The sequence below is a fragment of the Phodopus roborovskii genome, unplaced genomic scaffold (genome assembly GCF_943737965.1).
Source record: "Phodopus roborovskii unplaced genomic scaffold, PHOROB, whole genome shotgun sequence".
NCBI classification, from domain to species: domain Eukaryota; kingdom Metazoa; phylum Chordata; class Mammalia; order Rodentia; family Cricetidae; genus Phodopus; species Phodopus roborovskii.
In genome coordinates this window covers 18,585,849-18,657,937 of record NW_026126434.1, presented here as the reverse complement: position 1 = coordinate 18,657,937, position 72,089 = coordinate 18,585,849, and positions in this window count along the sequence as shown.

Sequence of the window (72,089 nt, the reverse complement as noted above, 5' to 3'; positions counted from 1 at the left end):
GTTAATGAAAGTAGGCAATTGCCAAAGATAGAGTAGAAAATAACATATACCCTTACAGTCAAACTTTAGTCACTTTACCAGCATTTTATTTAAGAGTTTGATCAAACCCTTAGTCTTTCTAATATCCATGTCCTTCATGAAGAAGAAACGTCATATAAATACAATTGTCTGATGTACTGTTCCACTCGTGTAATCCTAGTACTTGATAAGATGGGCCAGGTAGATTGCAATTACATAGTGACTTCCAGATCTGCTTGGGCTGTATAGAAAGACTTTGTTTCAAAAAGAGTAAACACAAAATAATTGGAAATAATTATTATATTTTAATAATAAAAATATCATTACATGCATACATGTGGATAGTCAATGACTTATTCATCTTCAATAGTACAAATATACAGCAAGGCTAATTAATTACAACCACATGCCAATCACTTGACCTAGGGACCTGGTTAAATGTAAATTAGCTGTATCCTCTTTCACTGATATAGTCTTTTTAGGTAGGGCTTCAGTGGAGTGAGAATGGGATGTATTCATTGAAAAGGTCATTTCCTCCCATTTACAACCTTGCCAATAACTAAACAATTTCCTACACAAGATAGTTGAACAAAGGGCCAGCTTTTCACCCAGTCAACAAAGCTTTTGTAGCATGGGCAATAATTATCCTATAAGGTCCATAAACTCTAATAAGCCTGTAGTCAATTTCTTAAAGACAAATAATAGGTTGTGTGTATGATGTGTCATAGTTTCTGTGAGTTCATATATGCAGCTGCCCTCCTGTATCCAAAAATACATTTCATTATATTTATGCTCCACAAACTCTTACACTCTTTCCAGACCACTCTTCTGTGACAAACATTGACTGTGAGTATATACTGAGAGAGTGCAATATATATATATATATATATATATATATATATATATATATATATATATATATAAAATTTCTTTTAGAGTTGTGCACACCCACACAGCCCCAATCCCCAGAATTGAGAGGGCAACTAAGCACACAATCCCACTCCCACTAGTAGAGCTATTAGCAATTGTTAGCTGCTATGTATGGGAAAAGCAGTTTTCTCTAAGAGTGCAGTCCCTTGTAAATCTAATATGCTCAAGTGGAATGTTTTAGCAGTACCGAATTTGTCTTGAAGCTTTTATTTTAAATGATACAAAGCTGAGTGGTTAGGGAAGGGGAGTGAATCTGAGATTTGGAGGCAGGTACATATGACCAAACATGCATGCCTGTTGTACAGAGCTTGAAATAATGAATGAAGGAGAGAGGGAGAGAGGGAGGGAGGGAGGGAGAGAGAGTTGAACACAAGATTCTCATGAGTAAAATAATCATATATGACTTGGCTTCTCTTAGATAGTGAATGAAATGATTATGTATCACAAATATAATGAAGAAACAAAACCTGAAACTACCATCGAGGGAATATGTTTTTCTTTCATTCAACCTAATGATTCATCCTTAGAAGGTCAGCAGCTTCCTGCATCCTAAGAAAAATATTTCAACAAAAATGCATGCACTGTGTCTACTGGGTCTTGCTCTTTTCAAGTTCAACAATGTCTGAAGCATTATCAGGTCCCCTAGACACTGAACACCACTATTATTTGAGCCTAACTAAACAGGTACAACATTCAACAGCAAATTTGCCATCACTTTTGTTACGAGTTCTTACCTCCAATGGGAGCTTCTATCCAAGTGCTGGATTTTCTCTGTCTGCATCATAGTTGTTGCCATTTCAGGGAAGCCTAAGGACAAAGGTTTTATCCTTTCTATCTTAGTGAATTCTAAGTTTTGATGAGCTATTACAGCTCTCAGAGGTTCTACAACATCATACTTCAACACTGCCCTCACATGTGTACAAGACCACAGATGCACATATGCACACACATGCACACACACACACACACACACACACACACACACACATACTTAAAAAATAAATCTTTTTTAAGAAGCTAAGTTTGTTCAGAATGGACACCACCATCCCTACCATCATTTCAAGATATCATGTGGGTTAAAGAACATAATCTTAGCTTTTACTATTAGTTTATAATCAAGTTGAGGGAGATGAGCTAGAGCCTCAAACAATTTGAGGTAGATTTAAAAAAAAATAAAATGGTATCAAGCAGATATGGCAATTCTTAATTATCAAGGTGTATTGTAGACACAATTACCTCACTTTGCTTGCCTATTCCAAAACAAACAGGCAAACAAACATAACATGAGAATACAGATACCACTGGTGGACTTTGTGATATGAGGGGATAGAATATTGGGTAGGCAATGTGGAGACAGCAGTGTGGGAACATTGCACAGGAAGAGTGTGCTGTGACACTCCATCTGTAAGGAAGTTTTGCAAAGATGGAGTGTGGAAGTGGAAGGTGAGGATAGGGTGAGGACATTTGTGGAATGGTATGCAGGAGGAAGTGTGACAGGACAAGGTCAAAGAGACAAGAGGCCCGACCTCAGCTTGATGCCAGATGCTGGTTACTTCATGTATTTTACCAAAGTGGCTCGGCCTTCTTGAAGGAAAAGGTGGGAGAAAAATAGGAAGCCAATCAAGCAGAATTATAGAGAAAGGAGAAGGAAGGGAAATCCAGCATAAGTTAAAGAAAACTGGTGTGCTACACTGTAGATAATCACAGTTCTTAAGGCCATCTTTGGGAAATCAATAGCAATGTTCAGGCTACAGTAGAGAAAGCAGCTCCTCGAAGCTGGTAGAATCTTCTACCTTTCAGCGAGGAGCTTTGAGTTAGGCTTTTATCTACAATGTACTAATTCAGTCTGCATTGCCCACAGGGCTCTCTAGTTTCTTAAGAGCACAAAGACATCAATAATCACAGTGCTTGACATAGTTGGAAGCTTACTGCCTTTTCATATTACAGCAGGGCTCAGAGCAAAGCAGAAGGAAGGACAGATTGGGGAACTCTCTGCCTTTAGTCCTGTTCTTTAAACAGTGTCCAAACTGGAGCATTAGATGATTTTAGGATGATGACATTTTCTCAGCCCCTGTCATACTCACTCACATATCTAACATGGAGATGAAAGGTTGAGAAGCTCTGGCTCCTGCATGTGAGGCTGGAGCTTCCCTGAGTATCTTGAGCCTCTGCTTTGAAACAGCAATTCCATGAAACCATTATTTTAGAGGTAAACAGGTTTAACAAACATACCGAACATATGTAGGTATCTGAATCATAGTTTGGCATCACTTGTTGCTATGGAGTTGGTTGGGTTTCTTTATTGCCACTGTCTTGAAACTTCAAAAGATGAATTTCAAGATTAAACCTAATGAAAGCAGAAACTCTTTTTGTTGTTACAAGGAACAAGATGTAATTATTTTGAGCTATGGAAGACTTGAACTCAGTGCTGCCAGCAGGCTATTCTGCCCCTGCAGCATGAGTGTACTGTACCAAGGTCACCCCTCATTTACGAAGCTTCACCATTGGAATTGGGACATGGGAAGAAGCCCATGGAACCTGCTAAAGGATATGAAAAAGTATTTTATCTCTTCATCAGAAAACAATTGAAACAGCTGAAAATCAGCTTTTAAAAGTGAAAAGTAAAGTCCACATAATCGATGTATTTTTGTCTTCAGATAATAATTAGTTAAATTTTCATTTCACAGCTCAGTCCTGAAATGGAATGAGGTAGGGACCAAATCACATTCAACAGGTACTGCTGTTTTCTCACATGCATCCTGCCTTTGTATGGCCATACACTCAAGTTTGTAAACTTTAATTGTAAAAGTCTATTTAGTGGCTATCAGCTGCTTTTTGTTATCAGTTCGTATGTTTGATTTTATTTTTTTTTCCTCAAGTCTCTGCCATACTGCCAGGACAGGGTGTTTCACATAGAATTTAATCACTTTAGATTTCCTTAGTTTTTAATCAGATATAGATATAATCAATATAGAATCAAATAAATATATGGATGAATGTGTGTGTGTATGTGTGTGTGTGTGTGTGTGTGTTGTGTGTTAAAAGGACTACATCATAATGTTTATAATATGTAAACCTTTTGAAAAATATCTGGAAGTTGAATGCCAATTTACTTTCTTAATGTTTGACATGTAAACTTCTGCAATCACCACAGAAATCAATTTCTTCAAATAACCTAAAATGAACTAGCTCTGTGACTCAGCTGTGTGGACCCTGAGTACATACTGGAAGGACTCAAAGGCAGTGCACTACAGAGATACCTGCACATTGCTTCATTCTTTAACAAAGGTAGGGGATGGGACCAAGCAAATGTCCACCAAGACATGAAGAGTAAAGAAAGTAAGGTACATAAACAATAAGAGGAAAAACTAATTTTTCTTTCTATGTCTAGTTTGTTTTGTTCAATACGATGATACAGTTGTATGTGTTTCCTAATAAATGACATAATCTCAGTGTTTCTGGCAGCATGGACTCATCTATGCATGGGTACCACACTTTTTTATATTCATCTGTTGACAGATATCTACCAGATCCATGCCATAGATATTGTGAATAGTGCTAAGTGAGCATGGCTGTGCAGACACATATATGATGAAAAGCAAGGGAAGTGTTAAAATTGTCAGTTCAGCGACTTTGTACTTTCCCAAGAGTATAAGTCTTATTTGTATGCTAATGTCATCTATCTGTACTTTAGGTCAGAGTACCACTTGTTCAGGAAAGGCTTGTGTTTTATTGTCAGAAGAGGAAGGCGTCCTTGAGGGAGTGGAAGCTACAATTGCCTTAAGCTAAAGCAGGAATTCAAGTATACCATTTTGATATTACTAAGTGTTGACTCTGGTCGACACCACAGTCAGTGTTCATCATGGGATCATTTATTCATGAAGAGAACTGAAGTAGTAAGTGAGGAGTCACCTAGGTGTCATTCAACGTTTCCAGGCAACAACCAGTTGCTCATAAATCTTGTTGGTTTTGTATTCTTCAAGCAGCCATTGTTACTTCAGGCATAAGTAAAAATGAAAAGGGATGAATTTTTTTTCCATCATGAGTAACATAGCCTAGTTTCTCTCTCTCTCTCTCTCTCTCTCTCTCTCTCTCTCTCTCTGTGTGTGTGTGTGTGTGTGTGTGTCTCACACACAATCTCTCACGTGCACACCTTCACACTTGTGCATATACACAGTGAGCGTGAAGATTTCTGTAACTAGAGGTAAGAGTATGGGCATGCAGAAATTTAGGAGATAAATATCTTATCTAAAGATGCTCAAGGAGATCTTAAAGTAGAATGGAAACAATTGTTCAAACAATGATGGGATTTTTTCATTATAATTTGATACTTTTCCTAAAGGAAGAAAAAATAAGATTGCATGAAATTCATAGAATTGTTGAGTATGCAATCAATGGCCAATTAATTTGTTCCCCAGATTCTGGATCTTATTTTAAAGAAGACTGTGGGACTTTCAGCAAATGAAATTATAAACTTTGGTGTCCTCTTGAGTGACCTTCAGCTAGCACTTTGCAAATAACAATCCAACATATACATGAATATAATTTAATGTGTTCTGCTTATGTTTCTTTCCTCTTACTTTAGTCACAAACTCCTTAGAGAAAATACATCTCTCCCCTTAATTTAATGTCTTTGGAGCACCAGCTTGTCACCAAAGACACATCCATCTTTCAGGACCCATGATTGTGCATAAGGATTTTCTGTATTGAATGGCTGAAATATAAATAAGGATGTAAATATCCTCCTCTTTCTCCCTCTGTCAGCTGTTTCTTATGTTATGAATGTCCCCGAGTTTATGCATTGAAAGTGTGAGCGCAGTACACTGATGTTCAGAAGCTGACATTTATGATGAGGTGATGTCAGGAGAGTTCTAATCTCATGATTGGCTTATTGGACTGACCTCAGGCAGATAGCATTTGAAGACTGAATGTTCAAGTTTGGACCTACTTAATCCCTCTAGTTATGCTCTCTTCCTTTCTCCACTTCATCTTCTGACAAGCTTGGAGAGGAGGGGCACAGCAATTAAGTCCCTCATCCCCATCATAGCTCCCTCAACTTCGACATCCCAGCCTCCAACACCATAAGCCAAACTGCTTATAATTACTCTATGTATTGTTTTCTTAGAAGGTGTTCTAATACAATGTCTATTATTATAACAACCTCAACATTTGTAGGGCTCCATTTGGGAGTTTCTGTTTGTGCCTTTTATCCTAAATATATTCATTTTTTCTTTGTTCTAATTCACAATGTCAAATACACTCTTCATAAAGATGGGAAATAAGAGGTGTGCCCAGTGTGCACATTGAGGACGGAGATGAACCACTACATTACATTAGAAACACAACATGGACATTTGCCATTATTCATAGGGCAAGGCTGTGGAGGGAACATCCTAAAAAAAAACAATTCTCTAGTTCATTTACACATTTCTGTGTAATCATTCCTTTATTATTATCATTCTATCACTTGGGGAGGGTACTTCATGCCTACCCACTGTTCCTTATTACTCAGCTCTTAGAGTCATCTGCACACCACTGATCATGCTATAGTAGATGTGTGCCAAATGGTTATTCTTTTAAATTACTTTAGTTTCAGAAATATTAGCATATTTAGGAACAACTTTATAAAATTCATCCTGTGTGAAGTTAGCAGTGTTTTCCTTTTGGGATTTTAAAAGTTTACAATTTATGAGTCTTGCAATTAATCAATATAAGCACAAGTGGCAAAGCAGGCAGGGCTCCCATTGCTTGATGACTTTTTAGACAAATCTCAAAATCCAATTGACATTTTGTGCTATTTAACTTCCACACTCAAACCTTATAATAACCTTTACTTTCAAGCATCTTGCCTATTTTTAGAACGTTGATTACATTACTGAGTAGATCTAGTATGCAATATACATCAGCTCACACACAGTCAAATAGTCATAATTTAAAAAACAACAAAATTATTTTAATGATATCATAGTGGGATTCCTTTTGTGCTTTACTCCAAGAAGTTCCATCCTTGTTCACTCTTCTTCAGAGCACCACGAGATGACACTGGACATCTCACATTCAGTCACCATATCACTGGCCATCCAGCTGACCTCCAAGCATGACATGAGACACTAATGCTCCCTAGATCTGATGTAGATTGCACCCTGCATTGAGTTTCTTTGTAAAGTGTGTACATATTTGCAGATGGGCATATAAAAGGACCACATTGGGGAGAATACACTTGCTTTTTAATCATTATTCTCTGATTAGTAAATAAATGAAAAGGCATAAACCAAGGAACTTTGAAATATGTAAATTGTAAAGTGTCATACACATTAGTTGGGATTTAGATTCATGGAATGGGTGTTCTATATGGTGCTTTTCAATATATTTTCTTTGCTTGTATTTAATGTACAGTTGAACACATATGGAAATATACTGATAAAATTTTCCTGTGTTGTAAGAACCACCTGTCACGCTTGCTGCTTGATAATATTTACTAACCTGGTATCTGATCAATAGAATGCTTTTCAGTATTTCAGTTCAGATATTTACATATATATTTAATTTGAAAAAGAATCATTAGCTATTTTCAGATTTACTAAGAGCTAAAGGTAGATAACCTTCAAATATCCAGGAATTGAAACCCAAACATCTATTATTGGAAAATTAACAGAAGCACAAATAAACCTGCATTGAAAATTACCACTTGTAGGTGGCAAGTTCTGGTTAAAATGAAACATAGTTGAGAAAATGCAAGATTTCAGGCAATCATTACAAAAGAGGTGGCTTCTGCCCATCCTATAAAAGTATAAAATGATATCTATCATAAATATGAATGAAGTTGTTTTCAGAAATAATTTCAGAGGCCAAATAAAATTCCCATGAACATTCAACTTACAAGTAATTGCTCAGCAATGTGAGCAGCTGAATACCCAGATTCTCATCAATACAGAGGAAAGCAGCGTGTGAGAATTTATCTTAAGGAGTAAAGGAAAAGGGTGACTTTTTATACAGCGTCCACACAGGATTCGAAAGAGTCTGAACTAGTTTAACTCAGTGCAAAGCATCTTTGTGTTCATCTCACAATTATTGAAAGAAGTGATAGAACATCAGGATTTATATAGATGTGTTACTGACTAGAAGTTGCATGCTCAAAATCCATGTGTTGAAGCCTTAGGTTCTAGAACTTCAAAATGCCACTGAGTTGAATTTAGGGTCTTTAAAGTGACTTTGTTTTTTATTCTAAGGGATTGTTTTAGTTATCCTGGACCTTTTGTTTTTCCTTATGAAAATTGAGGATTGCTCTTTCAAAGTTTATAAAGAATTTGTGTTGGAATTTTGATGAGTGTTGCATAGAATCTGCAAATAACTTTTGGTAAGATAATTTTTGGCCATTTTTACTGTTAATCATACAAGCATGGGAAATATTTCCCTCTACTGACATCATCTTCAATTTCCTCCTTCAAAGACTTGAAGTTTTTATCATACTGATATTTCACTTGCTTGGTTAGAGTTACCCTAAAATATTTTATATTTGTGGCTATTGTAAAGAGTGTTGTTTCCCTGATTTCTTTCACAGCCCATTTATTATTTGTATGTAGGAGGTCTTGGTGTGTGTGTGTGTGTGTGTGTGTGTTATGTATGTGTTATGTGTGTGTTTTGTGTGTGTGTGTTGTGTGTGTGTGTTGTGTGTGTGTGTGTGTGTGTGTGTGTGTGTGTGTGTGTGTTGTGTGTGTGTGTTTAGCTAATCTCTTATCCAGCCATTTTGATGAAGGTATTCATCAACTGTAGGAGTTACCTGATAGAATTTTTGGGGTTGCTTATATAAGCAAATAGTGATACCTTGATTTCTTCCTTTCTAATTAGTATCTCTGTGGCCTACTTCAGTTGTCCTTTTGCTTTAACTAGGACTTTTAGTACTATATTGAATAGATATGGAGAGAGTGGCCAGGCTGACTTTAATGATTTATGGAGGGGATGGAGGGGAAACTGAGGTCAGAGTGTAATATATGAGAGAAGAATAAAATGTGACTTGTTTAAGATAATTAAGGTTCCAATCCATTGGGACTGGTCTCCTGATAATAAAATCAGAACACACAAACACCAGGCTACACATAAAGATGACAGGGATAATAAGTCATGGCCAAAATATAACCTAATTCAAACAAGAGAGAAGGAACTCAGAAGAAAGTAATCACTAGTGGATATCTAGCCTCCAGACAGTGAGAAAGGAGCCTGTGGTTACACAGACTTGGAAATAGAGCACAGACTTGTTAATAAAATTGGAAATAAAAATTAGACTATTAATATCTATTCTATAGTAATTAGAATGGTGAGTGACTACAATGAACAACTGGACATTAAGAATTTAAGTGGAGCTCTTCCGCCAGCTATTGGCCAGAGGTGAGTCTGGGCCAAATCGGGGGCTGCCTGTCCCCTACAACCTCTTCCCCTCCCCCAGCCCGAACTCCCTGGGTTAGCCCCTGATCCTGCTGCTCCTGTCTCCTGTCCCCATCGAGAGCACCCTTGGAACTCTGATACACCTCCACCCATCCCCACTGTGAGTCTACCCCCCCTACCCTGTGCCCTACCCTACCCACGGTCCTGCCCCTCTGGTTGAGCACTGGGACAGAGGGTGGAGCCAACAGTCCACCCTACTTCAGAGACTTCTCTGAGCAACTCTGAACAAAGAAGGCCTGACTATCCATCCACACAGGACCACCCGTAATTTCCACCTGATTGGTCTCTGACTCCACCTCCAGTCCTCTGCTGGAGTCCTAGGCACCTCCCAGAGATCTGCCTATCTCTAAGGGTCCACTCTGAGTTCCTGCAGGCAAGATCCTTGATCCCCAAATCCGGGGCCTCTGCTAAAGAAAGAGGCCTCAGCTGGAGAGTTCCAGTTTCCAGTGAGATCTGACTATCCTGCAAAACCTTCTCAAGTTCCAGCTCAGCCCTTGTCCTCTTCCGCCAGCTATTAGCCAGAGGTGAGTCTGGGCCCAATCGGGGCTGCCTGTCCCCTACAACCTCTTCCCCCCCACCACCCGAACTCCCTGGGTTGGCCACTGATCCTGCTGCTCCTGTCGCCTGTCCCCATCGAGAGCACCCTTGGGGCTCTGATAAGCCTCCACCCATCCCCACCACGAGCCTACCCCCCCCACCATGTGCCCTACCCTACCCATGGTCCTGCCCCTCTGGTTGAGCACTGGGACAGAGGGTGGAGCCAACAGTCCACCCTACTTCAGAGACTTCTCTGAGCAACTCTGAACAAAGGAGACCTGACTATCCACGCAGGACCACCCGTAATTTCCAACTGCTTGGTATCTGACTCCACCTCCAGTCCTCAGCTGGAGCCCTGGGCACCTCCCAGAGATCCGCCTATCTCTGCAGGACCACTGTGAGTACCTGCTGGCTTCTTCTACTGGATCCTCATCCTTGACCCCATCCCTGGGTCCCTGTCTGCGGAGAAACTTCCTAGAGAGCTTGGACCACACAGAGCTACAGATATTGAATCTCAGACCCACATAAGCCCACCGGGGAAGTACCATACAGAGAGGGGGAGACCCCCAACAACACCTACTGGATGAAGCTATGGGAAGTAGGCAATACAAGAAAACACCTAACGACAGAAAGACAAGCATGACACCACCAGAATCTAGGGAATCTACACCAACTAGAATGGAACACAGCAACAAAGCAGAGGAAGCAGAAGGGAACGACTTAAAAATTAACATCATAAAAATGATAGAGGCCCTAAAAGAAGATGTGAGAAAATCCCTTAAAGAAATGGAGGAAAAAACAAACAAAAAAGGGGAAGAAATGAACAAATTCCTTAAGGAAAGTACAGAAAGCCAAGAAAAAACAATTAAGCAGGTGAAGGAAACGGTTCAAGACTTGAAAACTGAAATTGAGAAAATAAAGGCAACAAAAACTGAAGGAATGCTGGAAATAGAAAACTGGGCAAAAAATCGGCAACTACAGACACAAGCATAACCAACAGAATTCAAGAGATGGAAGAGAGAATCTCAGGCGCAGAAGATAAACTAGAAGAAATAGATTCATTGACCAAAGAAAATCATAAATCCAACAAATCCTTAACACAAAACATCCAGGAAATGTGGGACACCATGAAAAGGCAAAACCTAAGAATAATAGGCATAGAGGAAGGTGAGGAAGCCAAGCTCAAAGGTGCTGAAAACATATTCAACAAAATCATGGAGGAAAACTTTCCAAATCTGAAGAAGGACATGCCCATGAAAGTACAAGAAGCATACCGAACCCCAAATAGGCTGGACCAAAGAAAAAAGACCCCTCGACATATAATAATCAAAACACCTAGCACACAGAATAAAGAAAGAATATTAAGAGCAGAGAAGGAAAAAGGTCAGGTAACATATAAAGGCAGACCTATCAAAATTACACCTGACTTCTCCATGGAAACACTCAAGGCCAGAAGGTCCTGGATAGATGTTCTAAAAGTATTAAGAGAACACGGATGCCAGCCTAGGCTACTATATCCAGCAAAACTCTCAATCAGTATAGATGGAGAGAACAAGATATTTAATGACAAAACCAGACTTTCCCAATATGTATCTACAAATGCAGCCCTACAGAAACTATTGGAAGGAAAACTCCAACCCAAGGAAGGTAACTACGCCCACAAAAATGTAGGCAACAGATAATCCAACTACACCAGAAACCAAGGGTAAAGCAGAACTAATATATTCACAATACCACTGCCAACAACAAACCTAAATCAAACAAGCATCAACAATCAATGGTCCTTACTCACCTTCAACATTAATTGTCTTAACTCACCTATAAAAAGACACAGGCTAACAGAATGGATACGAAGACAGGATCCATCCTCTGCTGCATACAAGAAACATATCTAAGCTTCAAAGATAGACATTACCTCAGGGTAAAGGGTTGGGAAAAGATTTTCCAATCAAATGGAAATAAGAAGCAAGCAGGCATAGCTATCCTAATATCTAACAAGTTACACTTCAAAACAAAATTAGTCAAAAGAGATGAAGATGGTCATTTCATATACATTGCAGGAGAAATCCATCAACACAATGTCTCAGTTTTGAACATCTATGCCCCTAATACAAAGTCACCCACATTCGTAAAAGAAACACTACTAAAACTCAAAGCTCATATAAAACCTCACACACTTATAGTGGGAGACTTCAATACACAATTCTCAACACTAGACAGGACCACAAATCAGAAACTCAACAAAGAAACAAAAGAACTCACAGAAGTTATGTCTCAACTGGGGTTAACAGACATCTATAGAACATTTCATCCAAACACAAAAGAATATACCTTCTGCTCTGCTCCACATGGAACCTTCTCTAAAATCGACCACATACTGGGTGACATAACAAACCTCAACAGATACAAGAGAATAGGAATAGTTCCCTGTATCTTATCAGACCACCATGCTTTAAAATTGGAATTCAACAACAACACAAATAGCAGAAAACCTGTAAATTCATGGAAACGAACAATGTGCAATTGCACCACTCCTGGGTCAAAGAAGAAATAAAGAAAGAAATTAAGGACTTTCTAATATTCAATGAGAATGAGGATACAACATACCCGAATTTCTGGGACACCTTGAAAGCAGTGCTACGAGGGAAGTTCATTGCACTAAGTGCCCATATGAAGAAAATAGAGGACAGTCACATAAGAGAATTAACAGTGCAACTGAAAGCCTTAAACAGAGAGAAGCAAACTCACCCCATAGGAGTAGATGCCAGGAAATAATCAACTTGAGGGCTGAAATCAACAAAATAGAAACAAGGAAAACAATACAAAAAAATCATTGCAATGAAGAGTTGGTTTTTTGAGAAAAATAAAAAGATAGACAAACCTTTATCCAAATTAAAGAAAAAGCACAGAGAGAACATGCAAATTAACAAAATCAGAAACGAAAAGGGGAACATACCAACAGACAAAGAGGAAATCCAGACAATTTTCCGGTCATACTTTGAAAATCTGTATTCCACAAAAATTGAAAATTCAAAGGAAATGGACAAATTTCTGGATAACTATCACTTACCAAAATTAAATCAAGAACAGACAAACAACTTAAATAGACCTATAACCCTCATTGTAATAGAAGCAGTCATCGAAAGCCTTCATCCAAAATAAAGTCCAGGGCCAGATGGATTCAATGCAGAATTCTACTAGACATTCAAGGAAAAACTAATACCACTACTCCTCAAACTCTTCCACAAGATAGAAAAAGAAGGTTCATTGCCAAACTCTTTTTATGAGGCCACAATAACCTAGGTACCCAAGCCTCACAAAGACACAACTAAGAAAGAAAACTACAGACCAATATCCCTGATGAACATCGATGCAAAAAATACTCAATAAAATACTGGCAAACCGAATTCAAGAATACATCAGTGAAATCATCCACCATGACCAAGTAGGCTTCATACCTGTAATGCAGGGATGGTTTAACACACAAAAATCTATCAACGTGATCCACCATATAAACAAACAGAAAAAGAAAAACCATATGATTATCTCCCTAGATGCAGAAAAAGCCTTCGACAAAATTCAACACCCTTTCATGATAAAGGTCTTGGAGAGGTCAGGGATAACAGGAACATACCTAAACATAATAAGAGCAATATGCAGCAAACCAACTGCCAACATCAAACTGAATGGAGAGAAATTTAAGCCAATTCCTCTAAAATCAGGAACAAGACAAGGATGCCCTCTCTCTCCATATCTCTTCAATATCATACTTGAAGTTCTAGCTAATGCTATAAGACAACAAAAGGAGATCAAGGGGATGCAAATTAGAAAGGAAGAAGTCAAACTGTCTCTATTTGCAGATTATATGATAGTTTACATAAGCAACCCAATAAACTCTACCAGGGAACTCCTACAGCTGATAAACACCTTCAGCAAACTAGCAGGATACAAGATAAACTCAAAAAAATCAGTAGCCCTATTTTTTTCAGACGACAAAGAGGCAGAGAAAGAAATCAGAGAAACATCACCCTTTACAATAGCCACAGCAACATAAAGTATCTTGGTGTAACGCTTACCAAACAAGTAAAAGACCTATATAATAAGAACTTTGTGGCTCTAAAGAAAGAAAGTAAAGAAGATACCAGAAAAATGGAAAGATCTCCCATGCTCTTAGATAGGTAGGATAAGCATAATAAAAATGGCAATCTTGCCAAAAGCAATCTACAGATGCAATGCAATCTCCATTAAAATCCCACCACAATTCTTCACCAACCTTGAAAGGATAATAATCAACTTTATATGGAAAAACAAAAGACCCATGATAGCCAAAACAACCCTATACAATAAAAGAACATCAGGAGGCATCACCATTCCTGACTTTAAGCTCTACTACAGAGCTATAGTTCTGAAAACAGCCTGGTATTGGCATAAAATTAGACAGGTAGACCGATGGAATCAAATTGAAAATCCTGATATTAAACCCACACACCTATGAACACCTGATTTTTGACAAAACAGCTAAAATTATACAATGGGGCAAGGACAGCATCTTCAACAAATGGTGCTGGCACAATTGGATGAGGGTGTTTAGAAGACTGCAGATAGATCCATGTCTATCGCCATGCCATGCATAAAACTCAAGTCCAAATGGATCAAAGACCTCAACATCAATCCAGCCACATTGAACCTCTTAGAAGAGAAAGTAGGAGGTGCCCTTGAACAAATTCGTATAGGAGACCGCTTCCTGAACATAACTCAAGGAGCACAGACACTGAGAGAAACAATTAATAAATGGGACCTCTTCAAACTTAGAAGCTTCTGTAAGGCAAAGGACACAGTCAACAAGACGAGACGGCAGCCCACAGACTGGGAAAACACATTCACCAATCCTATATCCGACAAAGGACTGATCTCCAAAATATACAAAGAACTCAAGAAACTAGTCAACAAAACACCAAATAACCCTATTAAAAAATGGGGTACAGAACTGAAGAAAGAATTCTCAATGGAGGAAATCAAAAAGGCTGAAAAACACTTAAGAAAATGCTCCACATCCTTAGCTATCAGGGAAATGCAAATCAAAACAACTTTGAGATACCATCTTACCCCTGCCAGAATGGCTAAGATTAGAAACACCAGTGATGACTTATGTTGGAGAGGATATGGAGAAAGTGGAACACTCCTCCACTGCTGGTGGGAGTGCAAACTCATACAGCCATTTTGGAGATCAGTATGGCGGTTCCTCAGGAAAATGGGAATTAGTTTACCACAGGACCCGGCAATCCCCCTCTTAGGCATATACCCAAAGGATTCACATCCATGTGACAAAGACATCTGTTCAACTATGTTTATAGCAGCACTATTTGTAATAGCAAGAACCTGGAAGCAACCTAGATGCCCCTCAATTGAAGAATGGTTAATGAAGATGTGGCACATCTACACAATGGAATACTAATCTGCAGAAAAAAATAATGGTATCTTGAAATTCGCAGGCAAGTGGATGGCACTTGAAGAAACCATCCTGAATGAGGTAACCCAGTCACAAAAAGAGGAACACAGTATGTACTCACTCATATATGGATTTTAGACCTTGATCAAATGATCACCAGCCTATAATTCACATCACCATAGGAACTAGGATACAAGGTGTATTCTAAAAGATTCAAATAAAGTCCCTCACAGAACTGGGAAGGGACAAGTACCCCAGAGCTCAGGGGAAGTGGGGGGGGGCAGCGAATGGAGAGAGAAGTAGGAGAAAATGAGGGGGAGGAAAGGAAAACATGTGCGACCAGGAAGATTGAGCATGGTTAGGAATAGAAGACAGGAAAAAGAGAGAGAGAAAGACAGAGACAGAGAGAACATAAAAGAGGGAGCCAATATTGGTTTGAAGATAAAATTGAACACAAAGAAAGGTCTAGAGAACTACAAGACTGCTCCCAACTAACAATTTGAGCTTCCATGGAAAGGCTCATAAATGCCCTTCCTGGATAGTGAGATCAACAACTAACTTATCCATGGAGCCCTCAACTAAGGCCTGTTGGAAACAGGAGCAAACACCCATACATAAACACTGAGTCGAACTAGAACCCAGATGCAGATGGAGAGGACAAGACCAGGCAGCAGAAACACATACAGACAGCTGACCTGAACAAGGAGGAGCTAAGAGGCCACTAGACTGATAGCTGGGAAGCCAGCATGGGACTGACTCAGCCCCCCCCCACCCCGAATATGGGTCTCAGCCAGAAGGACTGAGCATTCTAAGGGACCCCAGACAGTGGAGCCAGGATGGATCCCTGGTGCACAAAAGGACTTTGCAAATACATCCCCCATGGAGGGATAACTGCCTTAATCTAGAGACAGGAGAGAAGCCCTAGTCCCTACTTCACATGACCTGTCAAATCTACATGACCCCAACTGAATGGCATTTCCCTACATATGGAATTGGGGTGGGGGGATGGGAGGGGAGGGTGGTTAGAGTGCATGTGAGAGGGCAGAGAGGGTAAAAGGGAGGAAGGGAGGGAAGAAGGGAATGTGGGAGGGAAGGAGGGAGGAATAGGGAACTGGCATCAACATTTAAAATAATAAATTAAATTAAAAAATTGCTTTGACTCCAAAATTTAAGTTGAAGGAGAAGTTACTGGGGAAAAGGATTTCTATTTTTGTTTTCACAGAAAATGAAAAGCTGTGGATTCCTTCTAGACTAATGTGGTTTGATCAAGCCAGACCGTCTGAAACAGAGTACCAAGTGATCCTTCATTTAAAACAGCTGGACAAAGCAGCCTTACAGACTATAGCCAGGATTTCTGAATCTTCTTCGAATCCCCATGACAGCGCCCCTTACCAGCAGGAAGTAGTTTGGAAAGAACGACGCCCAAATTCCCAAATATTGTCTATAAATGTTTGTTTTCATTTAAATGGACTTTGTTATATAAAATAAATTTTAAAAAATACCTTAATAAAAATGATAGAGGCCCTCAAAAACAACAACAACAAAAAACAGAATTTAAGTGGAGAAGTTATAATAGATTTATACAACTTTCAAACACATGAAGGACAAATAAACTGCTAAGACAATTAGAAAGTCTAAATAGGCCTGAAACTCCTGAGACATTGAATCAGAAAAGGAACATTTTAAGAGGAAGACAAGGCCCAGTGAATATTGCCAAATATGTAAAGAGACAGCATCAATCCTGTCTTCTCATTTGATATATGCATCCAGCATTTCCACAAGAAGAGTGTGGAATGATAACCACTATGAAACAACACTGATGCTAGCCTTCAACAGAACATGGTCAAGCCCAGTCATCAGTGTATTGTAAGAACTAATTGCTATAATAAGGCCAGGTTACCCCTAAAACATTTCATTTCATGCATTAAATATCTTCAGGTAATATCATAATCAAAGCTGAAACATTGAGAACACTTCCACTAAAATTAGAAATAAGATAAAGATTACACTTTTACCATTCCCACTCATCTCTGAGCTGGGATACAGTAAAAACAATGAGACAAGGAAAATAAAGAACAGATACATAGACTTGCCTACATATGATCTGATCATAGATGTAGAAAATCCTGAATATATCATATAAACTACAAGGGCTGTGGGTCAAGCATTAAGATCACAGGCTACTTTTGCAGAGGACCTGTATTCAACTCCCAACACCCCCACACATGCTCACAATTGCCTATTACTACAGTTCCAGGAGATCTGACACCCTCTCCTGGTCTTCATAGTCATCTGCATGAATATGGGGCACATAGGTATGTGTATGTATGTATACACACACACAAATGATCAATATGCAAGCAAGCAAGAAATTTGGCAAAGTATAGGGTTCACAGTCAGCATATTAGGATCAAATGGATTTCTACACATAAATAATGCATGATAGGAAAGGGAAATAAAAGCAGTGACATTAATAACATAAAAACATAAAATACTTGGGAACTGGGGCAGGGAGATGGCTCAGTAAGTAAAGGTACTTGTTTGTGTGCCTGAGGAACTGAATTCAACCCAGAACCAACAGGTAGAAAGAAGAGAGCCAATTCCTGCTAGCTGTCCTCTGACAGCACATATACACAATGGCATATACATGCAAATATATCAACACAAATCAATCAGTAAGTGAAATAAAAAAAACTACTTAGGAATTAACCAAGAATATCAATAACTGTACAAGTGAATCTATAAAATACTGGTGAAAGAACTGATATATAAATAGAAACATATGTTCATAGATTACTATATTTAATATTGTTATAAATTCCAATTTTACCAAAAGCTTTTTAGAAATTGAATATGACCTCTCTTCAAAATACCAATGAATTATTTTTGTAGACTCAAAAAGCTCATCCAAAGAGCATATCTCAAGGGTACTACAAAATATACACTGCAACCTTGGAAAAATAAACATGGAGGAGACACTCATTTTGTTCCCCCCCAACACTTTAGTAATCAAAATGTCAGTACTACCATAAGCACAGAGATATAGACATACAGAACACAAGAGATCAATTCTTGAGATCAATTATTGCATGTATGACCAAATGATTTGTAAGAGATGATGGTGTTTTGCTATATGCATTGTTAGGAGTCTATTCTACAATGTCAAGGAAGATCTGGAAGTAGCAACAACCAGGTGTGTGTTGCTACTCTCATTGGCGCTGCACTCAAGAAACCCAAGACCAAATGACTTTTGGCAAGTATGCCAAGTGGAAATGCTCAACTGCCTGAAGCTATTGGGGACATTTCTCATTCAGACAACCACCATGATGATATAAGGTTGTGCCATGCTCATAGCTAACTGGAAGCCTGCAGCCATGGGCCTCGGTGCATACATCCAGTATACTCTACACTCTACTTTTCATTCCTTTGGCATTTTGTCCTAACCATGAGTCACTATTTAATCTTGCTCTGATCTAGTCTGGGAAACCATAACACTGAACTCCAGCCTATTTTGCAAACACATGTTAATGACAGTCACATTTATTTGTCTATATAAAACTTTTTCCTGTGTCTTTGGGGCAAATGGCTAACACAGTGTTGTTATTACAGAATGAAGTGGTACAAAAAATTCACTACGTGCCTTCACAGGGAAAAAATACTCATATGCACCCTTGTTATTCATTTATGAAATGCATGTTGCCTATGAGATCTTTTGAGTAATTTTTGATCTACTCATGCCAAAATAAAATGACTCCCCTTTAAATATGACAAAGGGCAGTTCCCACTAGTCTCCCGAACTACTGGTGACAACAGAAAACTTGCTTTAAAATTCACATCAGGTGCCCTGTTAACAGGGAATAATCAAGGAGACTGGCTTCAAAATTAGAAATGTAAATGAAGAAATTTACTCTTATTAAAGTAAAATTCTTCTCAAATTTCTAGAAACTCAATTTGAAATAACAAAACTTACCCAAAACCCAGCTAGAGCAAGAACATCACAGGTTTCCATACTGCCCTGTACAACATTAATTGACTCATTAATTAATACAATTGCTTTCTTTTACACAATATAATCCCTTGCATTTAAAATACCACATCACTAATTAGTTCTAATTCAAAAGGTGTTAAAATCATGTTCTTCAGATGATAGCAAAAAAAGCAAACATACTAGGCTCCCTCAAAACTTATTTTTCAGTGTGCAGCTGATTTCTGTTCTTCAGTGTATACTCAGAGTTATAGAAACATTAAGCACTGTAACCATCTGTGCACAAATCCAGAACATTTTATCATCTCAAAAATATTCCCTTTGCCTATGAAAAGTCACCTTCCACCCTTCCCTTTCCAATCCCTGGCAATTACTGCCTGTTTTCTTTCTCTACACACTGGCTTAGTCTGGACCTTTTAAATAAGTGCAGGTATACAAATGGATTTTTGTGTCTGGGTACTTCTGTTGAATATCATGGTGTAAAGGTCAAAGTTAGTTTTTTATAAAGGCAAATAGGCAAGGAAACAGGATGATGGAGAAGGTACAGCTGATTTTAATAAACATGGGTACTATAAACCAATGGTTCTCAACCTGTGGGTCATGACCCCTTTGAAAGTAAATGGCCCTTTCACAGGGGTCAGATAAGACCATTGGAAAAATACAGATATTTACATTAAGATTCATAACAGTAGAAAAATTACAGTTACGAGGTAGCAACAAAAATAATGTTATGGCTGGGGGTCACCATGACATGGGGAACTGTGTTAAAGGGTCACAACATCAGGAAAGTTGAGAACCACTACCGTAAACATTCTCTAAAGATAGATACATGTAGACTCCTCATGTGCAGCCATGTAGAAATCATATTCATGTAACCATGGGTAGAAACAGCAGGCAACCATGCTAGAAACTATATTCATCTTATCAGGTATTCCTGGATTCCTTTCAGGAAACACAGAAATTTTCAAGATGGCTTGTTAGAAAATGGGCTGCCATTGTTGCAGCTAGTCAAGCAAGGTAAAGTTTGGATCCAATAACATGGCTCCTGAAGCATCTGACCTGTGAGGTAGAGATGGAGTTTCCCTGACACTATGCCTAGGAAGCCAGGCTCTAATTTCCAGTTTTTGAATTGTGTTTTTGTCTAGTTTACTTTTGTCTTGTTTACTTTGTTTCTAAAGTTAAAAATAAAACCTTTCTCTTGGCCTGACAAGTAATGAACTTTCTATCATACATAAACTGCATGATCTGTGTACTTCATATGACTTTATAAAAGATTCACCCTGGAAAGAATGGTACACTTTAATGGAGGAGGACCTAACCTTATTTTCTTCATATCCCTTCATGAAACATAAGAAATTTCATTTGTAATGTTTAGATCTAATGCACAGTGCTTTGTGCTTCAAAAAGAAAACTCTAGGAGATCCCATGTGAACTTTGTTATATGTGAACTTTGTTATATGTCATTTAGTTAAGTGTGAATAAGAAAACAAGTGAATGTGCCTGACATTCTAGGAAGGATACAGGATGTTTAACATGGACCTATTGGTATTTAGACAAATGTAGTGAGAAATCCCGATAGTCCCTTGAGAAAGTAGTCCCGGTGACATCAACTACAGGAAAAGGTGAAGTAATCAGCCTGAGAAAAGAAATGACTGAAAACGTTTATTCACTAAGGTACAGTGTGCTCTCTACTATGGGCACTTGGCCTTCTTCAAATCAGTAGAGGTGAAACTACTAGGTATGTGTAAAAGCATACCAATTCCAATTGTGAAGTAAGGAAGATAAACATCTGCATTGCCCTCACACAGACACACTGTGACTCAACTTTTTTTTCAGGTATTCTAAAGAAAGAAAAATGGAGGACTGGAAAGATAGTTCAGGGGTTAAGAGCACACACTGCTCCTCTGTAGATTTTATACTCGTTTCCCACCATCCACAACCAACCATAAACCATCCTCAGCTCCAAGGGATTAGTCCATTCATCTGGACTCTTTAGGCATTTGTACTCATGAGCACACAACCAGAGACATACACATATACACATAATTAAAACAAATCTTAAAAGAAGGAAGAAAGCCAAGCTTGTACCTCATAGATGTCTTCACTCACATCCTGACATTTCTCACATAGAACCTCCCCTCATTTGTGTTCCTATTATCCATTAAATGAAATCTGTGACATGTTATGAGTAAGGTTTTTCCCTCCCAGCCTGGACCCACCGTCATGCCAGCCCCAATTAACCCACGGAGACTCTGTATTTGATATAATGCTGTTAGCCTGTTACTTGTTTCTTATCCGCTAGCTCTGTCTTAAGTATTAACCCATTTCTATTAATCTAAGTATTTCCACATGGTCTCATCTTACCAGAGAGAGCCTGGACCTCTGTTGTCTTCAGTCTCTACATGCTGACTCCTCCCTACTACTTTCTCTTTCCTCCTTGTCTCCTAGTCCCGCCTATCTTGCTTTCCTATTGGCCAACAGTGCTTTATTCATTAACCAGATGACACCTCTCATCATCTCCTCTTTTCTCCCATCAGTGACAATATGTGACATGCTTGTTTTTTACTGTAAAATAAAGAGAATGAGAAACTAACAAAAATGCTCACCTGAAGTAAGGAAGAAAAATTTAATTGTCTGGATCTTTTTTTTTTTCTTATTAATTTTAACTATATGAATCTTTTTCTTTTCTTATTTTACATATCAATCCAAATTCCCTCTCCCTTCCTCCCTCTCTCCCTCCCACCCATGCCCCCTGACCACCCTCCCATCCCCCCACTCCACATGTAGGTTGATGCCTTCCAGGAGGGGTCATATAAATCTGTCAAGTCATTTGGAGTAGAGACTAGGCCCTCCCTGCCTCCTGCCTCTAGGTTAGGGAAGTATCTCTCCATGGGGAATGTGCTCCCAAAGTCCTTTTGTATAACAGGGATACATCCTGATTCCATTGTCAGAGGTCCCTTAGACTGCTCAGGCTTTCTAACTGAGACCCATGTTCAGCGGGTCTGAGTGGATCCAATGCTGGTTTCCCAGCCATCAGTCTGGGGGCTCATTAGCTCTTCCTTGTTCAGGTCAGCTGTCTCTGTGGGTTTCTGTAGCTTGGTCTTGTCCTCCCTCTCTGCATCTGGATTCATGTTCATCTCAGTGTTTAGCTGTAGGTGTCAACTACTAGATGGGGGCTCTATGATGATAGATAAGTTAGTCATCAATCTCATTATCAGGGAAGGGCATTTATGATAGCCTTTCCATTGTTGCTCAAATTGTTAGTTGGGGTCAGTCTTGTAGGTCTCTGGATATTTCTCTAGAGTCAGTTTTCTCTTCAAACCTATAATGGCTCCCTCTTTTCTGGTCTCTCTCTCTCATTTTTTCTCTCGTATTCCTCCCCTGACTCAATCTTTCTAGTTCCATGTGTTTTCCTCTCCTTATCGGGATCTTTTAAGCAATTTTCATCCCTATCAACCCTGTAGCTGGTATGATCATTCCCTCAAGTCTAAAGACATGAGCTCATCCTGACAGCCAATAGGAGAGAAGGGCTTAGAACTGAAAATTTATTACATTTAGATATTAAAGTTAATTTGAAAAAGTCTGAATTCAATCACACTCTGACAAAATAAATTATAGAACTGGTGATAATAATATAGGTGTGCTATGCATTTTCATAATGTATTTTTAGCCAATTTGATTATTTGGGAAGGAAAGTGAGAGCCCTGTGTGTTAGTGTAGCCAGCAAACATTTATTAGAAATCTATAATTCAAATAAGTCATAGGTAAATCCCTTTCCATGTGGTCAAAAGCTATGATAGAAGCCACAGAACTGAGCTCAGAGCATCCCTTGTTTCAGAAGTGAGATGAGAGCAAAAGGAACAAAGATATTGACTCAGGCTATGTTCATCTTCAGGGACAATGCCACACTGAGACTGGATTTAAGCTTTAAACTCCCCAGTATTTAAGACTCTGGTTGGGATTGTCAACTCTAGGACCATAGCTTAAAAGTTTTAAATATCAGGGCAGGGGAGACAGCTCAGTGGAAAAGTACTTGCTCATTGCATACGTGCAAGACTTTCACCCACCCGAGTAGGGAGAATCTTTTAAGCTCTCAAAACTGTATCAACTCAAAAATAGCCTGGATTTGTATTAAGACATACGTTTTGTGAGGAAAAAAGCCATATTTTCTTATTCTCCCATCATAGTAATCAGAGATTTTCAAGCTTGTGTTCTGTGAAAGGGTCAATACAAACACTTTCAGCCTTTCTGGCCCTGCTGTCAGGGTTGAAACATGAAAGCAGGCACAGATCATTCAATCAATGTGCACATCTGTGTTCCCAAGGTCATTATCTACAAAAACATTAACTTTAAAAGCTGCATCTTGCTGAGCTCCAGCAAAGAGCATGTATGACTTGATGAAGAGATGGTTTCCATACAGGTGTTATCATACCAGACAAGGCAAACATTGTTCAGCCTGTTGCAAGGAATCCCAACTTGCTAGATAATTTCCTGTACTCAGATGATTTTATATACAAGTGAAGGACAGACCTGTCCATTGATGAGAATGGGGTGTTGAAGTCTCCTGCTATTAATGTCTGCCTTGGTTGTTGGCAGGTGAGACCCTTTCTCATTTAAAAAAAATGGATGTTTAGTTCCATAAATTCAATTTATTATGTAGTACTGAGTTAGTGATATACAGAAATACTAACATATGGTAGACAACCTGTTCAGTATGCCTGAGGTTCTACCTCCATGCCCAAGTGCTACATCAGAATAGGGATAAATTCCAATTATTCCTGTGGTACCACTGATAACCTAGAAACTACTACTGGGACTTCAGAAGCCCAAGGCAGTTCCCTTTGTTTTGCTTCCACTGTACCCATGTTGCTTTCCAATAGATTTCCTCATGTTGCTGAGAAGCACTGGATAGAAAAGTCCTTTTATCCTTCCATGAAAAAATATGTAAGTGGAGAAATGAAGGATTTTTATATTGAGTTTAAAGTTCAGACACCTTTTGAAGAGTCAAGTGGTTCTACATGCTTCAGGAAACCGAATCAGCAAACAAGACAAAGTTATAGGGAAGTGATTTGACCCCAGTTTAAAAAGAAATTTGTGTCTAGGATGTTATTTCTTCAAGTGATCCATTAGGTACATTGTATAATATTCCAGTCACTTCATGACATACATAGTATCCTTCCTAATAAGTGAAAAAATATATAACTTGGGAAGACTAGTGCTGTAGGTTAGACACAAAAGCCCCTGGGAAACTTAGCTTTTAGACATTTAGATCTCAGAGGGATTTTGAAAGGTTCTAGATGGAACAGTCTAGTAGGTCAGATTAGGGACAATCTCCTGACACTCCCATCTTGTTTTCCACGATATAAGCCACAGTTCTCCCCAACATCTCATGCCATCAAAATATTTGTCTTAAATAACTGGCATCTGTTGGCCAGGGTCTGAACCCTCTAAAACCACCATTCAAATACAATTTACTGTCATTAAGTTTTGTTCTCTCAGGTGACTGAATCAGTGAAAAAACATAAACATAATAAGCTAGTCTACAAAGAATGGAACCCTTTATGTAACTAAACTTCTCTGTGTTTGTGGTCCTCGTATCATTTTTAAAACATTTTAACTGATTTCATTTATTTTTATTTAAATATTTTTTTCATTTTATCTACTAACCCTAGTTCCCCTCCCTCTCCTTATCCTGCTCCCTACCTCCATCCTTCCAACTCCCCTTACCCACCCTCCACCATCCCACCACTCCCATCACCTCTACCCCTGTCCAATCCTCAGAGGAAGTAAGGCTTTCTTTGGGGAGTCACTAAAGTCTGGCATACTAAGTTCAGGCAGGACCAACCTCCTTCCCCATGCATCAAGGCTAAGCAAGGTATCTCACCATATGGAATGGGCTCCAAAAAGCCAGTACATGCACCCTGGATAGGTCCTTCTTGTCCTACTGCCAGCCCACGCTAACCCCCCCCCCATCCACAACAGATCTATATAATTATCACCCACACTTACAGGATCTAGTTCAGTCCCAGGCAGGTTCCCCAGATATCAGTCCATAGTCTCTTGAGTTCCCATTAGCTTGGGTCAGCTGTCTCTGTGGTTTACAACTACCCTATCGGAGAAACTTGGAAGAATCTGAAGAAAAAGCTATAAGAAGCCAAAAATGTTACAGCACAGCTTAACATGCATTGCTGATGAGAGCACAGAAGCCCAGAATGCCAGGAGGAACTCAGTAAAGAATGAATTGAGTTCCAGCAGGAGCAAGGCTCTACTGGGAACTGGACTCCAACCTATTCATGTTACATTCAGCTGAGAAATCTCTATTTTGTCTGTATCCAGAAGCTTTGTAGGGGGCTGAGCTTGAAGGTGGTGGATTAATTAATTTTGTCAAGTTTAAGATGACATGCAATTCTGGTTGTTTCTGATGATTCCTTTAAATTAGATTTAGAGTCAGAATTAGAAAATCGAGTTGACAGGGACAGAATATTATGCTTTGAATCTCAACTGTTACTCATAGGCTCATCATGTTTTAGACACTTAAACAGCTCTGGTGACACAGGGAGATGGGACCTAACTGCTAGAGAAGATGCTTACTTAGAGTGGGTCATTGATGTACGATTCCCATCTGCCTCCTATTACTATTCTACAGCTACCGTCCTGTGTCTTGTAATGTGTAATTAATAAATCAAGTAAGTTATGAAGCCATGATATTAGTATGGACCTCTGGTGCTATGATTCAGGGTTAATTTCAGTACACCTGACTACTTCCAGGTAGACTTGATCCTTCTTGTTTGAAAAATAATTAGTCCATGAATAGTGCTATTGTTTTTTTTTTTTTTTTGTTTATTGCTAGACTATAAAGAATGCATAAAGATGCAATAGTCAATACAATTGTTTCTCCTGTTTTAGTTGCATACAAGGGTATGAATTTAGGTGGTGCTAATTAAGCAGAAGACACAGATCCCCTAAATTCCTCCAGAGTGTATAGTGGTTATATCCCTTCTTATAACAAATGAAGACATAGTTTGAAGTCACATGTTGCCTCTGTGGCAGAGTACACCTGTTTCACTAACAATTTACAAAGAGCTTCAGTTGGGAGAATAATTGTTGAGTCTCACTGGCTGCACATAATGAATTGTTGTTAGCTTCTAGCATGATACTTCTATAAATAGACAGATTGCCCATATTATAAGAGCTCAAGTTCAGTTCTTTGATCAATTCACTGCAAGTCACAACAGCTTCCTTGCTCAGGAATATCCTAACCACTTCCAGGGAAAAACATGCTTCCACGGCTACATCTTTTCCATCCACAATGAAAAACAAAGGACCCCTCCAATCAAATTGCTGTCTTATCAAGGTGTTTCTCTTTTACATTGATTAAATAATGCAAAAAAAAATCAATGGATTTGTTATCAATAAATATTTTGATATTTCTGCAAGTCTATAAATTTCTATTAGAATTTAAATTAAGATAAGAACAATTGTTTGAAATATCATAATTGTTTAAACATCATAAATGTGCTCAAAACACTTTGATTAAAAAGGAAGGTGAATATGAGCAAATTCTCAAACGACTAATAAAATAAGCAAATACATAGGGATGATGAGATTGGTCTGTGGGTTCAGACACTTATAGCCCAGCCTAATAACCTGAGTTCCATTCCCAAGCCCTATAAGATGGAAGCAGGAAGTCACCTGCAATAAATTGTCTTCTGACCTCTACATGAATGCACACACACACACAGAGAGAGAGAGAGAGAGAGAGAGAGAGAGAGAGAGAGAGAGAGAGAGAAAGAGATGCACGCATGCACAATGCACACAACAACAACAAACAATATACTTGGAAAAATAAAGAAAGGACGAATCCCACTCTGTTCCACAATACTAGTCACTCAGCTTTGCTGTTGGGTTGAAGAGAGCAAAAAGAATTACTTGGCTCTGTTATCTACAGATTGTTTGTTTAAACATTTGAGCTTGGTGTGTATCACCTGCAGCTCCAAACTCTGCTGAGTTCAGGATTATGTGCAAGCAGCTCACCTGAATCTGTGGAAGTTTATCCTCAAATCTCCTACTAGACTGTAACATGAAATACCTGGGATTCCATTCCCCATACATGTTTCTCCAGTCTGCTGGCAATCTCTACACTTCAGAATATAAGGGGTGCACAAATTAGAGTTGATGGGTTAAAAACTATTGAACACAAAGTTGTCTGGGTAGGGAAGCAGGGTAGATCTTGGAGAGTTGGAAAGAGGTGAATATGGTGAAAATATACTTCACTAAACTTCCGAACAACTAATAAACTATTAGCCTAAAGTAAAATCTGCATTAAGTATACTATTTACACTGAACAGATTCATATTTTTAATGATTATAATTTTTCATCAAAATAATAAGCCTGCAAATCAGAATTAATTTCCTGCTTAACTGAAAACTTTTTAAGGTAGCAGAATTAGACATGATATATAGATCTTAGGCTACCTCCAATAAAATTCTATTTTCTTTTTTTGAAAATAATAAAAGCTGATCTGACTTTCATATAGAAATGAAAGAGATATTGACTAGCCAAATCAATCTTGAGAAAATAACAAAGTCAGAGCAGTCACATTTCTCAATTCCAAACTTACTACAAGGCTATAGCAGTCAAAACATCATTTCCCAGCAGAAAGCTCGAATATAGATTTAAGAAATAGGAGCAGAAGCAGATACCCATAGCTAAACACTGAGTTGAACTCCTGGAATCCAGTTGCAGAGAGGGAGGAATATCTTGGTAAATAAGGATCAGGATAAACAAATAGGCCGAACAGATGTTTATTCAGGGAGAAATAACTTACAACCTAGACAGATGAAGACCAGGAAATTCAACCTGATCCTCTCCTGTCCGAGTCATGCCAGAAAGAGAGCGCCTTTCCTGGCCCCTCCAACCTCCTTCCCCAAGTCACTCTGCCCATGGCTCCACCCCCCAATGGGCGTGGTCAGTGCCACAGAACTATCTCACTACAGAGGAATGATGAGCAAAGGGGTCAAGGCCAGGCTGAAGAAACCCACAGAAGCAGCTGACCTGAACAAGGGGGAGCTCATGGACCCCAATTAGATAGCTGGGAAACCAGCATAGGACCGACCAAGACCCCCTGAATGTGGGTGTTAGAAGAACTGGGCAGCCTATGGGGTCTCTGGTAGTGGATCAATATTTATCCCTAGTATACAAATGGACTTTGGAAGCCCACATAGAAAGATACTCTCAGTCTAGACAGATGTGGGAGGGCCTAGACCATGCTCCAAATGATGTAATAGACTTTGAAGATCTCCCATGGAAGGTTTCACCCTCCCTGGGGAACAGAAAGGGGATGGGATAGGGGGTGGGGGAGGGGGAGGGGATGAGGGGAGGGAGAGAGAACTGGGATTGACATGTAAAACAAGCTTGTAGCAAATTAAATAAAAAATATTATCAAAAATAAAGAAGTAGAACTAAACTCAAAAAATAAATAGGTGTCCGCCAATCACTCACCATCTCCTTACTGAATCAAGGTCCCTTACTGAACACAGAGCTTGCTATTTTGGCTAAGCCAGCTATCCAGCATGTTCCAGGAATCTTGCCTATTACAGGAGGGTTATTTGGCACTTATGTGGACTATTGGGATCTCAATTCTGGTTCTTGATCTTCCACAGTAAGTGTTTCATCTGTATAGCTATGTCTACAGACTTATATTTTTAATATTTTATGACTACATAATAGATATATGATTATATTTTATTATAACTTCACTTACCATATTATAAGTTGACACCTATACATTGTGTATAATCTCATCAGGGTAATTAAAGCACTCATCTCAAATATTAATCATTTTTATTTGTGGGAACATTTTATGTCTTTCTATGTATACTCACATATCTCAGATTATGGGAATAGCTCCCTTACTAGAAAACAGGAGCTGCCTCCTCTTCATCATGTACTGGGGTCCCCTCGTTGAGCACTTTCTACCCCCTTTTCCCTGCCATTCTCAGCCTCTGGTGCTGTTTTGTTCTCTCTTCCTGAGACATGGGTTTTAAGACTCCATAAATGAACAAGGGCACATGGCACCTGTCTGTGTCTGAGTTACACTCTTAAACTTATTGCAATTGTGGAGTTTTAGGTTATGTGAATATTAGCTCAAAATTCAAAGGCAGTTGAGGTGTATTTTTATTGGTTGTGAGCCTTAAGCCTTTAACAGCTGCCTTATCTCTCAGCCCCAAATGATACTCATGAAATTCTCCCCCCCCCCAGGTTCTTTCCCTTTCTCTCTGAAGTTCCAATTCTAGAATAAACTTCAAAATATCATAGTTCTATTGCAACTAATCCTTAATGGTTTGGAAGTTGTGATAGTATTTGTGACATTTTTATGTTTATTTATGTCATTTCTTCCATTAGATTTCACTTTTCCCAGCATACTCCTTAGGCTCCTCTAGTTGTGAGTCCTGTATATTTGATCCCAATATGGGATCTTTGATAGTGGTTTGATCAATCTGATATTCCTCTATACCCCACCAGGTCATTGTTCTTTATTTAACTAATTTTCTATTTGAAAAATTATTGTTTTCATTTGGCATGCCAACCCCAGTTCCCCCTCCCTCCCCTTCTCCTGCTCCCCTTGCTCCATTTCCCATCCCCATCCACTCTTTAGATGTGGTATGGTCTTCCTCAGATCATTGTTCTTACTCACTACCCTTGCTCCATTAACCTGCAAGCCATGATTTAAATGTTACCAACCATAAACCTGTGGCTTCCTTGTGAAAGAAGTGTTTGACATATAGTGGTCCCTAACCAAACAGATTTGGGATAAGGAAAAATGCCAGGAGCACAGTGACACCAGGGATTCTTGAGGCATCAGAAATTTCCAGTACTGGATCAACAAGCTAAGCCCAGAGCCAAGTTTTAATTATCAATGTCATAGTGCTAAGCAGGATGGTGAGACATAGAAAGCTCTCATTTCCATCTGTGTCCCATTTTTCTTCTCCATTGAATGGTCTGTATAAAGAGAACTAAGTAGTACAACACACACCAGGGAGATATAAGTGGCTGTCCCACAATGACCATTCCAAGAGCAAGGTATAGGAGGCCATGATGATTCCATGGGAATGAGGCTGGTAGGCACAGATGTGAGGAATAAAATGAATGAGGTAACAGTGGAAAGTTCTCATGATCCGAATCAGGGTGAATGGAGAAAGATTACCCTCAAGGTCCCTTCCATGTCCTTATAACAATGCCTTGGCAAGCTCTACTGAAGAAGTCATCTGTTCAGAGCCTCAACAAGACTCCAGAATGAGAACTTGTAAACTGGGATGCAGACCTTGCTGATGACATGACTGTCAGAGAGTACTGAATTCTTTACAGTAGCCCTCTTCAGATATAAAAGCAGCAACCACACATCTTCTAATTGCATAAACCATATGATTCTGACACTCAACTAGAAGCTCAAAAAAATAGAGGCATTCTCATACATATAGCTATCCGAGAAACTGAGTCCACAACTGAATGAAGGACCAGTCCATGGGATTGGCTCAACTTATGAATGAGCAACCAACAGACGAAGGAAAATACTATAGTCAGAAATTATGGGAAGAACCAGAAAATCCTTCAAAAAAATTTTTTTTGAAAAACTAACAATCTTTCATAGGCAATGGCATCTCAACAATTGGAGAAAAGCTAAGCAAAGATGTCAAGAGGGACTCAAGAGTCCATGGAACAGAGTGAAATACAATGAATCGGCAGGAGGCCATAGCAGGACGCAGGGAGTTTGTGACTTTCAGATTAAATACATCTTACAGCCAGTGTGAAAGTCCAGTTCCAAGAAATAGTGACACTTTTTACTTTTATTTTGAGACACAATTAAATCTTACTTAAAGAAAATTGTTTGCACGTATCTCTGCTCATTGCATAACATAACTGGCTATGTTTTTAACTCGCTAATTTCATGTTACATTACATAAGACTGTTCCAAATGATTGCTAAAGTCTAAGTCTATGGAAGATTGAGCATATACTCAACTCCTCTCTATAAAACAGGCAACCTGCAAAAACCAACTGTCAGTTTTAACTCCACAGCTCCAAAACTGCTCCGTGCCTGACCAGAGAAGGTAATCAATACATGGCTCCTGATTAAACACTGCTCTGAAGTCCCTGATCACCACAGTGCTGACATTCAATAAATGCACTTAACTCAGAAATGAAACTAAATCTATTTTACACCATTTTCCCCCCTTTTATAAGCTTCTCAAAGCACTGTTAGAGTTTTAGGCTTATGGGCAATCAATATCAAGAATAATAGTCATGGCCAGGATATATAAACAACTTGGCTTATATAAAATACCTGCTTTTTTCTTCATTCTAGATCAACAGCATTCATTGGTGGCCTGGTGGTCACACTAAACCACAGAGTGGGATTTTGTTGAAATTAATAGTTTGTATTTTGCTTGCACAAAAGAGGCCCCATTCCCCCCATAAGAAACAACTCTGCTTGTTTTCCATAAATGTAATTGTGAATCCTGACCTGTCAGAAGATTGCAAAGACAGAGAGTCACCACTCAATGTCATTGTGTAAGGTCGCCTCCCACATGACTGGCTATATCACACACACACACACACACACACACACACACACACACACACACACACACACATCATACTAGTCTAGAACACATCGACATGGTCAACAAGGCTCAGAGTTATGATTCCCTTGTGTCTCTTCAAAATCTACATTGAAAATGTTAAAGCAAATTTATGCTGGGGAGAGGCAATGCTGCATTTCTTATTCTTGGCTCCCATGTTATTGTTCTACATGTCTGATATGATGGGAATTTATAAAAAAATAAATCAAATAAAACAATCAGGTGAACAAAGCAGTTAAGTAGTTTTCATGTGCAGAGAGTTGTACTTGGTGAAGGGGGTGTGGAAATCTCACAGAAGCATCAAAAGGAATGCTTGGCTTTGTAGGTGTTTACCATTGCTTTCAAAGGAATAGCTATGGGCTTGCCCTGAAATCAGAAAAAGCAAGCCCGATTGATGTGGCAGGTCCTACTCCTGTTTACTTTCCTTCTGGGTTGGAGCCTAGAAAATGGAAAGAAAAAGGACCTAGACAAAAACTAGGGTGTTTGGGTCTCTGTGTAGTGTACACAGGGTACAGAAGAATGAAGAAGTTACCTTCCAAAGGTAGTGTGGGAATCAGCCTTCACGTGTGTGTGCGAGCACACACACATAAACACACACACACACACTTAATAAAAATGTTTTAAAATACACGATCAAATGTGTTTTCCTATTGTTTCTAACTTTGGATTTCAGGTCAATAATTATCACATAGTTTGGTGTCATGGTGCAAATGCAGGCTGTTCCTGCCAAAAAATCCTGCTGGAATAAATCTCCAACCTTCAGTCATTACCACCACATACAGGGCAAGTGATCTGTGTCGCTGGCTTAATTAATTGATATTTGTGAGCAGAAAGAAGACATAGTTGTTGGTCCAAAGCAGCATTATAAGAGACTCAAAAAAAAAAAAAAAAAAAAAAACAAAATCAGGAGTATCCTCCATTCCCATCGAAGAAGGCATTTCAGAAATCTACGAACTGTTCAAAATGTAGAGAAAAACTGACCAGTCCCCAGTTCCACTCCAACATCTATCATGCAACACCTATGCCTAAGGGTCAGAGAAAATTGCAAAAGAGCAGGCAATAAGATTGTAAGAGCCAGAGGACCAGGATTCATGCTTGAGGCAGTATCTCCTAACCATGACAGGGAAGCCACACCAGTGAACTCTCAATAACATGGCTGCCGAAACAAGACCTGTACAATAACACTACCAGTTGATAGGTCAGTGCAGATGGGGTGGGGGAATCCCACAAGGCCCCACCCTGGAGGAAGAGTTAATAATGTCAATCACTAGCTGCTGAGAGAGAGAGAACTCTAGGGATAAGTTCCCAGATAGATGATCTAATCTCAAGTGGTCAGTCTGAAACACATGGATACAGGAGCAACATTAAAGAGCTCAGCAGGTTGTAACTGTGTGTATGTTTTTTTTTTTTTTGTGTGTGTGTGTGTGTGTGTGTGTGTGTATACCTGTGTCACAATGATGATTATAGAAGAAGAGAACATGAACTAGAGAAAGAGAGATGGCACAATGAAATTAGAGAGGGGAGAGAGGAAGAGGTAATAATTGTACCAATGCAGTACTAATATATGAAATTTGACATTGTCAGGAAGACACACCTCACATTACACTGTGAGGACTCTCCTGAAAATATGTTCTTCATCTTTATGTATTTTCAAATAGCTGGCATGCAATTGCATATGTATAACATAACAATTACCCATTTTGTTTAATTTTAGAGATTTTTTAAATTTTTTAAAATTATACATGTGGTGTGTGTGTGTGTGTATGTGTGTGTGTGTGTGTTTGTGTGTTTGTGAGTGTGTGTGTGATCTGTCTGTCTGCCTGCCTGCCTCTGTGTGTGAGTATCAGTGCCCGTGGAGCCAGAAAAGTATATCTGATCCTCACAATCTGAAGTTATGGATGTCTGTAAGCTGCCTGATGTAGCTGCCTGATGTGAGTGCTGGGAACTAGACTTGGGTCCTTTGCAAGACCAGGAAATATTATCATCCCCTGAGCTATCCCTCCAATCCCATCTTTGATTTTGTTATGCTGAATTCTGACAACCACTTTAAAATAATATCTACTTCTATACAAACAAAGTGAATGTTATCTATAGATACATTACACAGTATAGAAGCTTACCAACTTTGCTGACCTATCGAAGTAGGGATGTAAAGGCAGAAAAAGCTACATAAACTCTAGTGGTTATTTAGATTAATTTTATATTGCTGTCATCATAATTACCAGGGCTTAAAACACATACTTATTCTCTCATTGTTCAGTAGGTCAGAAGTGTTGCATTGACCTCTGGGCTCAAATCAAGGTGTTTGTAGGCATGAGCTCCTTACTGGAAAGTCTGGGAATGAGTCCAACTCCAATTGCATTTAGCTGTTATCCTAATTCAGCCCAGTACAGTTGTACAGTGAGGTTCCGATTTTGCCTGGCTGGCAGCCAGGAGGCAGTGTCCTCTCTTCCAGGGTGGCTATGTGTGTTTCCTCCTGCTCTCTGTGAGCTGTTGGTGGCCTCAGTCCTGGTCTTTATTTGGAGCCTGGAGGCTCCATCAACATGACTTTTGCATCAACTATTATTCCAGGTAAGAATGCCATACTTCTTTGACTGCAGACAGAGAATGTTCAGTACATAGGTGGCTACATGGAGACAACATGGGTAACTGCTGTATTAAGAGCTAGCAAGCTTTTTTTTTTCTATCCAGAGGCTGCCTTACCAGTGGAGTGGTCCAATCCAGGTCCCCACACTTATCTGAATCAAGGTTGGAGAGGTCATTATTCATCCCATCAAAAGCTGCTTAGTTTTTATGTTGTTAGTTTTGCCTGACTTTATAAATCACTGCAAGGTAATTTACTATTGTAAAGGAATTTATTTAAACTTACTTGGGGAATAAGAAACTAATCAAAAAGGCAAAATGAGCAGAAGCCTGGAACTCCACAAATAGGCAGCTTCCTAACTTTATCATACGCTCCTCTTCCACACTTTCCCAGGAAAAGCCACAAATGTGACAACTCAATTGGAAAAATGAAGAAGACAGTGGTTGCTAGTCAAGAGATTATGTTTCCACCTTCTCCAGCTCCCCAGTTCTTCAACACCTTGCTACATCCTAAACTCAAAGGTTTTGGAAATTATCAAAACTTCAAGGAACTCCAGAGACAGTCTTTCCTTCTCTGAGTTTGTTCTAAACTGGATCATTGCAAGATGCATCCCTAAGAGCAATATCCACTTAATCTCTCTCTCTCTCTCTCTCTGACACTATTAAAGAATCAAGTGGAAACATATCAGTGAAGAGTCCTTTCTCTACGTATCAGTCATGAATAATGATTTACTAACTCACAGGAACTCATTCTGATTCATGATATTATCCATCCATGACTTATAAATTATTTACAAAAGACATTCTAATTAATTCAACCTGAGTGATCATTTGATCATTAGAAATATCTTGAGCTGACTTTAGGGGCTCTTTCATATGTTTTATTTATTCTATTGACAATGGCTTAAAGTCAATATTAATGGAGCTTAAGAGAGACAGGGAGAGGGACTGTAATAGAAGGGGATGTCAGAAGAAATAAAATGCACAATAGAAATAGACAGGTGAAGAACTCAAAACATAATAACTATTTTAGATCTGGGAAGTGTCTGGTCATCCAAAAAGCTAACATTAGGCAGGCAGGCAGGAAATAGGTTGAACACATTAATTTCAGGATATGTTTCCCTATTTAATTAAGTTCTAATAGGAAAATATTTTTCCCTCTAAATGAATTTAATAGATGTCCTGTCTTCAGAAGGGATGTTAAAGCATATATTGTCCAATTACAGAACCTCAAAGCAAAGACTATCAGAGATAATTAAAATTTGAGAATATGTGGCATGTATCATATTTACATCAAATAAACAAATGTCCTGTTATGAAACACTTGTTTTGGGGATCTGGAAAAAACATCTTTGTATCATTAGTGCTGTGCCTGTGTTTCGTCTACTGAGCTCCAGTCTTGTCTTGTTGGGTCTACTGAATTCCACATCAGTCTGTATGGCTTATTCTTATGTGATAAAGCCACTGTGTTCTATTTTTAAATTATAAATGATATATTTCAGGAGGTAGCCATTCAGTTTGCTGGTTAATAGTCCAGAAAACAAAGCTGTCCTTTGGAAGAGCACATGGAATGCTTCATACTCTGCTGACATTGTTAAAAAGAAGTAATGGCCCACAAAACCATGTCATGCCACAGATGCATACAGGATGTTGGGACTCCTGGCAAGTACTGGCTCTAAACCAAAGACTGACAGAGCTCATCAGAAAGACATCTGGAAATAAATGAGTCACAATTCAATTAGAGAAAGCTTATTAGATTTCACAGGAAAAGATTTCTGGCCATGAGTGTCTGAAGTATTGCCATAAAAAAGAAAATGCAGAAGGCCCATGTTTTAGGATATAGAAATGCATTTGCAGGCACTTAAAGTAACCATCCTGAATGAGGTAATCCAGTCACAAAAAGAGGAACATGGTATGTACTCACTCATAATTGGATTTTAGACCTAGAGCAAAGGATCACCAGCCTATAATTCACACCACCAGAGGAACTAGGATACAAAGTGTATTCTAAGAGATTCATATAAAGTCCCTCACAAAAGGGGGAAGGGACAAGCCCCCCAAAGCATGTGGGAAGTGGGGGACCAGTGAATGGAGAGAGAAGTAGGAGAAAGCAAATGGGGAGGAGAGGAAAGCCCATGTGTCAGGATAGGAACAGAAGACAGGAGAGAGTGAGAGAGAGACAGAGACAGAGAGAGTGAGAGAGAGAACAAACATAAAAGAGCCATTATTGGTTTGAAGAGAAAACTGAACCTAAAGAAAGATCTAGAGACCTACAAGACTGCCGCCAACTAACAATTTGAGCAACCGTGGAAAGGCTACCATAAATGCCCTTCCAGGATAGTGAGATCAACAGCTAACTTTCCCATCATCATGGAGCCCTCATCTAGTACCTGTTGGAAACAGAAGCAAACACCCATACATAAACACTGAGTAGAACTAGAATCTAGATGCAGAGGGAGAGGGCAAGACCAGGTTGCAGAAACACATACAGACAGCTGACCTGAACAAGGAGGAGCTAATGGGCCACCAGACTGATAGCTGGGAATCCAGCATGGGACTGACTCATACCCCCTGAATATGGGTCTCAGCTAGAAGGACTGAGCCATCTATGGGACCTCAGACAGTGGAACCAGGATGTATTCCTGGTACACATAAGGACCTTGAGGACACATCCCCCATGGAGAGATACTGCCTTAACCTAGAGACAGGAGAGAAGTCCTAGTCCCTACTTCAAATGACTTGACAGATTTTTATGACCCCACCTGGATGGCATTGCCCTAAATGTGGAATTGGGGTGGGGGATGGGAGGGGAGGGTGGTCAGGGTGCATATTAAGGGACAGAGAGGGTAAGAAGGAGAAAGGGAGAGAGGGAGGGAGGAAGGAAGGGATAGAGAAAGGGAGGGAGGGAAGAAGAGGGAACTGGGATCGACATGTAAAATAAAAAAATAAATTAAAACAAAAAAAAAAAAAAAAAAAAAAAAAAGAAAGAAAGAAATGCATTCCATACAAGGGATCCCCTGGAAACTAGGCACTAATGCTATCCATCACTTTAAAGCCTTTGTCTTTTGTCTCAGATAGAATGTGAGTATAGAAAGAATGTAGCAGCTAATTATGGAAATGAGAGCAAAAGCATTAGATTCCCAAGTCAGAATTGTCTTTGTGTTGGTGACTTAATGATTCTCCATTAGGCATTTCACAATTCCTAGGAAAACACAGATTCTGGCCCATCACATAGAATTAACCCTCACCTCACTTCCATAAACTGCAGAGGCATCTGAGGGCTGACTTTAAGAATGGACCATGCTTTGAAAATGGCTTTGAAAATCATGGTCCACCACTGATTCCCTATCTTGTCATTTACATTACAATAATGAAGTCAACTGGACAAGATTGCCATAAAGATTAAAAAAGAAAGAGTCTAATATGTACTGAAGATTTATTCCCTAAATAAACCCAATCAGTATAGCTCACATCCAGGCAAAGCCTGCTGCTAGGGATACAAAAACCAATTCTTTGCCCATGCTGACTGGAAAAGTGAAGTATGTCATTTAGTTATGGAATTAATAAACAATTTATTATACAACAGTAGATGAACAACATGACCTGAGGTCTGGTGGATAGAGACAATGAATGCATAAAGGAAGCAAAGAAAGGATCTTCATTGTTAAATTCTACAACTAATGATGTTTTTCAAGGCAGTATCCGATAGCTAAGAATTTTATTTGTAATTATATAAAAGAATAGAAAACAATGACTTTACAAGAAAGATTAAAACTGAAGCTTGGAAGTATGGAATGCTGCCATAAATACAATCCTCCTATGCTTTGACTAGCTCTTTAAAAAGTAAGATCAAACTTCAGCTAAATCCTTTCTTTCTGCCAGAATGAATAGCTGGGAGCAAAGCTAGAGACACAATGGTGTGGCAGCACAGCGTAATTCTTAAACCTGACAATGAATACAATAAAAATTTAATAATCTCCATAACAATATTAGTCCTTCTCTGAACTCCTACTGATTTGTATATTAGACTCATGATATGATAAACATTTCAGGCCCTCTAATGTTAATGACTTATGTAGACTTTTTTTTTCAGAGGAGAATCTTTAAAGCAATTTCTTAGCTGCATTCAAAGGAAAGGGGTGTTTGTTATTATGAGTCCTAAGGGAATCCCAAACTCTAGTGAAGGTTAAAATCAAATCTTGTTTTCCCCCTACCCCTACATTGTAATATATTTTCCAGGACAACAATTAATCTTTAAACAGGAGAATTAGATCTCCCAACAATTTACCATCATGAAGTTTAAATACATAGTGCAGATGGTTGTTTATGGCCCAAAGTTAGCTCTCAGCATTAACTCAGGAAGGCTCCACATGCCCAAGGTTGTGACACATTCAATAAAATCCAACCACCAACCAAGTATACAAAAATATGAAACATTTACTGCCCTAAGCTCTTAACAGGAAAACTGTACTGTCAAAAGGTCAAATTACTGAAGTAGCTGATTTGTAGTTTTAGGGGAAAAGAAAAGGAATATTTAATTTAAAATGAATCAGAGACACAGTATTATTCCAAATATAGAGGAGAATGATAATTCTTAATTTACTAATACCAAATGCAAATATTAGAACTGAACTCAGAAGGAAAAAGAAACCTAGAAGCAAAATAGTGAAGTCCATGATTTTAAAACCACATGAGAGGATTAGAAATTAAGTCTATATAATCTAATGTCCATGAACTCCAGAATAAAAAGTTATTTTTTAAATTTATTTTAATGAAACTTCTGTGATTAGAAGACTGGGAAAGACCCAAACTCAAAAACAGATATTGTGCATTTTAGAGTTTATGTACAAAATTTGTCCAGCAGAATATATTTTATTTATAGACTACAGTGGATATCAAGGAACAAGCTCCTTCATGTAGCCATTTAAACCAGACAGCTCTCAGTCATTCATTCTTTTTTATACCTACTTCTAGGATTCTGTTTGTCCTCACTCCTAACTCTTTTAGATTTGGATTTTGTGTCTGCCATAATAACACCTATTTAATTTACCCTAATACAATCTATTAAGATCAAAAGCTTGGGGATGGAGGAATATTACAGTATGTAAAAACACTCTCTGTATAGGCTTTGGAACTTGGGTTAAGTCTGTAGAATTTATGTGTAAGCTGTCTGTGACTACACATACCCTTAATTCCAATGCTAGGGAATAAGAAACAGGGACATTTGTGAGGTTTTAGTTAGTCAGTATAGCCAAATCAAATTCATTAAGAGACACCCCCCGCCCAATCTCAAAATTAATGTGGAAAGAAATAAGGACACTTGATGTTGAATTCTGGCCTCCAGACATGGTCCTTGCCTACTTCACCATGAAGCAGCTCTAGCTCCTGTCATGAAAATGTGTTTTCCCTGTCCTCTTAAATCAAGTTTCTTAATCTTCTAGAACTTTGACCTTCATTTTCTTTACTCTGTATCTGCCCTTCACTGTCCGTTTGTTGTTCTTGTTGCTGTTTTCTCTTGTAAATACTTTTATGTAAATGGCATCCATCTCATTTGTCCCTTTCCACTCCTCTCTTTTAACCTTGAGCATCCATCAAACAGGCTTAATCCTGACATCTGGCACTTCTGATCCTGATGAACTTTGTGTTACAAGACATAACATTCACTTTTGAACTTGTTTGCAGTCTTCCTGTGGTGTTTGATGATGGCCCCAGTCCATCCTCCCTGGGACACTTCCCTCATACAGCAGATAAGCAGAGTGTCACTCTTCTTACTACTTATGGCCTCTCTCTGGTTCTTCATTTCTCTACATGGCCAAGTTCTCCACAATCCCCCAGTGGTGGATATTTTATATGCCTCCACCTTGTGTGTTTTTTCTACCTATTTTCCTTCCCCTGGTAGTTATGTCCATTCCCCTAAGTTTAAGTATCAACAATTCACCGACTCTCCCGGTTTTATTTCCAATCTGTATGCCTTCTCCAAACTCTAACCTTATTATAAAACAAAGTACAGCCCTGATAATGTGTACAGATACAAACTAAACAGTTCATCTCCTTCAAGGTGTACCCACTTAATCCTCATTTTTCTCACATCCCTTAAGTATTACCACCTCACTGTTAACAGATAAAGAAAAGGAAGAATCAATTCTTGAAAACTCTATCCATATTCTTTTCAGTGTTTCAAAGTATTCATTTTGTGTTACATACACACTATATTAAGAGAATAATTCTTTCTTAGCACTTAAAACAACAGTCTCCCAGCCAAGTCTCTTACCTACCTCACTTGTAAAGTCTTTCAATTCATTGCACGGTCTCACCTCTCTGTCAACCCACAGCTCACTGTCAACACATGCGCCACAGCAATGCACTTAAAATCCTTGCTAATGTGCCTTGTGTGCTCTGAAGGGCTCTTGTCTCTTCAGTGGCACCTGTCTCACTTAGAGCTGGAGTCAGTGTCTTCACAGTGACCTCTAAGTCATTACACACTTATTTAATCCATCCTACGCTCTTCATAGTGCTTCCAAAATGCTGGCTTCTTTGAGTTTCCTCTGAGGCTCTAGGCCCTCCCCAAGATGGGTGCCACAATAAAAATGTACCTTCCTTTCTCCTTCTCTCCTGTGTGTCTCCATATAATCGGTCATTGTGCTTGAAATGTTCTCTGGTACATCTTCAATATTCATTACAAAACCTGGCATATAGCTGGTACTTCATAAATATTTGTTGAATAAATGTCCATGATAAATTGAAAATACAGATACAGAACAATGGATCCTGATATATCTCCATGAAGCTTCAGCCTGCTAATTAAAATATGTAAAACAGGCAACACAGGCCCTAGTTAATAAATACTAATTTCCTTCTAAATGACTTCTCCGTGTCTTACATTAGTAACAGTAGATCTATATTTTCAATACTTGTGTCACTTTTAGAGAACACCTTTGCAACGGAGTCTATCTGTAGAAACAATCAGTTGAGTTTTTACAAAGTCCATTGCACACTGGAAACAAACACTCAGTATAAAATGTAGGCTTCCTTTAAGAACTAAAAAGAGCATCAGCTTTTGCCACAGCAATGCTAGTGTTTGGGTTTAAGATAGAGAAATACAGTTTGATTCATCCCCACAAATAAGTATTAAGTCATCCTAAGACTATAAACCCTTGTGTAGGGATCATACCAAAGCAACACACCATGATCCGAACACCTTCAGCCTATGGAGACAAACTTGTTCATGTTTTCAGTCACCACTCAAGCTTGAGAAATTGGTTGCCCAGCTTGTCATTAAGAATCCCAAGCTAGGCAAAACAATTAAATGATAAGTGATAAGGAAAGAACTAGCTGTGATGCCTCTTCACCCCCAGCTCTCAGTAAAGAAATCTTTAAGAATTGAGCCATAGCTCTGCCACAACTGTGTGTTGCTAGGCAATTGCCTCCTACTGCGGCAGCCTTGGGAAGGAAGAGATCTTCTGCCTTGGGCTGTCTGTTAGGTAAAATAACCTGTAAAACAACCTGAGCTCACACATTTGGTATGAGATGCTTTTGCAAACTGCATGCAGTTCCTTGTACTATATGGACTATCAATGAAACAGCTATTGTTATGTTGACTAACAAATGTCAAAGTTTACCAACAATATAACCAAATCTACTTAGCTCTTGGTTTCCATCCTTCGGTCTTCCTACTGGGAAATCTTTCAGCACTGGCATCAAGAGAAGACCCATAAAATCCATGGTTAGAAATGACTACCCTAGTAAATCTCCAATCATGAAGAAACGGGTTTCTTTGATTGACAGCTCCCATCGGATAGCCATCAGCTACATCACCTTCACCCTCCTCAGTGACAAGGTTTGCCATGAAAAATGCTTCTGTTCTGTTCCTTCTTGTCAGTTCTTTTATCCCATCATGTTTATTACTGTGCATCTGGCACCTGGTGTCAAAAGAGGTACTGGAAGAAAGTCAATGTCCTGTTTAAGAAAATTCTGTCAAATTAGACAAGGTCACATCAGAATTTCAGTTTACTAGGGAGCATTGATATGTCTGGAAGCATGCCTGGAACCTCTGAGCAGCTCATTTTGTCAGTTCTCAAAACATCTCTCTCTAACTTGATGGAGTTTTCCTATCTCACCCATACCATAGTCACCCAAGCCCCATTGGGCCTCAGCTAGACTGCTGCAGGGATAAAAAAATCTCTGGGTTCCTAGTCATGCTGAGCTTCTCTGCACAGCATACACATGATCTGTAAAATTGTGACTTGGGCCATTTCACTTGCTCAGCAAGCCTGCATGGCTTTTTGACATTAACGTAAAATCCACAGACATATCACCATGAACTACAGGACCCACAATCCCTGCCCTTACTTCTCTCTGATATTTCTCTTCCCTTTCTTTTGCTTATTTTCTCTGCTGTAACCATCTCAGACTCCACACTATGCCAAGGCCATAGCCAGTGTACTATCCACTCTTCAGTTCCTCTGATTTCTGACACAATACAATCAAGATGTAGAAAATGGTTTTAATAGACATTTTTGGAAATAGATGTGAATGCATACTTACTTAGTAAAATTCCTTTAAGAAAAGGACTACCAAAAGTATGAAGTGGTGCAGAAATGAGGTAGAAAACAATCAAACTTTAAGGATGCAAAGATGGTCCAGCTTACAGAGTCATTGCTCTGAAAGTACAAGGCCTGATTATCAAATTTCTCAGAAGGATGGGATCAGCTAGCAAAGGAGGAAAAATGGGCTCCAGGAAATGAACCCTGTGCTGTTGTAGTTAGGAACATACACATCATAAATATAGAGTGGGATTTATTGTATACTACCAATGGAATGGAAAATATTCCATTATTTTAGGAGGATATGTAGTCAAAAGTTTCTATCCTGCCCAGTTCTGCTATCATATGGACAGAAGTTTCTGTCCCTTCTGGTCCCACAGCTATTTAGTTCCAAATAAACACACTAAGGCTTATATTAATTATACACTGTTTGGCCTGTGTCTCAGGCTTCTTATTGTTAACCCATTTATATTAATCTCTACGTGGTCTTGGCTTACAAGTGTTATTCCAGACCTCTTTCTTGCTTGGCAACTACATGGTGTCTCCTTTACTTCACCTACTATCTTTCTCTATTCCTGTTCAGATTTATATAGGTGGGGCTACCAGATTAGGATAATTCTGGGTAGAAGAACTCAGAGTGAGTAGTCAGAGAGTCCCAAGAGAGGCTATGTAGCTGCCAAGGAACAAAGGCCCAGGCATTGTCCAGTAAGCCAAAGCCACAAAGAGACACATAGATTAGTAGAAAAGGGTTAATAATTAAGAGAGAACTAGCCAATAAGCATGAGCCATCAGCCAAATGGTTTATAATTAATATAAGTCTCTGTGTGTTTATTTGAAACTAAACAGCTTTAGGACCAGGCTGGAGACAAACTGCCATCCACAGGGAAGAGCTTTATAGTCATTCTGATTTGTTTACCATAAAATAATCTGCTGAAGACTTTGCTATTGCTTTGTAACACAGCAGAGTTCAATCACATATAGGAAACTCAGAGAGAATGGATCACTCATCCATTGGTGGCAGGAATATGAAATTGCAAAGCCACCCTGGAAAAAGTTTAGTGGGTTTCCATACCTGTGTGTGATAAGAATGCAGCATGAGCTCTACCCACTGCACAAACATTTATCTCTAGGACTCAGCACCATTGACTATATGCTCTCTCACAGACCCCAACTTGTTCATCATCGATACTCCCTTTCTGCTGATAAGCCATGCCTTAGTGCTCCAAATCCCCTTGCAGTTTTCCTCCCTGACTCTGAATTTGACGATCTTAGATGCCTCAACAGGAGTTTCATACGTATAACTTTTCAGAAGAACACAAATGCATAAATAGATCATAAAGCTCTGGTAGCCCTGTCTATCAAATACTAGACTTCCATAACATGGAAACAAAGAGAAAAAATTTACTACACACAGAAAATAGTTTAGCCAGTGGAGGAGAGAGACTGACTGACTGACTCCCTTCAAGCATATAATTGATAAGGACATTATTTACTATTGTTAAGGGGGAAAAACTCTTTGCAGGAACATTGAGCAAATGGAAAATCAAAATAGAAAACGTCTGGCTTGGGAAACAGCAATTTCTCATTTATTCTGAAATGGTTCTAAGGATAGCACTGGGGAGGCTAGAGACGTCTCTGAAAATGAAACATATATTCTACCAGCACTCCATCAGAAAAAATCAGGCTTCATCAGGAAGGGAGTGAGTATCTTGAGGGCAGATTCACTAGAGCTTCACAGAGCATTACATAAACAAAACTAATAAGATAAAGAGATAAGGAATATTTTGTAATAGAAAAGGAATTTTCCTTTGCTACTTCATTAAACACTTCATCTTGTATTGGGGGGAACTGATTGCCAATTTTCTGGGCTGTACTAGAAATGGAATGTAAGAAATGAACCTCTATATTACCGCATGTCAGAAAACCATCTAAAAATGCCAGTAAGTCAGGCAAACACATTCAAATAATGTATAGGTTAAATATTCAATGATGACAATGTTGTTAAGCTATTAGTAAGAAGTAATGTTTTAATGTTCTTTGCAATTACTGAGTTTGCTTTGTATCCACACTGTTCACTATAAATAACCTTTGATTTCCATGATTTACCTCATATTTCCATTCAGTTAGCTGGACACAATTATATAAATGTTAGCAACTTAACCATATCGAGACAAGAACTGAACTCAGCCCTTCCTCTTTCCTGAGCTCAGGATTGGGTTATATGTCGATGACCCTCACTAACTCTCCAGCCTGCCACTCTACCAACAACTCCTTCCATCCCCATCTCCTCCCATCAATCTCCACACACAGGGCCACTCACCCATTTTCTATGGATATCATCCTCCAGAGATATAGACAGGACTTGATTCATACAGCCATTAATTTAACTCAAAGCATTTCTCCATAGCACAGCAACTCAGTGGGAAGGAAAGAACTTACTCAAGCTGTGGAGTGTAGAAGATATACGGGTGAAAAATATTGCTCACATGTGAACTTGAAAAATGCTAGGTTTCCTATGTTAAGGAAATTTCAACATTCACTTTTAAAAAGGAAAGATTCGCTAAACAGAGTGGAGCAAGAGATGATGTTGAGCACTCCCTGCCCCCAGTGATGGGAAACTGACTCAAAATTCATGTAATGCTATCTGCTATCAAAAACTAATATGTACATAAATTCAGTATTAGAATCCTATTAGCCAAGTCATCTGACTTAATCTAGCTAAATATGTCATTTGTAAAGCATAGGTGACATATGTAAAATATGGGTGATGATCTCAGAAAATATTTACTAATTACTAGATACAATTTCCTGAATTCTGAGGCCACAATTTTCCTGTTTATGTGATTATTGTTGTATAATATTTCAAGAGTTGGTAAAATTAAGATGTTATTATATCACTTCCTAAATGCATAAAAATTCTAATTATACATATTGGATGATATTGAAATTAACATTTTTATATTATGAAGCTAATGCAATTTTACAAAACTTACAGCTTTTAATACTCCAATTATATTAAAATATAATGTTAAAACTCATTTACAAGGCATGTGTCTATCATACAATGAACTTCCTAACTGACTATATATTACTATTATCTCAATATTCTTCTCAGTAATTATTTCTTTTCTCAAAAGGTAACTATACTTTTAACAGTAAATACTGTTCTGTATATTTTAAACTTTATATAATACATACAATTGTGTCTGTTGTGGAGTCATTTTTTAAAGATTTATTTTTATTAAATGTCTGACTACCTACATGTATATATATACTACATGCATGTAGGAACCCATGGTATCCAGAAGAGGGCACTAGATCCCTTAAACTGAAGTTAAGGTCAGTTATGAGCTGCCCTGTGGGTATTGGGAACCAAGCTTGGGTACAGGCTACAGTATTTCCTTCATTATTTAATGAATAGTGGTATCTTTTATTTCTTGGTCACTGGACATAGCTCTGAGGTAAACATGGGGTAGAATGTCAACTCAGCCCACTGACATCACTTCTAGTGGATGGGTACCTAGGAACAGTATTGCTGGGATGTGTGATAGTTTTAAGACTCTGAGAGGCCTCTAAACAAGTTTCGGTAATGGGTAATGATTTTACTAATTTGCATCCCTACAAAGTGCACAGCATGCTCTGCCCCCCACATTCTTATTTATGCTTATTAACACCTATCTTTTTAAAAATTGACATTTTAACTAGAATAAGCAGACATCTCGTTATGTCTGGTTTATGGCTATTGTGAATATTAGTGTCATGGGCATCAGCATTGATGTCAATATGTAAACTTGTATTTTTAGTTTTCTCAGGTAGACGCCTAGATGTAGGGACTTTTAAAGCTATATAACCATTTTTACTTTTGGTTGAATATCATATGAGATGATCAGGGACATTCCAAAGGAACTTTGGGCAGTGAAACAGTTTCATTGGATTAAATTTTGGTACATAAATCCACTGAATATTTTAAGAATGTCACAGGATGGCAGCATCAGACACAATCTCTGCAAACTATGATTAATGTACGATAATGATGTCAACATAGGTCCATCAGCTTTATCAAAAGCACCATCCTGCTGGGAGATTTTGATGATGGATGAAGCTATGTATGTCTACAGATGGCTACTCAAATGGTTCCTACACCTTCTCAGTTCTTTCATCCTAAAGACAGAAAAGCCCATTAAGTAGAAAAAACAAATGTTGCACAGGCTTACTATGTCAGACATGGCTGGAAATGGTTGAGTTTAAGTCTTTAATTCTTGGATGCATTACCAAACAGACTCTCCCTTGAAACATGGAATAGCACATGTGAAGGTACAGTGCTAGTGTGAGCTCTACCTATGCATCCCCTAATGTTTCACTTACTTAATGTTATCTGCCCAGGAGAGGGAGACATGATGCACACTAGGCTGTCTCAGAAACTTCAGCGAACAGTCCTGACTGCACTCTGTGTCACAACCTTTCATGTGTAATAAAGTTACAATGCACCTGCTTCTCCTAAGATGGTTCCCTAATGTACACAAGTATAATTTACACTGTAATATCCAGTGACAAGTAATGTGATCTCAGTGATAACCTGCCTTCAAGATGCACTAGAGAAATATTGGCATAAAGCTTGTGGAAGTAACCATAAACTGATCAGATTTAAGGCCCGATTCCATGAAATAGATACTGCCTGATACTGCTCAGGCAGCCAAGAACTTGATAGTAGATAGGCCAGGGACCTAGGGAGTGAAAAGTACCATTGTTCGTTCTGCTAAAGGAATATAGCAATAAAGTGACTCCTAATGACATCCTTCTATACTCATAGATCAATATCTCAACCATAATCTAAGAAGATTCCTCCTGAAGTAGGTGGGAATATAGAAACACACATTTGGCACAGAGAGTGAGATATCCTGAATGTATGGGGAATGTTCCAGATGTGTGCTGCATTCTGTGCTTCAATAAGCCACTGCTGAGACTGGAGATAAGACTTGCTTAGCATGGTTTAAATCATGTCACATGTGCCAAATGGCACCAAAGTGTCTGCCAGAGAACAGTCCTATAGTGAGTGTTCCTAGATTCCTTTCTACTGAGCTTTCCAGTCTTCCTGTGCTTATGGTTTGCTGAAGGGAGAAACTTCAAATTCTCCTATCCCTAAACAAAGTTTGCTTAGTAGCTGTAGCCTTTGTAACACAATCTACAGCACAAAACTGTCATATCCTCTTTCTTTGATGCACTAAAGAAGTGGATTATGGCCCTTTTAATATAATACCAAAATGGCCTTTCATACTGAAGCTCAGTGCTGTAATTATGTAAGAAAAGAAGTAATGAAATTCAGTACTTAATGAGAGAATGTCTTATAAACACAGTGCATAAGAACCCTTTATTTTTTAAAATTTTTACTTATGCTACAAAATTAAATTATGCTTATAAAACACAATGCATAGAACATTACTTCCTTTCTAATTAATTAAATTATGATTTAATGTCTCATTTGCAAGAGCAATTATTTTTATGTTGAGTCCATTAACATTTCTGGCTTTGAATATTTTTCTAAGCCTTTGAAACAAATTTTATTACTGTCTTACCTGTCAAACATTGATGGATTTCAAAACTACCAAAATTAGTAGATCACTGCAGAGCACTTAAACTGGACTTCAAACTAGAAATGATCAATACACTTCTGTGGATACATGTGCATCTATTTAGATTGCCCATTCAGTAGTAAAACTTATAAAAATAATTGTAAAATATAACTTTTAGCATAATAAAAGCTATAAAACTGATAGATATATTAATATTGAAATGAACAAAATATAATGGCTAAAAAATATACACAAATATAGTAAATTATCTGGAAGATATATACTGTATGAGAATGAGATATACACTGTGTATCAGAATCTACTGTATGAAAAAAAAATTGCAAATAAAAAGTAAAGTGCAGAGACAACCAATATCAAGCTTTGTCCTACACACACACACACACACACACACACACACACACACACACACACACTTGCATCTAAACGTATATACATATAATCACACATGCAAACACATAGGTATACATACATTACACATACTCAGCTCAAAGTATTGTACAAACCTTATAGAGCGAAGTTCCTGCAACTTCTTTCCAATATGGCCATCCTATTCTGGATTTCCCCACTCCTTTTGCTCTCTCCCCTTTTTCCCCTCTTCCCCTCCACCTTCCCCGACCTCTCTCAGATCTGGCAGAGACAAAAGGCCAATAGACTCGGGTGGGCACATATGTAAGTGGGATATTGTCAAGGCCACCTCAGATCTTTCAACCTCTCTGCAAGAACAGCCTGGTCCTATTTGAGGATGTTTGCTGATGGTTTCTCATCCAACATCCCAGGAAAAAGTCAGACAGAAATCACCTCTCTCTAGTACTTTTTGACTACTTTGGATTTCTGGAAAGCATGATCAGAAAGGCTGGTGCTTTGTTGGAATTGAATCCCTACATAGGGAAAGAGAAAGGAAGCCTAATGAAGTTGGAACTGCTGTAGGATCTCCTGGGGCATGCCAGCAAAGTGAAGAGCCCAGGGTAAGGTCTGCCTGCCCATAGAACCTCATCCTGGTCACTGGTTGAGGGTCACTGTGGAAGACCATGACCTCAGTGCAAACTCTGATGCAAATACTCTAAGGAACTCAACAATTGGCAAACCAGCAGTGTGTAAGGCAGTAAAGCCAGTACTTTCCTCTAGGGATATGCTGACTATCATAGCTCCACACTGGAAAGACTCCTCCATTGTGTCATGGTGTAGTACAGTTCCAGATTAGGATCCAAAGCCCTGCCACTTCAATGCATGGAGGGCAGCTCTGCAGAATCAGGCAGTTATCTGTATTGTTTCACTCCTCAGGGACACTATGAAGCCTTTCCCACACCCCAAAATGCTGTGCCATCTACCATCTGTGACCATCTGCCTCTGCGGAGGAAGGAAAGCAACAATGACACTGCCTATCACAATTATCTGGCAGTTTGTTTTGATGCCACAAACAAACAAACAAACATAAAATCAATAGAGGACATTCATTTTTATTTTCAAGATAAATGACCTGTCATTGGTACCTTTTAAGTCACACAGAGGGCATATCTCTGAATGGCAGGGCTTACATTCCCATAGATTTAGCATCTGTCCACCCTAACTTCACAGGTCCCTCACAGATGCCAGAGATGGTCAGCTCCTAGGCTGAAGACATTGGTAGGGACAGCAGGACATCCTGGATGCAAGTAAGGAAAGGCCAACGTTTTACAGGGTATCAAATGCAGAAATGCAGGCTTCAGAAGAGGGAAAGAGCTTGTTTGGCAGTGAGTGAAAAGTTGCAATGAAGCCAAAGGCACAGCAGGAAAAAGCAGGCATGGGCCAGACTAGGGGCAGGAAATGCTGGCAAGAGTTTGTCAGGTACTTGCATGAAAAATGCTCACCAAGTAACTGAATCTTGGTTTGATTTATGTCTCAGAAATTCCTAGGAATTTCCCGTAGTCATAGAGAATCACTACATATCAGTTTTGACTCCATTAAGATGCTAGATCAACCTTACCTTGTAAAACCATTGGCTTCCCACAGGGCTAGACAACAAGACAGACCACACCATGACCTTGAGTTTGAACTAGACCCACTTCCTTCCTTGGGAATACAGCACATTGCCTTGTAAGGGAATTCAGCCTCCCCTTTACTTGGGAAATTTATATGCAGACTTCTTTCCAAATGAATATGGATAACAGCAAATTTCTACTCCAAAACTTCTGACATGAATTAGGTTACTGGCTGACTAATCATGTGTGGGCATGCCACAGTGGTATTCTTTGACACAGATCACTTGGTTTCCAGGTGGAGTACTGATATGCTTAGAAGGAAACAAAGCAGGGAGGGTGGGGGGGGGGGGTTGAGAACATTAGTACTTTCCATTTCGCATGTAATTGCATTAAAGCAAATGACAACATTGTTCATTTCTAGGCTGCTCTAATGCAGTCCATTGACCTTTTAACTCTCGTGATGTTTGAAAATTTCCTCACCATGGATTCACAGAGAAGACAGTATTAATACATGGACTACAGAGGCCATTGCCAGTAACTACCTGTAGGGTTTATTACCTGCAGACTAATCTTGCTTTTTGTAGATCAATTTCTAACAAGTAAAATTAATAGTGGTAAGATAATACTTCACAGGGAATACTTTTCTCTAATCAATGATCTTGGCACAAAAGCATATTTGATTTTATCTGAAACACAGCTTGAGTATTGTTTAGATGGATAGGCAAGTAAGAAAATGTTTTCAGTTTTTGCTTGCCTGTTCACAGTTTATAAACAGTGGGTATCTCTGGTAAGGTATTTATCTTGTTTTTAACCCTCTAAAATATTGATATATTGGCCAATTCAGTTCTTAATCTTAGAGTCTAAGTTAAATATAACAGAAATCTTAGCAGGTAGCTTACCTCACAAGAGACCATAATAGACACAAAAATGTATAGTATAGATTGGCTCATGGCACTAGGAACACGGACCTCCAAGGGTTTACTTCAAACTTAATTATGATTTAAGATTTACCTTCCATAAGTTTCTTCCACTTTCAATGGTACTCTAACATGTAAACCTGAATCCTAAATTTGGAAGTTTCATTAAAAAGACATCAAGAGGAGATACCATTGTTAATAGCTTATCATGCATCCTTGGAGCTTGTGTTGCTGCATGAAATCTATTACTAAGCAAGGCAGTTTGAGCCTAATTTTAACCTCTAACTATACTTGGGACTTCAAGTCAAGATAGTCTACATTTTTAGGAATGACCCTGTGTTAGCCTAGGAACCAAGTGGGAAATAACATGAACACATTGCAGAGGGAGAGAGTTATTCATTTTTGTCAATAATTACCACACTGCACTTATTTGTCAAAAGCCATTGATCTATGCACATAAGAAGGGCATGCTATTACATGTAAATTTGATCATAGTAATGTAATGTTCCTCTAAACACACACATTACCAATATATCAAACTAATGCCAAAATGTCTATAAATGTTGAAACGCCATTGCATGTACCCTGTTGCTACTCATGTGTTTTGTTCTTTGTTTTTGTTTTGATTGAATTAGGAAGCAACAATTTTCCTGCACAGTGTTATATATTTTTAAATTTTTTGTTCCTTTCTGACTCAGGGCACACCTAAGTGGATATTAGATATAGAGCAAAGGATTACCAGTTTATAATCCACAACTCCAGAGAAGCTAGAAAACAAGGAGAGCCCTAAGAGAGACATACATGGTCCCCCAGAGAAGGGGAAAAGGACAAAAACCTCCTGAGCAAACTGGGAGCACATGGGGAGGGAAGGAGGAAGAAGGGGAGAAGAATAGAGAAATAGCAAGAAAAGAGATACCTTAATAGAGGGAGCCATTATAGGTTTAAAGAGAAATCTGGCACTAGAGAAATGTCCAGAGATCCACACGGATGACCCCAACTAACAATCTAAGCAACAGGGGAAAGGCTACTTTTAATGTCCTTTCCTATAATGAGATTCATGACTACCTTAAATGCCATCCTAGACCCTTTACCCAATAGCTGACGATAGCAGAAACAGAGATCCAAGCTAAACACTGAGCTGAACTCCTAGAATTCAGTTGAAGAGAGGGAGGAGTGATGAGCAAAGGGGTCAAGACCATGCTAGAGAAACCCACAGAAACAGTGGACCTGAGCAAATGGGAGCTCATGGACCCCAGTCTGACAGCTAGGGAACCAGAATAGAACTGAACTAAGCATCCTGAATATGAGTGTCAGGAGGCCTAAGCAGTCTATGGAACCTCTGACAGTGAAACCAGTATTTATCTCTAGTGCACAGACTTTGGGGGCCCATTCCCTATGGAGGGATATTCTCTCAGCCTAGACACACAGGGGAGGGCCTAGGCTCTGCCTCAAATGTATGACAGACTTTGATGATCCCTCGTGGGAGGCCTTACCCTCCCTGGAGTGTGTAGGGGTATGGGTTCGATGGGAAGCATGGGAGGATGGAAGGAAAAGGGCACTAATATTTGGTATGTAAAATGAGATTTTTTTTATTTAAGTAAATAAATAAATGAATAAATAAAAAGAATGACAGTATGCACTGAAGCTTGTAATCATGAAGATTTGAAATTCACTCCTAGCTAACATATATCCAGGTTTCTGTCAGGGAATTTTGTTTTGAATACCATGGGCTACTGCTGTGGGTAGTCATTATGTCCTAAGTTTAACTTTTTATCTAAGTAAAATTCTCAAAAACATGTAATAGTGCTTCACATAACAAAACCAAAATTCAAAATCAACTGACAAATTAACTCTAAACCCATATAACTCACCTTGAGAACATTAATTTTACATGACAGATGGTGTTTTCTGTAAAAATCACTGGCCTCCTGGGTTACAAAGAAACTCACAGCCTCAACAAAGATTGATACTTAACTCCCTTCTGTCACCAAGCCTGTGATCAAGTGATGATAGGCAAATATTGTGGAATGAGCTAAAGCTTTAATTTGCTGGTGTCCTATGATTAGATGCAGTAATGAATAATTTCTTAGAACCTTCTTTGTTATGAATTTCATTAGTATATGTCCTGTCCTAGTTAGCTTTAATTGCCTACTTGACATATCCTGGATCACCCAAGAAGGAAATCTTAATTGAAGAATTGCTCAGATCAGATTGGCTATGAATGGGGTTGTCTTGAATAACAAGCAGCACCATTCCCGGGACACATGGCCTGGGCTATACAAGAAGGCTAGCTCATTATAAGCCTGCAGTGAACATGGTTTCTGCTTCAAGATTCTGCTCGAGTTCCATCTTCTTCTGTGATGGACTATGACCTGGAAGGGCAAGTCAATCAAACCTTTTTCTTCTATATGATGCTTTAGGTCAGAGTGTTTATCATATCAACAGAAATCAAAGGGATGTTGGTCTAGGAAATCTATAAAGCATTTGCATTCACTTGAAGATCAATTTTCATTATATTATAATTGAATTCTGCTTCAAACTGATACATAATCTAACTATTATTGGAATCAAGGTCAAAAGACTCTGATTATTATATTGGGATGTTTGGACACAATGGCTGCTGTATTTCATAGGGATGGAAAGGAAGAGTTTCAACCATTCATATGCTCTACAACAGTCCATGGGGACCAAAAACTACAGCACAGATTCCTCCCATAATGTTTTCATATTTAAAATACTAAATGTATTTTAAAATATATTTGATTAGTATTTTATAACATAGGTTATAGACATACATTTAATATTATTTTCACCTATGCTAGGTGAAATCCTATGTTAAAAATCAAAGAGAAATATGAATCTGAACTTGTAGGGTCAATCATAAGGTCTTAGTGCTTAAATTTTATGAACTCAGTAATAATTTACATTGATGTGTGGTTCAATTTATCTCCTGCCCTAACTATTAGAGATGTATAACTAACAAAGAAAACAGGCAGTGACATGTACTTATCAGCAGATTTTGCCAAATGCAGTCAACAACACAAAAACATTAAAACACGCATTGTTCTCACAGGTTTGCTCACACAGCCTTGTGGCCATTCACAACTCAATGGTTGGTCTCCAAATCCTTTTCAAGTGGTCACAAAAGAACAGTGTTGGTGGCATTGCAAACTTGTGGATAATCCTCAGAGTTAAAAATAGATCTAAGATATGATCCAGCTGTATCACTACTCAGCATAGGCCCAAAGGACTCGACACCCTACTCTACAGTGCTTACTCAGCCACGTTCATTACCACCGTATCCACAATTATTAGAAAATGGAAACAACCTAAATGCCTCGGCTGATGAATGTATATTGAAAAGGTTGTACACATACAGCATTGAACACTATTTAGCTGAAAAGCAAAAAGGAATTTGCAGGTAAATGAATGGAGCTGGGAAATAAATATTGCACTGAGCGAGTTATCCCAGACCCAGGAAACAAACCCTGAATGTTTTCTCTCCCTTCTGTATCCTGGCTCTAAGTCTTTATATGGGACTATGTAATCTGAAGCAAGAACAGGGTCTGGGAAAACAAAGGGTCACCAAAAAAGGAGGGAGAATCTACAGAGCGGGGTAGTAGGGCACAGGCACTAGGAAGCAGGAAGTGGGGAAATGGGAGTATTTTACCTGGGGACAGAGCAAGGAGGGAAAAGAGAAGAGGGAAAGAGACATGCGACAATAAGGGGGTTGGAAAAGCCATAGGCAAACATATTAATCTATGGTTATTTAAAAATACTTAGTGTATATAACATGCATGCCTATATAAGTATATATAACAAGATTAATTTTAAAAGAGGTCATGAATTTGGGTGGGCATGGGAAGAGTTGGAGTGGGGAGAGGAGGAGGGGATGACATAAATTCGGCACTCATGTATGAAACTCCCCAAAGCTAAAATAAAAACAGAAGGTGTTATGATAAAGAGGAACCTCAGGGGATTCCATGGTGGGTGAGAGTGGTGACCGAGGCGGGAGTACAAACACACCAGACAGACAAAGCTTAGTGAGAAGTGTTATTAGAAATGGGAGGGAGGGGGAGACTTCTCGGAGTAACTCTGAACAAAGGAGACCTGACTATCCACGCGGGACCACCAATAATTTCCACCTGCTTGGTCTCTGACCCCGCCTCCAGTCCTCTGCTGGAGTCCTGGGCCCCTCCCAGAGATCCACCCATCTCTGTGGGTCCACTCGGAGTTCCTGTGGGCAAGATCCTTGACTCCCAAATCCTGGCCTCTGCTAAAGAAAGAGGCCTCAGCTGGAGAGTTCCAGTTTCCAGTGAGATCCGACTATCCTGCAAAACCTTCCCAAGTTCCAGCTCAGCCCTTGTCCTCTTCGGCCAGCTATTGGCCAGAGTTGAAGGACAAGTTACTGGGGAAAAGGATTTCTATTTTTGTTTCCACAGAAAATGAAAAGCTGTGGATTCCTTCCAGACTAATGTGGTTTGATCAAGCCAGACCGTCTGAAACAGAGTACAAGGTGATCCTACATTTAAAACAGCTGGACAAAGCAGCTTTAAAGACTACAGCCAGGATTTCTGAATCTTCTTCGAATCCCCCATGACAGCGCCCCTTACCAGCAGGAAGTAGTTTGGAAAGAACAATGCCCAAATTCCCAAATACTGTCTATAAATGTGTATTTTCATTTAAATGGACTTTGTTATATAAAATAAATTAAAAAAATAAAAAAGAAAGAAATGGGAGGGAGGGGGATGAGAAAAGAGGTAAAGAGACACAGAGCCAGAGAGAGACAGAAGAAAAGAGGGAGACAGGAAAAGTCCAAGGAAGAGCAGGAAAGCCAGCCAGAAAGAGAGCAGAAAGAGAATGTAAGGGGGCAGATGTCTTTCTTTTAATGGGGTCCTTTGCACCTGGGCTGACCAATGTACTTCCTGAGTGCATTCTGCTGTATGACATGCAGGCCAGCATAATGCCTGAATCCTTACAGAAGATTCTTTCCTCCTTTCATTGATGAGTCATATTTCTGGTTTTAAAAAGTAAATGTAACCATACCCTCATCTTCCACTCGCACTAAGCACTAGACTTTATTTTAGGAGTCTAATCAAAACTACTAGAGGGAGGGGTTCTTTTCTGAATTGTGGCTCTTAAACTTTAGAGGACTTCAAAACAACGCAGAGATTTGTAGGAAGTCAAGTTTCTGGAATCTTCCAGAGATTTTGATTCCAGAGATTTACAAAAGAGTTTTCTCTTTGGGCCTGAAGGTCAAGCCCAGGGCCTGCTTCACACATGCCAAGCCAATTACACATGCCAAGTCAATTTTAACCACCAAACACACACCAGCCCATGGCTTTTAAGGATTTCCCCAGTGATGTCCTGAGCTTTTTGAGAACTCATGTTCTACATTTCTCCCATTTTAAATTATTCCTCAAACAAACCCTAGAATATGATGTAAAAAGTTACAGCAATCACAAATGTAGCGGGGTTGTTACCTGAAAGATTGAGAAAAACTTTGCATTTTAACTCAAGTATTTAACTTGATTGCAAATTTTATCTAGACTTACTGGGATTTGTTAATAGATTTAATTCTTTCCTCTGACAAAAATTATGGTATGTTAAAGAAATTAGAATATAAATGCATTATAATTTGTTTCTCTTTACTACACTCTTTGCTGTTTTTTTTTAACTCTTTGCTCATTATAAAGGTAAACCATATATGTATTACTGTTGTGACAGTGAATCCCCCAGAAGATATGGGTTCTCAAGTAAAAATCACAGTGCATATGGTACACCTCCCCATGACTGATCAGAGAGGATCCAGGAGTCTCCCAAACAGCACAGCCTACTGCCACTGCCCTTGGAATGCTAAAGACACCAATGTCAAACCAACTGAGGAACTTGCTGATGGCTAGTTTCCATGAGATCAAAGATTCGATTCTGGCTGCTATACTGGGCAAAGAGGGATAGATATCAATAATCTTACATGGTGTTGTGTATCCTGCATGCTACAATACCTATCTGCTAGACAAGAAGAGCAACAATGGCATGCCTTGGTTTGAGCCCCACTTTACAGCAGAGAGTTTCATGCCTGATAATGTAAACCTGGTCCTGTGGAGGTAAGAAGCCCTTAGGTAGACCCTGCTGTTACTTTGCCAAGGTCCATCCCCTACTACAGAGCTATTCACCAAGGTCTGTTGCTGGGGGACAGAGAATTATTATTTTTGGAGGATAGGTTCCCATGTTAGCTTTCCAATACCCATGGACATATGGATAGTACTGATGGGTCATGCTGCCAGATTGCCTTCTAAATATTTGTTTATACCCATAGACCCATGCTGCTCTCAACATCGGTTAGAGAAGACCCCTTTGGCAGTGAGAAGCAGTCAATGGAGAGGAGAGAGACCCAGTGCTGAGTCCTAAATGGGACAGCTATGTCAACCCCACCTTCATAATGGTTCAGAGTTTCATGGATGAGATAGAAATAGAGACAGGATGGAAGGAGAGTTGAGAAATTCTGTCTTCTGGAAGAATATGACTGTCACAGTCATTAGCTGCACAAGATTAAGCCAGCCAAAATCCCAGCACAGATGAGATAGATGATCTTTGGCCTCACCTCTTACTGAGGAGCTATTCACCATAAATTGTTGTTTGTAAGGCGGTATGAATTATTCTCTCTGGAGGATAGTGTCCCATAGTAGGTTTCCCATGCTCTGCTGCACAGTCCCACACCCAGGCACACATGAATAGCACTAATGGATTTAGTGGCTTATAAAAGAAATAACTGAAGCTGGGAGAGGAAATGTGTTCAGCAACAGATGAGAGGGTCTGGAGAGTAAAGGGGAGGCAGACATAATTATATTTCATTGTATAATTCATGGAATTATCAAAAATAACAATTAAAAAGAAAAGAAATGAGAATAAACAAAGAAGTTTTTCCTACACATTTTTAGAATACATATATCATACATTCATACATATATAAATATGATCTACAACATTCCAAAATTCATTTTAATATAAATTACATTAAATAGCCAGGCTGTAGTATTACATGTCTTTAATCCCAGCACTCAGGAGGCAGAAGGAGGCCTGCTGATCTCTGAATTCAAGGCCAGCCTTGCCTTGAGTAAATTCCAAGAGAGCCAGGGTTACACAGAGAAACCTTGTGTCAACCAACAAAAGTAGAAATAGAAATAAATTACATTAAACAAATAATGTTGCACAAAATTATCCTTATCATTTTAGCAACACTTACTCTTTTCCTCCAAAAAATACCAAGAACACATGATTCTATTCTTCAAATTTTACTTAGGAGGACAATGTTTTCATTTCTGATAAACAGGGTGTTTACTGTATTCTTATCATTTTAGCAACACTTACTCTTTTCCTCCAATTAAAAAAAAAAAAACCAAGAACACATGATTCTATTCTTCAAATTTTACTTAGGAGGACAATGTTTTCATTTCTAATAAACAGGGTGTTTACTGTATTTATCATAGACTCTTTTGCATATTTATTGAGTACTTTACATTGTCTCAGCTAGGGTTTCTATTGCTCTGACAAAACACCAAGACCAAAAGCAAGTTGGGGAAGAAATGGTTCATTTGGCTTAGACTTCCATATCAGTGTTCCTCACTGAAGAAGTCAGGACAGGAACTCAAGCAGAGCAGGAACCTGGAAGAAGGAGCTAATGCAGAGGCCATGGAGGGGTGCTGCTTACCTGTTTGTTCCCCATGGCTTGCTCAGCCTGATTTCTTATAGAATACAGGACCCACGGGCCCAAAGATGGCACCACCCTCCCTGGGCTGGGCCCTCTCCCACTGATCACTAAGTAAGAAAATTCCCCACAGCTGGATGTTATGCCCTTGTGCCGTCATTTCCACAGCTGAAGCTCCTTTCTCTGATTGCTCTACTTGTCAAGTTAACACCCAAAACCTGTCAGTACAACTGACCCTTTCTTATTCATCCCCAAGATCTTAAATAACTTTAAAAGTCCCCGTCTTTACAAATTCAAACACATTAAAGTTTCAGTCCCTTTAAAATAGCCAATCTCTTTTAAAATTCAAAGCCATTTAAAATTCCAAATCTCTCAGCAGTGAGCTCCTGTGAAAATGCTTTCTTAAGAGGGAAAAATTAGGGCATGGTCACAATGAAATCAAAGCAAAACCAAATTCCAACCATCCAATGGCTGGGACCCACTCACCATCTTCCGGGCTCCTCCAAAGGGTCTGGGTCACTTCTCCAGCTCTGCTCTCTGCAGCACACACAGCTGCCTTCTAGGCTTTGGCTGGCTCCACTCCACAGCTGCTGCTGTTCTTCATGGTTGTTCCATGGTCCTGGCATCTCCAAAATGCTTGGGTTTCCTGATGCAAGTGGGCTGAACATTCACAAGAACCTCTCAAAGGCTTTCCTCATGCTCAGCTTCTCTCCATGACCGCTCCAGTCCTGGGTCTTCAACTGCCACTGAGGCCTCACCTTCACCGATGGGCTCTCCTGGTCTCTCACAGTGCCAAGCCTCAGCTGCTTTCCTTGTCTTGAAACCAGTCCGACCAAGGCGACTCTTACACTGCCAAGTTCAGCTGCCAGCATGAGGGACAACCTTGACTGCCACTAGAACAGAGCTTCTCTGTATTCTCAGGAAACACTTTCCAGAAGGTTTCACCTCAGTGACGCTGGTCTCAATCACTGCTGATGTTTAGCTCCGGCTGACCAGCATCAAGTATCCCAGCAATGCAAAGTCTCACTTTAGTAGTTCTGATATCTTGATAGTCATTGCTGATTCTTTAGCCCCAGTTAACCACAACCACAGAATCTTAATTCAAAATAACAAATGGTCCTGATAGAGTTTTTAAACTTCCCTCTGAAATTTCACAAGCCTGGTCTCCTTCAAATTGTTATCTTCCAAACTCCCACAAAACATCGCACTGAGAACTCAACACTCCATGGCTTTTCTAGCACAAAGTTCTAAAGTCCTTCCATAATCTTCTCCAAAACATGGTCAGATCTGTCACAGCAATAACCCACTACACTGTTTGTCTTAGGGTTTCTATTACTGCAACAAAACACTGTGACCAAAAACGCAGGTTGGGGAGGAAAGGGATTTTTTTTGGCTCACACTTCCATACCACTGCTCATCAATGAAGGAAGTCAGGACAGGAACTCAAGCAGGGCAGGATCCTGGAGTCAGAAGCTGACAGAGATGCCATGGAGGAATGTGGCTTACTGGCTTGCTCCACCCAGCACCACCAGCCCAGGAAAAACACCACCCACCATCAACTGGGCCCTCCCCCCATTCATCACTAATTGAGAAAATGCCATATAGCTGGATCTCATGGAGACATTTTCTCAACTGAAGCTCCTTCCTCTCTGATGACTCTAGCTTATGTCAAATTGATACACAAAACCAGCCAGTACATATATAGTACATATTTTATCAAAGCAGCTTTAAGAACTTTAAGAATATCAAAGCACCTTTAAGAACAAAGCATCTTTATTGTTACTATTATTATTATCATTATTATTGTGCAAAATGTTGGAACTTTCATTTTTTTTTTATTTGTTCTCCTCACTACCTTAAAGCATGCTGGGAAGGAACAATAAGATACATTGAAATAAATCACATTCAGTATCTGCTGATGATATGGGATCTGGCTACTAAATTTTTTGATTCCCTTATTGGATTACACAGTGAGCCACCTCTACAACTTAATAAAGACAGTATAATGTATTCAACTTTCTTTGACATTTTTGTTGTTTCATTGCTTGGATGTTGAAACCAGAGCCTTACATGTACTCAGAAACATTCACCCACTGAGTCACGTCCCTAGCCCTTTGTTTTATGAGACAAGGTCTCCCTATGTATACCAGGCTGGCATCAAATGGGTTATCATCCTGCCTCAGCTTCTAGAGTGCTGAAATGGAAGGTACATGCTGCTATGTGCACCTCATTTCATTTCCAGATAAGCATTCATATTTGATCAAGATAAAATGTACCCTTTTTTCCCCTGCATGTTCTCACTGTGTACATTTGTAATTCAACAGCAGCTATAAAATATTTCAGTGCCCCCCAAGACCCAGGTACCTTATCAGTTCTCCATTGGCTAGTTAAGGAAGGTTCCTGGCAACAGTCTTGTTCCCACCTGTATGGTTCTTTGCTGGGGCTGCCCAGACCTGTCAGAATCTTGAAGACTCCACTACATCTCTCCGGAATTAGCCTTTCATCTTACATCTTTCTTCCTGCTTTAATTCCTTATTCCATTTCATATATTCTTGAAAGCCTGCTTATACAAGATAAATTTATCTCAATAAAATTACCAGCTCATTAGACACATGATATGTGTACATAAAGTGAAATTTTCATTCACATATGTTATCATGTCATGAAAACTAGATTACAAAGAACAAAACATTTATAGAAAGCTAATTCAAGTAGAATTTCCTTCTAAGCTTTTCTTTTAATTTTAGTTAATGTATCTGTGTGGAAGGTTGTGCATGTGCTAGCATAAATTCCCAGAGACACCAGAAAAGGGAGCTGAATCCCCTGGAGCTCTAAGCTCTGTTTTTAAGCAATGGGTGGGTGCTGGAATCCAAACAGGGTCCTCTGCAAGGGTATCAAGTGTGCTAACCACTGAATCATCTCCAGCTCCTCAAGTAGAACTTTAGACCCAGAAAGATGTGGGGGATCTTTCAGGCTAACACTGATAAAACTAGAATAATGAGATACTCAAAGTCCAACCAAGGCTGTACTCGTAGCAAATGAAAGTTTAAGCTATGGATGCTGCCAACCAAGTTGTCTGAAGTCACATTTGGGGCAGTTCACCATCCACAAAGCAACGCTGCATCACTGTGGCTGCTAGATCAGGCAGACAGTCCTCTGTCAATCAGTAACCCGAAGCAGAACTCAGAGAAATGGTGCTCAATGTTGAGCTACAAGGGCTTATAGGACTCTCAGCATGACATGCAGAGTGCAAACAAAATTATCAAATGGGACAGATGCACTTGACAGTTTTCATGCCTTTATGCTCATGATTGTAAATATTTGGGAAATATATAAAATTCAACAAAATATATCCCTTGAGGTAGAGAAGACAGTGCCCATTAATCCCACAGAGGCTGACAGAAGAAAGCCACCAGCCAGTGGGATACACTTACCTGTAATGAGTTCCTGAGAAACAAAAACAACTGCTGTCCACCATTTATAATTCCTCTTTGCTTTGGTGGAGAAACCTTGTCCTAAATAATAAATGACCCTTTGGGTTGGTACCTTGGAACTTGCATTCTTATGTTTATCTCTGTCAATGAATAGCTCCTTGCTACCATCTTGCATTAAACTTTTAATTTCTGCACTTAAATGGTAAGTTATGACAAAACTTTAATTTTCTATTTTCTCATTCATGGTATTTTTTCCTTACTTTATGACAACATCTCTTCTTTTCTTCCTGAGGGTTATAACTCACAATATTCATTTCCCCCAGCCTTGCAGGAGAACTCTGGGGGCCTCCACTTCACTTGCCCACTGTGTCTTCATTAGTTACTTCTCTCATTGCTGTGATCAAGTAGCAGATAAGAGAACATTTAAAGGAGAAAGACTTCTTTCTGGCTTACAGCTCACAGGATGGTTCCATCACGGTAGGGAAGGCACAGAGCAGGAGGGAAGCTCACATTGCAGATGCATTAAGAAAGTATGAAGAGGGAACAGGAAGTGGGAATGGGCCTCAAGCCTTCAAGTCCAATCCCAAGTGACTCACCTTCTCTGGTGAAGTGGCACTTCTTCAGGTTCTAAACCTTCCCAGAGCCAGTAGGAGCCCATCAGGAATGTCTCACATTCAGATCACAGCTGTATCATATCTGTGTTGTAGTTAAATATAAGAGAAATGACTGTGTTAAAGGATTAATGGTAGTTTTAGGTGAGTGCATTCATTTCATAAAGCAACACTTAAGAAAGCCCATCTGAAAATTCCTTACTGTATCTCACCAGTCATTGTCAACCCGCAGGACCTAAACACAAGGACTTTAGGGGAAATTGGCATCTGGTCCTTCCATATAGAGTTTAGGAATAGACTTGGGAAGACTAAAGAAGAGCATCTCACATAACAAGTGCTTTCTACATAACCGTTTCCATCTAACGAAGCCAATGAAGTTCTTGGAGTTTTATCATCTTCATCTGGGTAGACCCTGCTAGTACCAGACTCAAAAGAAGATGAGCAGGTGTGGCCACAGCTGGGTTTTTTTTTTTTTTTTTGACCCATTATCAATATCAGCAAAAGTCAAAAGCTGACCTGTATATCAGAAAGGATATTCTAACCTCCAAACCAGAAAACATAAATTTGGTCTACACAATTTCAGGACCTAACCCCAAGTGTCCCACCTTCTTTCCAGCATGGTGGCATCTTCTCTTGTTCACATGGTAGATTAGCCTAGGGAGCCTGTTGGTATAGTTCCCTGTATGTTCTTTTCCTATTATCTGCCACTCTCCTTTCCTGTTCTCAATGTTGTTACTGTCTTAATCATTTTTATAGCTTTCAATGTAATATTTAGTGAAATCGAGAGATTAACCCACTTTTCTCACTCCTGAAAGCCTGGCACTAATACAACCTCCTGTTTCTCTAAACCTGAAGGATATTTCAGAGCTTGAATAAATCAGTTCATAAACAGATAAATCCAGCAATGTATCCCAAAAATCTCCCTGTGTCTTATATTAGTGAAAATTACTACTCAAAATCAACTACCTTTAAAATGCTTCTCACCAAACAAAGACTAAACAGGAAAAAAGGATGTGTTAAAAATGCAAAGTTCACTTTATTACTATATGAGGTTATTCTTTCCAGTTGTCTACCATATCATAGCAACTCAGTTTAATTAAATACCATGAGTACTTTCCATGGTCCTCAGCAACTCACTAGCTCACACTTCAGAAACCTTGTCAGGCCCTGGACATAAAGTGTGAATGGATCGCAGTCTTCAAATACTCTGTAACAGCTGATAGATACACATAAATACCCCGAAACATATAGAAACATATAAAGCCCCAGCCCGAACACACACACACACACACACACACACACACACACTCCTATACCCCCACCCTCCACATATATACACTCCACTACATACAACCCATCTCTCAAACACACACACCCACACACACTCAAATGTATGTGCACACACACCTCCAAACACAGACACATATACATATATGCACACATACAAATCACACACATGCATACACACAAGCATACACAGGCAATTCTACATAGGGAGAAGTAATTTACAGTAGGAACATGAAGTCTCTTGAGGAAACATGACATGTTTTGAGACAGATCTGTATTACATGAGAAAATGACTTTGAAATCAGAACCAGAGATCTGATCCTGAAGGTGGCTTATACTTGTCCCCCATCTTTCTGCCATGTTCCCTTCTTCGATATACACATTTCAGCTCAAGCCAAAATTTCATTTCACCAGGCATACAAACATTATTTCTGTTTTATATATATTTATTTTATGTGTGTGTGTATGTGTGTTGCCTGCATCTACTTATGTGTACAACAAGTGTGTCTGATGCACTTGGAGGGGAGGAAATGGCATTAGATTTCCTGGAACTGGAGTTAGAATTGTGAGCTACCATGTGGATCCTGGGGATTTAAACTGGGTCCTCTTCAAGAACAAACACTCTTAATCACTGACCCATGTCTCCAGTTCCAAGTCTTGCAAACTCTTCTTACTTAATGCAACATATATATATATATATATATATATATATATATATATATAACACCATTCAGCTTTAGAGTCTCAGTTATTCCATACAACTGTGCATACTGTATCCTATTTTTGGATCTAGAGACACTGTGTATAACTATATTCAGAGATTTTTTTTTATAAGCAATGAGGATTTTTGGGGTGATCATTTCAATTCTCTGAGCAATATTTTTTTCTGTGAAAAAATTCCATTTCACTGAGTAGATTAAATAAAAATGTCACTGAATCAAGAAACCATTTACTCAGCATTTTCAGTTATTTTAATACTAACAGTAGAATCTATAAGGGTTATTACCATTATCCATTGCACGGGAGCACAAAGATTCCAAGGTTTTCTCAATGTGATAGCTATGTCACTGGGTATTCCCATGAAAAATGCTATAAGTATAAGAAAACTCCAAATAGAGGGTTGACTGCAGGGTCTGCATTCATATGTGCATCCATATACATGGATGACCCAAATCCACTACCTTGCTTGCCTTCTGAATCTTTGTCGTTAAATTATACAGGAAACAGAACTGTATAATGATTTCCAGTTTGTATTTCTAAATTTTGGAATAATCTTGTGTCTATAATAAGCCCCAGGATGGTAAATGTAGTCAAATTGATTGGCTTGAGAGACATCTCTAAGTTTTATAAACCCACTTTGGGTGTATCCATGTGTGTATTTACAAGAACATTTCAATGTAATGAATAGCAAAACTTTGCCTAGACCAGGAGCCTCTGGGATGTTGGAAACTGGTGTCTGATTTGGAGAGTTGGACCTTGAAGGCCTGACTTGCAGCCAGCATGAGGTCAGTGTCTCTGTGCTACCATGTCTCCTTGTTCTGTTTCTCTGCAGACTCACAGTGATGGGGATATGTGGCCAAGGACTGAACCAGGATAAAACTCACTCAATCTAAACAAACACTACTGGGGACAATACCTCTATTCACTTAATTTTTATTTTGTCACTTTATCCTATATTGAGGAATGTAATTTCACTTCCCACTTAATGTAGCTGGAATGTTTTACCATATTCCCCTGCCCAGACAAATAAAACACAAAAGAATAAAATGTGTTGAGATCTTTGGAATCTAGATTAATTGCTCAGCAGTTAAAGTGCCAACTTCTCTTCAAGAAGATCCAGGTATAGTTCCCAATGCAGATGTGGCCTTTCACAACCACAACAGGCTAAAACTCTAGTTCCAGTGTAACCAATACCCTCTTCTGCTCTCCAGACACTGTAAGTACATGTTTACATACACATTTACATGGAGACAGACTAACATAATGAGTAAATGTACATCTTTTAAACCACCTAGATATTTGTATTAACACAAAGGGCTGTAAATTTGATTAACTTTCCAATATTCAAATGATCCGTTATTTTACCAAGTAAATAAAATTCTTGGAAGTGTGAAGAGAATGTGTGGGTGTGTGTGAGTCTGTCCATTACCCTGGCCCTATCAGAGAATGGCACACACAGAAATGGAATCATACATTCATTTACAAACCTAAAACCAAGGAAAATAATCCATTTATTGGCTTCTCCCTTCAGAAAAACAATTTAGGCTTAGGAAATGAATGTAATTCTCCCAATATGAACTAGGCCATGGAGTAAGGATATTCTTTCCAACAGGAAATTAATGTACTAAATTTCATGAGGACTGTTGTTTGCTAATAAGCTTATGGGCTCTTCTATGTTAGAAGCAGATCTCAAATGTAAGCAGCATGTAGTTTTGTAGGGCATTATATATCTATATTTAAAACTATATTAAAGGGAAAATAGTATGAAAATTATACAAATTGGGATGGTAAAAGGTATGTGTTAACTTGGCAGGCCATGATGTATTAGATCAAAAATCATTTCTAGATATGTCTATGAAGGGATTTCCAGGACAGATTAACTTGTTTTATTCTTGTTTTTGTTTTTCATGGAAAGATTTATTTACTGTTCTGGACATTTGGACCAAAAATAGATGTCAGTCTCATCTGCATAAAAAGGTTGGTGCCTTATCTCATATGATCTGCCCTGGAGCCTCTTTTTATTCACCATTAGAGAACAACTCAAAGATAGAACAAAGTGTTATGGGAAACTGATAATGTAGCCAACAAACACAGAAAGGATGAGCCAAAACCAGCTGTGTTTTCAGACATTCAAAATCCAGTTATTTACATAAAGGGTGCTGGATATGATTATAAACCAGAACAAAGTGAATGGCTAGTTATCTGGCAAGAATCTTCACCCTTACCCCTTTTTTCCTTATATAATAAATGCCAGAGCCTAACCAAGTCCCAGTATAGCTTCATCATCCAACACCATGCCTCTCAACCTCAGTGAAACAGTTATTTGGAAAATAAAGGCAAAGACTGGGAAGAGGTGAAAATAACATTGTAGAAACATTTTTGAATGTAGGATCAGCTTGTACTCTGTTTCAGGCGGTCTGGCTTGATCAAACCACATTAGTCTGGAAGGAATCCACAGCTTTTCATTTTCTGTGGAAACAAAAATAGAAATCCTTTCCCCCAGTAACTTGTCCTTGAACTTAAATTTTGGAGTCAAAGCATTTTTTTAAAAATTTTATTATTTTACATGTCAATCCCAGTTCCCTCTCCCTCCCTCCCTCTCTTCCTCCCTGCCTTCCTCTCTCCTTCCCTCCTTCCCTCCCTTTTGCCCTCTCTGCCCTCTCACATGCACCCTAATCACCTTCCCCTCCCATCCCGCCACCACAATTCCATATGTAGGGGAATGTCATCCAGTTGGAGTCATGTAGATTTGACAGGTCATGTGAAGTAGGGACTAGGGCTTCTCTCCTGTCTCTAGGTTGAGGCAGTTATCCCTCCATGGGGGATGTGTTCACAAGGTCCTTTTGTGCACCAGGGATACATCCTGGCTTCACTGTCTGAGGTCCCTTAGACTGCTCAGACCTTCTGGCTGAGACCCATATTCAGGGGGACCTGAGTCAGTCCCATGCTGGCTTCCCAGCTATCAGTCTGGTGGCCTGTTAGCTCCTCGTTGTTCAGGTAAGCTGTCTCTATGTGTTTCTGCAGCCTGGTCTTGTCCTCTCCATCTGCATCTGGGTTCTAGTTCGACTCAGTGTTTATGTATGGGTGTTTGCTCCTGTTTCCAACAGGCCTTAGTTGAGGGATCCATGGATAAATTAGTTGTTGATCTCACTCTCCAGGAAGGGCATTTATAGTAGCTTTTCCATGGAAGCTCAAATTGTTAGTTGGCTGCAGTCTTGTAGTTCTCTAGACTTTTCTTTGTGTTCAATTTTATCTTCAAACAAATATTGGCTCCCTCTTTTAAGTTCTCTCTCTCTCTCTCTCTCTCTCTCTCTCTCTCTCTCTCTCTCTCTCTCTCTCTCTCTCTCTCTCTCTCCTCCTGTCTTCTATTCCTAACCGGGCTCAATCTTCCTGGTTGCACATGTTTTCCTTTCCTCCCCCTCATTTTCTCCTATTTCTCTCTCCATTCGCTGACCCCCCCCCACTTCCCCTGTGCTCTGGGGGACTTGTCTCTTACCAGTTCAGTGAGGAACTTTATATGAATCTCTTAGAATACAACTTGTATCCTAGTTCCTCTGATGGTGTGAATTATAGGCTGGTGATCCTTTGTTCTAGTTCTAAAATCCATATATGAGTGAGTACCTACTGTGTTCCTCTTTTTGTGACTGGGTTACCTCATTCAGGATGGTTTCTTCAAGTGCCATCCACTTGCCTGCGAATTTCAAGATACCATTATTTTTTTCTGCAGAGTAGTATTCCATTGTGTAGATGTGCCACATCTTCATTAACCATTCTTCAATTGAGGGGCATCTAGGTTGCTTCCAAGTTCTTGCTATTAAAAATAGTGCTGCTATGAACATAGTTGAACAGATGTCTTTGTTGCATGGATGTGGATCATTTGGGTATATGCCTAAGAGGGGGATTGCTGGGTCCTGTGGTAAACTAATTCCCATTTTCCTGAGGAACTGCCATACTGATCTCCAAAATGGGGGTATGGGTTTGTACTCCCACCAGCAGTGGAGGAGTGTTCCCCTTTCTCCATATCCTCTCTAACATGAGTCATCATTGGTGTTTCTAATTTTAGCCATTCTGGCAGGAGTAAGATGGTATCTCAAAGTTGTTTTGATTTGCATTTCCCTGATAGCTAAGGATGTGGAGCACTTTCTTAAGTGTCTTTCAGCCTTTTTGATTTCCTCTATTGAGAATTCTTTCTTCAGTTCTGTACCCCATTTTTAATAGGGTTATTTGGTGTTTTGTTGACTAGTTTCTTGAATTCTTTGCTGGACAAAGCAACCTTACAGACTACAGCCAGGATTTCTGCATCTTCTTAGAATTCCCCATGACAGCGCCCCTTACCAGCAGGAAGTAGTTTGAAAAGAACGACGCCCAAATTCCCAAATATTGCCTATAAATGTTTGTTTTCATTTAAATGGACTTGGTTATATAAAATAAATAAAAAAACATTTTGACACAAAACAAAATTCAGTTATCAGATAAGGAAGATGATGCTCTCAGATACCACTTTGACCTAGTTGTATCCAGAAACCTGCTCACAGTAGGAAGACAATATCCAGAAACACCCTGACCTGGCTGTATCCTGCATCCTACTCAGAGTATCTTGCATTATATTTAGGTTGGGAAGAAGATGGCCTCAGGCACAGTGGCCTGACTGAATATCTATGCTACTCACAGTAGGAAGATGATGCCCTGAGCACCAGGACCTTGCTATATTCTCATCCTGAACCATACATTCTGGATCTCCTTTGAAGAACTTGTTCTTTCTTGTCCAGGTTGATGGAATCTGTGATGAGGCTCATAGCCACATACCATGATTTGAGGTTCCTAGAACAAGCCCAACAAGGCCATTTCCAATGTCTTTAACCTGGACTCATTAAACTGTTTTCTAGTATTCCTTGGTCTCTTGTGAGTTGGCTAATTTGGACAACATGCACAAGTCATTTCTTCCTGTGTCTACCTAAGCCATAGGCAATTTACATCCCTACCCTTGGTCTCTGAAGGACTAGCCTTCCTCTGCTTCCTCTCTCCTCATGGTGTTCCTTAAGTTGTCTCTTCAGTTTGCATCTCTGTTTTATCCTCACTTCATATCTTCCTCTCCAAAACCTTTATGAAGTAAGCACATAAGATAAGTCCTACAGATTCCTCACTCATACAGGCTGATAATTGAGCTTTGGCCAATTGAATTTGTTTTCAAAACTTTAGCTGGAAATGGATATGCCCTAGGTGTGACTGAGAATAATTTGAATCTGTGGACTCAGGGAAGTAGACTGCCTCTACTATAGAATGGACATCCCCTAATCTGTGAAGGTCTGGTACCACCAAAGGGCTAAGGTAGAAATAATTCACTCTTTTTTTTTCCCTTTATTTGAGCTTGGTCATATTAGCCTGGGATTTATGCCTTGGAAGTCTCATCGCCAGGCCTATTAAAGTAAAATGAATTAATCACTTGTAGGTGGGGTCTTTTCATCAGGACTTCTGGCCCCTCAAGAGCCAACACTGAGACTATTAATTATAAATGTGGGGCTGATAGCTTAGCCTTATTACTAAGTAGCTCTTACAACTTAAATTAACCCATATTTCTTATCTATGCCTTACCATGTGGTGGTACCTTTTTTCAGAAGGGCATGTTCATCTCTTGGTTCCTCTGTATCTGGCTGAGACTCCACCCTTCTTCATCCTCACTCTCTCTTTTTGTCCTCAAGTTCCATCTAACTTCTACCTGCCTAGCTACTGGCCATTTAGCTTTTTATTAAACCAATGGGAGCAACAAATAGTCATAGTGTATAAAATATTGTTCCACAGCAATCACTGGCTGTCCTGGACCTTAATTTTTAAGAAAACACACTAGAAATTTTCTCCCATGTACTCCTATGAGGCAATTTCTCATAAGAATACACACACACTATCTCTTTTGCTATCTTTCTCTCCATATATATTTTACCTTAATTTTATTTACATAAATACACTTCTCTAGAGAATTATGATATATAAATACTAAACAGATGTCAGATGTGGCTTGTTTTTCTGGGTAGCATATCAGTTCATAGTCTGAGAATATCAAGACAACTTTAAAATCTTGTACTTAGTGGGTATTGGAGATAGCTCTGTGAGGCAGTCAGGAGAATCCCTGGGGTTCACTGGTAGTGGTTCTGAATGAATCAGAGAGGTCCAGGCTCACTGAGAAACCCTGCTTCAGAAAACACAATGTGTAGTAACTTACAAAGACATCGAATAGAAACATCTGGCTTTTGCTTGCGCTCCTGCACACACATTTATGAACCAGTGTGCACATGTACACACAAAAGCAATACCTAACCACAGGATCCACTTTACCCTCCTCACCAGCACAGTGAAAGTTTCTTCAGTGTAAAATGAGAAAAGAAACCCCAATGACCTTGAGATTGAGATGGACCTTTAGGATGACCTTGAAGACAGTCTCTGGCTTTCAGAACTTAAAATTCTGTTATTCTTCATTTCCCTCTGGAAGTGACAGTTGCCCCTATGTAAGTTTGGAAGGCTCTACTCAGAATGCAACGGAAAACCCATTTGGGCCACTTTTGGAGCTGCTATAGAAGTTTCTCCGTACTCAGGCTGAAGTTGTGAGCTGAAGGGCTGACCCTCTCAGCACTGTGGTTGCGGGTACTTTTAGAGCATGTTACGTTCTTGTGAAAGATTTTTTTGTTCTTTGTACTTAATAGACATTGTTCCCCTAAAATTGTTTCAAAGCCCAGGTAATAA